This window comes from Nicotiana tabacum, chromosome 10, assembly GCF_000715075.1.
Source record: "Nicotiana tabacum cultivar K326 chromosome 10, ASM71507v2, whole genome shotgun sequence".
NCBI classification, from domain to species: domain Eukaryota; kingdom Viridiplantae; phylum Streptophyta; class Magnoliopsida; order Solanales; family Solanaceae; genus Nicotiana; species Nicotiana tabacum.
The window spans coordinates 4237308-4309396 of NC_134089.1; the positions used below are offsets into that span (position 1 = coordinate 4237308).

At 40.0% G+C, this 72089-nt stretch overlaps 1 protein-coding gene across 3 annotated transcripts; it reads right to left on the reverse strand.

Annotated features, from left to right (window-relative positions):
* Nucleotides 1-1582: 1582 nt before the first annotated feature.
* LOC142164578 (uncharacterized) lies at nucleotides 1583-12313 on the reverse strand. Of its 3 annotated transcripts, XM_075222496.1 has the most exons (7): nucleotides 11693-12313; nucleotides 10958-11057; nucleotides 10695-10755; nucleotides 10154-10204; nucleotides 9362-9459; nucleotides 7395-8773; nucleotides 1583-1924 (listed from the first exon to the last, which is right to left on the reverse strand). In XM_075222496.1, exon 6 carries the CDS (start codon nucleotides 8769-8771, stop codon nucleotides 7641-7643), a length of 1131 nt encoding a protein of 376 aa, XP_075078597.1. In that variant the 5' UTR covers nucleotides 8772-8773; nucleotides 9362-9459; nucleotides 10154-10204; nucleotides 10695-10755; nucleotides 10958-11057; nucleotides 11693-12313; the 3' UTR covers nucleotides 1583-1924; nucleotides 7395-7640. The 3 variants fall into 3 exon arrangements, with proteins under 3 accessions (XP_075078597.1, XP_075078596.1, XP_075078595.1); XM_075222495.1 differs by lacking the exon at nucleotides 10958-11057; XM_075222494.1 differs by lacking the exons at nucleotides 10154-10204; nucleotides 10695-10755; nucleotides 10958-11057 and having other exon boundaries at nucleotides 11693-11827.
* Nucleotides 12314-72089: the final 59776 nt, after the last annotated feature.

A 72089-nucleotide genomic window follows, 5' to 3' on the forward strand; every position in this document is an offset into this window, starting at 1 on the left:
AGGTAGTGACGAGGCTAGGACCAGACTCGAGATGAACCCGTGCAATGATATAATATACGGCGGGAAATAAATAGGAATAAGCAGTTTAGATGGGAGGGGGTACATGCTGTCACACCTCCTTTTTTTTCTGCACCCCCTAGAAGGGTGTATAAGGGAGTTTTTTTCAACTTAAAGTGACAATCGAAACGGGATTATTTTTATTTAAAGCTTCAGAGTCGCCACTTGGGATAATTAATGGTGTCCCAAGTCACCAGTTCAAATCCCGAATCGAGGAAAAGATTGACTCTATATTACAATCTGCGAACAAGATATCCGAGTAAGGAATTCTGTTAACCCGAGAGAAGGTGTTAGGCATTTGAGTTCCGTGGTTCTAGCATGGTCGCTTAACTGTTATATTCGGCTTAAATATTTGATTTTAAAAATACTTTTTAGACCTATATGCATTTTAGATTTAAACCGCTTTTAATTACTTTAAGGAAGATTTCAACATCATCTAAAACACATCTTTGGACCACGCCACATGAAATGAACCCGCAGTCTGAGACACATTTTATTTAACGTTGCTAAGATTTGGATTTGGGTCACATGAAATGCACACCCGAGTTCAGGAAAGTAATTTAAATTACGCGCCCAAAGCAACTATGCCTTTTCAAGTTTGCGAGGGCCATGGAAAATTCAACTAATGGCACACCTTGATTTCTAAGAGTAAAAATAATTAATGGAAGGCCAAGGGTTTTGATATTTTATTCGGCATGACACGCCTCAATTTATTTCAAAGGGTCTTTATTACACTAAAAAAACAAACTATGGATGTTCATATTTACAACAAAGCCACGATATTCACTAACCAATCAAAAATCGACCGAGAAAAAGCTAATATTTGAGTAACTAATACAGGACCACTCATGTATGAATATAAATTCAATAAAACTTATATCTCTCAAAAGTTGAACACTAAAGTTCGTTTTGACATCATACTTCTTTTATTGAATCACAAATTACCTTCTTTGGGCAGTCAAAACTAGAATAATTAAATGTGGGTAAATTCTACCAAATGTCTTTGTATATTACCCAATCATACAAACCACTTCTGAAACATCTACCCATCAAAAGAAAAACAATTGAAAAGAAAATAGAAAACTCCAAGAAGATCTAGAAATGGTAGTTAACAACATCATATGCTTTAAACAAACAGGCTATTGGAATTGAATTACTATAATCAAGAAAATGACGCCATCTAAACTCTCTTGGTGGATTGCCTAACTCATGTCTAATATGCTCGATTTCATGTAGCGACACAAGTTTGTGAAATTGGAATCAAACAAAGATATTTCATAACACCTTAGGATGTTATTGATTCACAAAAACATAGCAGTTGAACTTAAGTAAAAGCCATCCGACAAATTCAGAAGCAATTCCAATCAATTCCTCATTATACTTTGTCACGACCCAAACTGAAGGGCCATGACTAGCACCCGACCACACTTGCCGAGCACCAACGTACATTTCATCTAACCTTCATTATTATCTTTTAGGGCTGATGAGATCAATATAAATGGTAGACCTAGATCATGGACAACCAGCAATAAAATATGACGGCATGAACATACATAGCAGGGGATGACCAGACAATCAAGAAACTACATATAAGGTATGAGCTACCACGCTACTATGAAAGACTATACAACAAAAACTAGCCGACAAGGCATACCAAACTATACATGAGCCGACACCTGTCTATGAACCTCTAAAAGAACATAAGTGTTGCAACATAGCCGGAACAGGGCCCCGACATACCCATAATGTCTATAACAAAAATTGCATACCAAGACCAAGGCAAGTCCGGAGAAGGGATCTCGCCAATCACCGCTGAACTGGACAGTCTACTGTGGTGGGGGAGCTGCACCTGCCTGTCTATCAGGACCTGCAGCACGACATGCAGCGTCCACAAATAAAAGGACGTCAGTACGAATAAAGTACTGAGTATGTAAGGCAAAGAACCATAAATACGATCAGTAATGTAAGCAAGGATAGAGAATATACAACCTGTAACATCTTAGTACCTCTGAGGGCTACTTACATGAAATGCATGATACATATGTATAAATACATAAACCTTTAAAGCATTCGCCTCTGTGGACATCATCATCATCATATCGTACCCGGCCATAATAGGCTCGGTAAAACATTCGCCTCTGTGGGCATCATCATCATCATATCGTACCCGGCCATCATAAGGCTCGGTAGAATCGTACCCGGCCACGTGGAGCTCGGTAAAACCCAACTGATCAGTGGTTGCACAATAGGTGCCGTACCCGGCCAACTATAGCGTGGCTCGGTAGAGTAAAATAGATACATATATATAATGCATGCTCGACTCATGGAATCACATTCTAAACCTTTCGGAGTGACGTAAGGTCGGTATCCTCTGTACATGTTATTAGGACTAACTCTTCACTATGAACCTTATAAGAATCAGGAAGTACCAACAACATTGATAACATAAGAATAAGAGAAGCAACATTAACATCAATCGTTCCATAAGAGGGAAAACAATGTAAGTACTGCTAGCTTCTAAGAGTAGAGTATCTTTGGAAGCTCGTTCATTACATTATGTACAATCGGAGTCGTGCAAAAGAAGGAAAGGGATAGCCTCACATACCTTGTATATACTGCCCCAATCTCAAGCTATGCAATTGTCAAAACTCCTTAGTCTACAATAAGAGAAACGATACCATCGTTATCATTTAAGCGTCATAACTATTATGTATCGACCACAACCTATTTTACGATGAAACGGACAGCACATCCCCTATATATATGACCTCACACCATTCAAAACAGTCACCAAACAGCCCAAACAACATCAATAATAAACATATTGAGCCTCCCAAAATAGTCCACACACAGCCTAATCACTCCATACATACGACGACCACCGTAGTCGTGTCAAACAACCTGGAAATGTTACGAACAACTATCAGCCCATAACCCTACATATATATGGTGTTTCTCCACACTCTTCCTCCTCCAAAACTCCACAAGATAGTAGTAAAATACGCAGCCCAACAACAACGCAAAACAGTCCACAAAACAATAACATTACTACCAAGCCTTTCGATATATATCTCACAAATTCTAGCTTCATTGGCTTAGCCGCAACTTGGATAATCTTAAATACATATAGAGTAAGAGGTTCCTTACCTTTATACAGAAAGAACAACTCCAATTTGACCTTAAATTTCCATGAAATATCCCTTCAATGCTGCCACAACAACAAAAAAGTGAAACTAGCGATCAATTAGTGTTTTTCGGCACTAGAATCACTTTAGAAGGCTTGAAATCATCTAGGATTGATATTAAGAACATGAGGGAGTATTTACAGAACATAAACCCTTTAAAACAACCTCCCACACGAGCTGGAACGACACAAAAATGAGCAACAACAAGAAGAACAAGAGACTTACTAGCGCCACGGAATTCCCGACACTTGATTTGTGTTGTTTGCCCTTTTTGGGTCTTGAATCTTGAGAGAACCTTGAGAGGATGTTCCTAGGGTTCTAAGGTCTGAAAATAGTGAGAAAAAATGACTTAAAACGGGTTGGAGGCATCCTATATAGGTCCAAATATCTTAAACCGCCTTAGTGGGCCCCATAGAGAGGTGCTTGGCGCAGTCTCGCGAAAACGTGAATATCTCTCTACTCCGAGATTGTATCGATGAACGGTTTAATGCGTTGAAAATTAGACTCAGAGATATTTAATTTTGTTGGTAGATCACCACGTAATTCCTTGTAAATTATGAGAAAAGATTAGAAACATTTGACCTAATGTTTAAGTAAAATTATGAACCTAAGTTGCGACAACTTTTGTCGACTTTTGTTTCATAACTCGTTTGACTTCAAGACTTATGATACGGATATTATATGATTAAAATACCTTAATAAATGACCTCTTGAGTGTATTAAGCACCGCTAGATTACCTGAAAATACGAGTTACAACATTCTTGATTCGTTTAACTTCTAATACTGGTTAATCACCCTTATACACTCTTGTATCACTTAAGACCAATAAGATTGACTTCTTATCATCTCAAAGATAATTCCTTCTTGGATTTATGTTAACTAATATATGGCATGAACTAACACATGTGGATATGGGTTGTAACACCCTCCCCCCCTTAGGAACATTCGTCCTCGAATGTAAGGGTTTATGGGGAGTTTAAATCATCGTGGATTCCAATGGAAATTTCCGATCAATTTTCCCCTATAAAATGGTCACTAGCAAAACTTGCAAGTAATTAAGCCCAACATATGGCTTCACAAGGCTACAAAAAGCATTATGCGTATTTACATTATCTACATATCACCATTTTGTATTAAGGAGGAATATTCTCAAATTATTGCTTACCTCATAGAGCCGTTTCACCTTCCAATGTATCCTGTCTTCCACCAGCATCCTTGTTATCTTCATTCTGGAATAAGTAAGGGTATTTAGACTTCATCTCCTCTTCTGCTTCCCATGTCATTTCTTCCATATTTTTGTTCCTCTACAATACTTTGACGGAAGCTACATCTTTTGTTCTCAGCTTGCGGACTTGCCGATCTAATATCGCCACTGGCACTTCTTCATATGATAGGTCCTCTGTAACTTGTACATATTTGATAGGGATGACTCGAGAAGGGTCTCCCATACATTTTCTCAACATAGATACATGGAATACCGGGTGGAAAAATTCCAATTCAGATGGCAATTCTAACTCATAAGCAACCTGTCCAATTCGTCGAAGAATTTTATACGGCCCGATATACCTTGGACTCAGCTTACCTTTCTTCCCAAAACGCATAATACCCTTCATTGGTGAGATCCTCAGGAAAACCCAATCACCAACCTCAAACTCTAGATCACGACGTCAGACATCAGAATAAGATTTTTGCCTGCTTTGTGCCGTCCTCAATCGCTCCTGTATCACTTTCACCTTCTCAATAGCTTGGTGAATCAAATCTGGCCCATATAATTCTGTTTCACCGACTTCGAACCATCCAACTGGTGATCTATATCTCCTCCCGTATAGTGCCTCGTATGGGGCCATTTTAATACTGGAATGGTAGCTATTGTTATAGGCGAATTCTATGAGTGGAAGATGATCATCCCAATTCCCCTTAAAATCTAGAACACATGCTCGTAGCATATCTTCCAGTGTCTGAATGGTACGTTCAGCCTGTCCGTCAGTCTGCGGATGAAATGCAGTGCTGAGATTTACCTGTGTGCCTAAACCCTTCTGGAAAGACCTCCAAAAGTTAGCCGTAAATTGAGCTCCTCGGTCTGATATAATAGATATGGGCACACCATGAAGCCTAACAATCTCCTTGATATACAACTTTGCATAATCTTCAGCCGTGTAAGTTGTCTTCACTGGCAGAAAATGGGCAGATTTTGTAAGTCGATCAATTATCACCCAGATGGAGTCAAACTTATGATAAGAGCGAGGTAATCCAATAATGAAGTCCATATTAATCACCTCCCACTTTCAGGTCGGAATCTCTATATTTTGAAGCAATCCACCGGGTTTCTGATGTTCTATCTTTACTTGTTGACAATTGGGACACTGGGCTACAAATTCTGCAATAGACTTCTTCATATTATCCCACCAATACTGCTCCTTGACATCATGATACATCTTTGTCGAGCCGGGATGGATGGAATATCGGGATTGATGAATCTCATTCATAATCTTTTCTCGCAACCCTGCCACATTAGGCACACACAATCGGCTCTGGTATCTCAGTGCCCCGTCTTTTCCGATCCCAAAAGCCATACTTTTACACTGTTGAATGCTTTCTCTTAATCGTACTAAGATAGGATCTTCATATTGTCGTGCTTTTACCTCGGCTACCAAAGATGATTCTGATGTATTCTGTACAGTAACACCTCCGTCATCAGAGTCTAACAATCTGATTCTCATATTGGCTAGCTGATGAAGCTCTTTAATCAACCCCTATCTACCTGCCTCAATATGTACTAAGCTTTCCATTGATTTACGGCTGAGAGCGTCTGCCACAACATTGGCTTTACCGGGATGATACAATATCTCGACGTCGTAGTCTTTCAATAATTCAAGCCACCTACGCTGCCTCAAATTCAACTCTTTCTGCTTGAAGATGTATTGTAAACTCTTGTGATCTGTGTAGATGTCAACATGGACGCCGTATAAGTAGTGCCGCCATATCTTCAAAGCATATATTACTGTAGCCAATTCCAAATCATGGGTTGGATAATTCTTTTCAATGCTTCTTCAATTGTCTTGATGCATAAGCAATCACATTCCCACGTTGCATCAATACGCACCCCAAACCTATACCTGAGGCATCACAATATACCACATAACCTTCTGTTCCTTCAGGAAGAGTGAGCACTGGTGCAGATGTCAATCGATTCTTCAGCTCCTGAAAACTACGTTCACAAGTGTCAGACCACTGGAATTTGGTAGCTTTTTGTGTTAACTTAGTCAATGGTGATGATATAGAGGAAAATCCTTCTACAAACCGCCTATAATATCCTGCTAGCCCTAGGAAGCTGCGGACTTCTGATGGTGTTGTAGGTCTCGACCAATTCTTTACTGCATCGATCTTCTGAGTGTCGACACTAATACCCTCATCAGATATCACATGGCCAAGGAATGCTACTGAGTTCAGCCAGAATTCACATTTGGAGAGCTTAGCATATAACTTATCCAGCAAGTCCTTCAACTGCACCTTCAACTCTCGCAACTCTGCCGGGGCCATTATGTATGGAGGAATAGAGATCGGTTGAGTGTCAGGCAACACATCAATGCTAAACTCAATCTCCCTTTCAAGAGGAAGGCCTGGGAGTTCATCTGGGAAAACATCTGGGAATTCGTTGACCACAGGGATTGATTGTAAAGTAGGCGGTTTCGCCTCCGCATCCCTAACGCGAACGAGATGATAAATGTAACCTTTTGAGATCATTTTCCTTGCCTTAAGATAGGAAATAAACCTACCTTTCGGTGTAGCAATGTTCCCTTTCCATTCAATGACGGGTTCACCCGGAAATTGGAACCTAACCATCTTCGTACGACAGTCAACATTTGCATAGCATGAGGCCAACCAGTCCATTCCCATTATCACATCAAAATCAACCATTTCTAACTCAAATAAATTTGCCGAGGTTTGACGACTACAAATCATCACAGTGCAACCTCTATATACCCTTCTAGCAATCACAGAATCTCCTATCGGAGTAGATACCGCGAGGGGTTTACTTATCAATTCAGGTTCAATGCCAAACTTATTAGCCACAAAGGGTGTAACATATGATAATGTAGATCCCGGATCAATCAGCGCATATACATCATAAGAAAACACAGATATAATACCTGTAACAACATCTGGAGACGACTCGAGATCCTGTCGACCTACTAGAGCATAGGTTCGATTTTGAGCACCACTCGAACTCGGCACTGCACCTCTACCCTACCACGACCTGTCGACTACTGAAAACCCCGTGCTGGAGGTCGAACTGATGAGGAAGAACCAGACACAAATCCAGTCGGCTGAGCCATACCATCACCTCCTCTATTAGGACAATCCCGCATCATATGGCCAGGCTGCCCGCACGAATATCATGGATCAGAACCTCGACGACACAGTCCAAAGTGGGCCTTGCTGCACTGATCACAATGTGGTGTTGGGGGTCTCATCTGACTAGTATCCCTGTGATGTTGCGAGCCAGATGCCTGCGAACTCTGACCTGGACCAGAATAGGATCGATCATATCGAGGCCTCTGAAACTGTGGAGGAGCACTAGCTACAGGTGGCGCCGAAATCCTCGAAAATTGTGGCCTGATGCGGCCTCTGAAGTCATCAGAATACCCTGCAAATCTCGCCCTCTTATGTTGTCCTCTATCCTGCTCCCTAACTGCCCTCTGCTGGTGCTTACGATACTCTAGGGTCTGGGCATAAGCTTGAATACGGGAAATATCCATGCCCTCCACCAAAGAGGCTGTCGTACACTCATTTATCAGATGTGGTCCCAACCCATTCACGAACATATGCACCCTATCACTCATCTCGGCCACCATATGGGGAGCATACCTTGCCAAAGAATCAAACTGCATAATGTACTCTCGCACACTCATATTACCTTGTCTAAGGTTCAAGAACTTATCAGCTCTAGCTCGTCGTATCTCAACTGGCAAGTAGTGACGAAGAAAGGCCTCAGAAAATTCCTTCCACACAGCTGGAAAAGGGTTCGGACCCCTGGATCTCTCCCAACTATCATACCAGAGAACCGCTAAATCCCGTAGCCGATAAGAAGCCAACTCTGCTGCCTCTGTATCACTAACATGCATAACCCGAAGTGTACGATGAACCTGGTCAATAAAAGTCTGTGGGTCCTCCTTGGGGTCTGATCCGGTAAACACTGGAGGGTCTAAATTAATAAAATCACGAACTCTTGTACTAACTGGTTTCTCAGCAGCACCTGTATTCTGCCTCTGAGCCTGAGAAGCTACCAAGCTAGTCAATAACTGCAAAGCACTCCGCATATCCTGGTCTGGAGTGCTAGACGGAGGAACTGGAGGCGCTGGGTGCCTTCTAATATCCTCTGGAGGAGATGGAGTAGATGAGGTATGAGAGGGCATCTCACTCTGAGCCTCACTTTGTCCTGCTCTGACTTGGGGCACCTGACTGGTACCCTCTCCCGCTGCTGTATCAAGCCGTCTACTAATCGTTTGCTTCCTAGTCGAAGGCATCACTGAAAAAAACAAGGTGAATATTAGAGACAAACACTTACGACTCAACTCTACGCACGATCTAGATTCAGGAAGAAGGTAACAACCCTAGATGTCATGTAGCCTCCTGATTATAAATGTGGCGCGCTACACATCCATAATCAAGACTCTACTAGACACGGCTCATAGACAACCCCTAGGACAGACTTGCTCTGATACCAAGTTTGTCATGACCCAAACTGAAGGGCCATGACTAGCACCCGACCACACTTGCCGAGCACCAACGTACATTTCATCTAACCTTCATTATTATCTTTTAGGGCTGACGAGATCAATATAAATTGTAGACCTAGATCATGGACAACCAGCAATAAAATATGACGGCATGAACATACATAGCAGGGGATGACCAGACAATCAAGAAACTACATATAAGGTATGAGCTACCACGCTACTATGAAAGACTATACAACAAAAACTAGCCGACAAGGCATACCAAACTATACATGAGCCGACACCTGTCTATGAGCCTCTAAAAGAACATAAGTGTTGCAACATAGCCGGAACAGGGCCCCGACATACCCATAATGTCTATAACAAAAATTGCATACCAAGACCAAGGCAAGTCCGGAGAAGGGATCTCGCCAATCACCGCTGAACTAGACAGTCTACTGTGGTGGGGGAGCTGCACCTGCCTGTCTATCAGGACCTGCAGCACGACATGCAGCGTCCACAAATAAAAGGACGTCAGTACGAATAAAGTACTGAGTATGTAAGGCAAGGAACCATAAATACGATCAGTAATGTAAGCAAGGATAGAGAATATACAACCTGTAACATTTTAGTACCTCTGAGGGCTACTTACATGAAATGTATGATACATAAACCTTTAAAGCATTCGCCTCTGTGGGCATCATCATCATCATATCATACCCGGCCATAATAGGCTCGGTAAAAAAAACGTACCCGGCCATCATAAGGCTCGGTAGAATCGTACCCAGCCACGTGGAGCTCGGTAAAACCCAACTGATCAGTGGTTGCACAATATGTGCCGTACCCGTCCAACTATAGCATGGCTCGGTAGAGTAAAATAGATACATATATATAATGCATGCTCGACTCATGGAATCACATTCTAAACCTTTCGGAGTGACGTAAGGTCGGTATCCTCTGTACACGTTATTAGGACTAACTCTTCACTATGAACCTTATAAGAATCAGGAAGTACCAACAACATTGATAACATAAGAATAAGAGAAGCAACATTAACATCAATCGTTCCATAAGAGGGAAAACAATGTAAGTACTGGTAGCTTCTAAGAGTAGAGTATCGTGGAAGCTCGTTCATTACATTATGTACAATCGGAGTCGTGCAAAAGAAGGAAAGGGATAGCCTCACATACCTTGTATATACTGCCCAATCTCAAGCTATGCAATTGTCAAAACTCCTTAGTCTACAATAAGAGAAACGATACTATCGTTATCATTTAAGCGTCATAACTATTATGTATCGACCACAACCTATTTTACGATGAAACAGACAACACCTCCCCTATATATATGACCTCACACCATTCAAAACAGTCACCAAACAGCCCAAACAACATCAATAATAAACATATTGAGCCTCCTCAAATAGTCCACACACAGCCTAATCACTCCATACATACGACGACCACCGTAGTCGTGTCAAACAACCTGGAAATGTTACGAATAACTATCAGCCCATAACCCTACATATATATGGTGTTTCTCCACACTCTTCCTCCTCCAAAACTCCACAAGATAGTAGTAAAATACGCATCCCAACAACAACGCAAAACAGTCCACAAAACAATAACATTACTACCAAGCCTTTCGATATATATCTCACAAGTTCTAGCTTCAATGGCTTAGCCGCAACTTGGATAATCTTAAATACATATAGAGTAAGAGGTTACTTACCTTTATACAGAAAGAACAACTCCAATTTGACCTTAAATTTCCATGAAATATCCCTCCAATGCTGCCACAACAACAAAAAAGCAAAACTAGCGATCAATTAGTGTTTTTCAGCACTAGAATCACTTTAGAAGGCTTGAAATCACCTAGGATTGATATTAAGAACATGAGGGAGTATTTACAGAACATAAACCCTTTAAAACAACCTCCCACACGAGCTGGAACGACACAAAAATGAGCAACAACAAGAAGAACAAGAGACTTACTAGCGCCACGGAATTCCCGACACTTGATTTGTGTTGTTTGCCCTTTTTGGGTCTTGAATCTTGAGAGAACCTTGAGAGGATGTTCCTAGGGTTCTAAGGTCTGAAAATAGTGAGAAGAAATGACTTAAAACGGGTTGGAGGCATCCTATATAGGTCCAAATATCTTAAACCGCCTTAGTGGGCCCCATAGAGAGGTGCTTGGCGCAGTCTCGCGAAAACGTGAATATCTCTCTACTCCGAGATTGTATCGATGAACGGTTTAATGCGTTGGAAACTAGACTCATAGATCTTTAATTTGGTTGGTAGATCACCACGTAATTCCTTGTAAATTATGAGAAAAGATTAGAAACATTTGACCTAATGTTTAAGTAAAATTATGAACCTAAGTTGCGACAACTTTTGTCGACTTTTGTTTCATAACTCGTTTAACTTCAAGACTTATGATACGGATATTATATGATTAAAATACCTTAATAAATGACCTCTTGAGTGTATTAAGCACCGCTAGATTACCTGAAAATACGAGTTACAACATCCTTGATTCGTTTAACTTCTAATACTGGTTAATCACCCTTATACACTCTTGTATCACTTAAGACCAATAGGATTGACTTCTTATCATCTCAAAGATAATTCCTTCTTGGATTTATGTTAACTAATATATGGCATGAACTAACACATGTGGATATGGGTTGTAACATACTTAAACAAGAGTACAGAAGATTCAGTGTGTACCTTAAAAGCAGGATAAACGGAGAAAAAAATAGTCGAATGAAGGCTAACGGAAGTACGGAGTTCGGCAGATCCCAAAACAACAGAGAACCAGCAGTGAACAATAATCAACGGGCCAAACTTGCCAACGGCAGAAACAGTAAAAAATCATATTTCAATTTTAAAATTCCAGTTGCTCAGTTCTTTTGTCTTAATCTTTTCGCGTGCGCTCCTAATTTTTCCTTTTAGCTTCAGAATGGTGTTCTTATGTGTGGTGATTTGGGAGTGAGCTATGGTGAGAGCTCACTGATTTTGTTGAAGACGAAACAAAACTGGATATGAGCTGCTCTTTTAGACTTGGTCGTTTTTTGATGTGCTCTGATGGAGAGTCTCGGATTTTTTAGAAGATGAAGAGGACTCCATTTTTGGAAGATGAAGATGAGTAGAAGGGGTCGCTTCATCAACCAATAAAGAAGCAGGTGTGGACAGTTGTATATGGGTGTTCAAAGGTTATGGAGTTGAAAGAGGGGGGGTCATTTGTTTCGTTCATATTTAAAGGTCTGTTTCTTTGATGTCTTCATGAAAAATTGGAGAAGAAGACTCCAAAAGATGTGCCGCTCTCTCTTTTTTCTAAAAGGTCCCCCCTTTCAGATTTTTTTAAAGTGTTCTCTTTATATAGAGTCTAGGTTTAGGTTATTATTTTGTGTATTTACCAATTAGTCCCTAGGTTTTTTTTGTGTTAAGTCCTTAGGGTCTTTTTTATTTATTTTTTGTCCCAAAGAAGAGTCTGGAAGGGTCCCTAGACTACACAATAACTTTTAAAATAAGATAGAAATACTACACAAAGCCAAAGCTAATTCTAATTAATTAAACTAAACATGACACTATTTTGGTATTTTCGAAATTATATAAAGATAAAAATAAGGTACTATTTTTATATATTTTTTAAAATTTATGAAAAATACATAAACTAAAATATTTTTTGTAATTTCCATTTTTCTTGTAAAAAAATAAAGTAAAAGACTCAAAATGAGTTGAAATAGCTATATTAGGCCTAAATTAAATATTTACGTGCTAAAATATGAAAAATCTTGGGGAGGGTCAAAAATCACATGTCTACACATGCTTCGGGGAACATATCAAGTCCAGCAGAAACTTAATAGAAATATGAAAGAACAACTCAATATCTACAACAATAAAATAATAATACTGTTGCGGCACGCAACCGGATCCCTTATCACTTAATACTGTTGCGGCGTGCAACCCGATCCATCTATATAATTGTTGCGGCGTGCAACCCAATCCAATATAATATTTGTTGCGGCGTGCAACCCGATCCATCATAACATTGTTGCGGCGTGCAACCCGATCCATATATAATAATAATGTTGCGGCATGCAACCCAATTCATATATAATATAAATGTTGCGGCGCGCAACCCGTTCCAAATAAGCAGTCAACAATAATCATAACATCAGCCCCGACAAGGGATCACCAACAAATCACACTATCCCGGCAAGGGAATCGACAGTATGCATAAATACGTCTCGGCAAGGGAGAATCAGCTATAACCAATCTTAATCCAACATCTAACCATTTCGGCTATCACCAATACTCCACTTAGTAATTTCCACGAAAACAAACTTAATCCTTGCTCAATAGTGAGAATCATCAATTAAAGCATCCGTAGTATCATTTAAGAACTCAACAAATTTCAATTTAAAACTCAACGGTCATGCTCGACACCAATGTATAGATACTCGTCACCATGCCTATACGTCGTACTCAACAAGAAGCAAATAGCAAATAGGACACAACTCCTAATCCCTAAAGCTAAGGTTAGACCAAACACTTACCTCGATGCCTCGAACACAACTCAAGTTTCAATTATAGCTTTACCCTTTGATTCCTCCACCAATTCACTCGTATCTAGCCACAAGTTACTTAATTACATCAATAAACGCTAAATGAATCAATTTGAATGCATGAAAATGAGTTTTCCAAAGTTTTACCCAAAAAGTTAAACTCGCCCCGGCCCACGTGGTCAAAACCCAAGGTTCGAACCAAAACCTGATTACCCATTCCCCCACGAGCTTAAATATGTAATTTGTTTTGAAATCGGATCTCAAATCGAGGTCCAAATCCCCAATTTTTGAAAAACCTGAGTTCTACTCAAAACACCCAATTTCCCCCATGAAAATCATTGATTTGAAGTTGAAATCATGTTAAAAGATGTTAATGATTGAAGAAAACTAGTTAAAAATGACTTACAATTGATTTGGAGAAGAAAGGTTGTCTGAAAAATCGCCTCTTATGTTTTTGGGGTTTTGAAAAATGAAAAATAGCTGAAAATCCTGTTTATTTATACTATTCTCAGGTTCCCTGTGCGGACCGCACAAAATGGACTACGGCCGCACAGTCCTTCCTTGGATACTGCAGATCAGCGCCCCTGTGCGGACCACGCAAAGTCGACTGCGGCCGCACAACCCTCCACCGCGCACCACGCAAAGCCGACTGCGGACCACACTGGTCCCCTTCCGCGGTCGCACACGTTTTCGTGCGGACCGCATTGGTGGGTTCAGAGATCTGTAACTTCTCTGAACCTGCAACATCTGGTTTTTAAGCCTGTGATATCCCGAAACCTACTCGAAACTCACCCGAGCCCTCGGCGCTCCTAACCAAACATACGTACTAACTCAATGACATCATACGAATTTATCCGTGCAATCAAATCGCCAAAATAATTTCAATAACAACGAATTAAACCTTAAAGTCAAAGAATTTTTCTCAACTTCATCAACTATCAACTTAGCAATTTAGGTCTAAATCACGTCAAATGGCATCCGATTTTCACCAAATTTTACAGAAATGTCTTAAATCATATATAAGACCAGTGTCGGGCACCGGAACCAAAATGAGAGGGAAGAAAAGAGCGATAATCAGAAAGAAAAAAGGGGAAAGAAAATGAGCGAGCTAAGAAGTGCGAGGAAAGAAAAGAAAAGAGAAGATTCAAATGGACAAATTGGGATGATGCCAAGTGACCTTACGACCCTCGAAGTCATTCTAGAACCATTAATTGTTGCTAGGTGCATTGCACGCAATGTGATATTTTTGCTATTAAATGCCCCAACACTAACGGGATGACCCCATTTTGTTCCTTTTGATATCTTCATCGCAGAAAGGTGGTTGGTTTGTGGTTCTCGAAGTAGTAACTCCTCTCCACAACATAAGGTCAAAAAGCAATGATGAACAACAACAAAATTGGGTTGGTTGATACCGGTGCCCGAAAGCAGTTGGTTGAATAGGACACTGGTCTGGCTGATGAGGTAAGGATGTTAAGACAACACATAACGGACATCATGCCTGGATGACTGGGAAGGCACCACCCCTGCCACCACCTAGCTTCTTAGATGCTACCCTTACCCAAATTCCGGTCATAGTGACGGATGATCCCCCATACTCTCCAGATCCACCCGTTTATCACAGCTTTCCCAACCATCATAGTAGCTCAATCACTCATCCTCCAATTACCTCTCCCCAAAATTGCCCTCCTATAACTATTTCCAACAATGAATATCCACTCAAAGCTCATGATTCCCACTACTACCCCGCAGAGGTTGCCCACAAGGTTCCTAACTCATAAAAGAAGAGCCCTCGGGATGAGCTTCATGCTGAAAATGAAAAAGTCACAAGAAAAGAAAGGCGAGACGAGATATCCAGGAAGCTGAAAAGCATAGAAAAACCCTTAAAGAACATGCAAGGGATGGGAGACCAGGTTAACATGTCTTACAAAGAGTTGTGTATATTCCCTGATGTTCGCCTACCTGCGGGGTTTAAAGTGCCAAAGTTTAACTTGTATGATGGGTGTGGAGATCCGGTAGCCCATTTGAGGGATTATTGCAGTGAAATGAGAAGTGTTGGCCAGAAAGATGATTTGTTGATGGCGTATTTCAGTGAGAGCTTGACTGGGGAAGCTTTGGAATGGAATAATCATCAAGATGTCGGTAAGTGGCATACATTGGGCGACATGGCTCAAGATTTTGTTCAACATTTTCAATACAAATTAGACATTACCCTAGACCGCTCCTCACTATCTCAGTTGGAAAAGAAACCCAAGGAAAGTTTTAGGGACTTTTGGCTCAGATGGAACGAACAAGTTGCTCGGGACAGTCCTCTCATTGATAGAAAAGATGTTGCTGAGCCCCGCCAACGAAAGGATGGTCTAGTGGGCATTCCCGCTCAATGCTTTCAGCCTCAATATCGACCCCATGGATATCCTTGTGCTCAAAATATTTATCCCCAATGGCACTTCTCTCCAAAAAATTCCCAAAGTCATACCTCACCTTCCCCGTACCCTATCCACAATGCACCACCATATGCTCCACACCCACGAGGCCCGCGATGGCCCGCACCATTTCACCAAATGTCTTACCCACCCCCTCAAGCATATCAGCCACTTGCCCGCAAAAGGTTCCAACCGAGGCCAGAATACAAACTGAAAAGACTATTGAAAAAAAAAAGAAAAGGCTTTCACCCCTATTGGAGAATCATATGCCAATTTGTTCCAAAGGTTGAGGCGATTGGATATGTTGAAGCCACAACAACAACAACAACATCCCAGTATAATCCCACAATTGAGGTCTGGGGAGGGTAGTATGTACAGAGACCTTACCCCTACCCCGAGGGGCAGAGAGGCTGTTTCCAGGAGATCCTCAGCTCAAGAAAGCACCAAGTGACGATATATTAGTACTATTGATAGACTCATAATATAATAACATAAAATACATAACATACATAAAAGAAATTAAAATAGCAAAATAACAGCCATATAAGAGAATATAGGAAATACGAGAGAGATGGAAGGTAAACTAATATCCAGCGTATAAAGCCTTGCATCAGTAGCTAACCAGTAGTATCCTAAGCCTAACTCCTAACGGGCTAGTCTCACTCTAGTGCGCTGTAGAAATATTCACAACTTCCCCCTAACCTTCAACCTTAATGCTCGACCTCCACAATTCTCTGTCTAGGGCCATGTCATCAGTAATCCTAAGTCGCGCCATGTCTTGCTTGATCACCTCTCCCCAATACTTCTTAGGTCTCCCTCTACCTCTCCTCGTACCCACCACCGCCAATCGCTCACACCTCCTCACAGGTGCATCAGTGCACCTCCTCTGAATGTGCCCGAACCATCTGAGTTGTGCTTCCCGCATCTTGTCCTCTATTGGGGCCACGCCCACCCTCTCTCGAATATCTTCATTCCTAATCTTATCCATCCTTGTATGCCCACACATCCACCTCAACATCCTCATCTCTGCTACTTGCATCTTCTGGATGTGTAGGTTCTTAACCGGCCAACACTCGGTACCATACAACATGGCAGGTCTAACTACTGCTCTATAAAACTTACCTTTTAGTAACGGTGGCACTTTCTTGTCACACAGGACTCCCGTCGCTAACTTCCACTTCATCCACCCCACCCCTATACGGTGTGTGACATCCTCGTCGATCTCCCCGGTCCCCTGAATAACTGACCCAAGGTACTTGAAACTACCCCTCTTAGGTATGACTTGAGATTCAAGCCTCACTTCTACTCCCTCGTCCGTCGCCTCGTCCCCAAATTTGCACTCGAGGTATTTCGTCTTCGTCCTGCTCAATCTGAACCCTTTAGACTCAAGGGCCTGTCTCCAAACCTCTAGCCTCTCATTGACGCCGCGTCGTGTCTCGTCAATTAGGACTATGTCATCAACAAATAGCATGCACCATGGCACCTCCCCTTGAATATTATGCGTTATGGCATCCATCACCAGGGCAAATAGGAAAGGGCTGAACGCCGACCCTTGGTGCAACCTTGTAACAACCGGAAAATGCTCGGAGTCGCCTTCTATTATCCTAACCCGAGTCTTAGCTCCATCATACATGTCTTTAATCACCCTAATGTATGCAACCGGGACCCCTTTAGCCTCTAAGCAAATCCATAAGACCTTCCTAGGTACCCTGTCGTACGCTTTCTCTAGATCGATAAACACCATGTGAAGATCCTTCTTCTTATCCCTGTATTGTTCCACCATCCTCCTAATAAGGTGGATAGATTCTATGGTAAATCTCCCCAGCATGAACCCGAACTGGTTGTCTGAAATAGACACCGTCCTTTGCACTCTCATTTCAACCACTCTCTCCTAGACTTTCATGGTATGACTCAGTAATTTGATACCCCTATAGTTGTTACAGCTCTGGATATCACCTTTATTCTTATACAACGGAACCATTGTACTCCACCTCCACTCTTCAAGCATCCTATTAGTCTTGAATATAACATTAAACAACCTAGTAAGCCATTCCAAGCCTGCTCTACCCACACCTCTCCAAAGTTCAACCGGAATTTCGTCTGGCCCGATAGCTCTGCCCCTCCTCATTTTATGCATTACCTCCATGACCTCATCGACCTCAATGTCCCTACAATAACTTAATTCATGGGGGTTGTCCGCATTCCTCAATTCACCTAGTGTAATATCCTGATCTCCTTATTCATTTAGAAGTCAATGAAAGTAGGACTGTCATCTCCTCTTAATCTGGTCCTCCCCCATCAAAACTTTGTCGTCATCATCTTTTATGCACCTCATTTGGTCCAGATCTCGAGCCGCCCTCTCTCTCACCTTAGCGAGTCGGAATAACTTCTTCTCCCCGCCTTTGTTCCCTAGTTCCTCATACAGACGAGCAAAAGCTGCTGCCTTAGCCTCCGTTACTGCCATCTTCGCCTCCTTCCTAGCAACCATATATCTCTCTCTATTTGCTGTCTTCTCCTCCTCGCAAGTGCTCTCTACTAGTCGCAGGTAAGCCGCCTTCTTCACTTCCACTTTACTTTGACATTCCACCACTAGTCTCCTTTGTGGCCACCGGTGCATCCAGAAGATATACCTAACACCTCTGTCGCTGCCTTCCTTATGTTGTCTGCCGTCGTCAACAATATAGTGTTTGCGTCCCCACTACTTCTCCAAGCTCCCATTGCCGATAACCTTCCTTCCAACTCCTGAGCTTTATCCTCAGTCAAGGTGCCCCACCTAATCCTCGGGCGGCCTCGTACTGACCTCTTCTTCCTCTTTATCGTAATACAAATTTCCATCACCAAAAGCCTATGTTGCATTGCAAAGGTCTCACCTGGGATAACTTTGCAATCCTCGCACCACCTTCTGTCGCATCTCCGGAGGAGGAGATAGTCAATCTGAGCCTTCGCCGCCGAACTTTGGTAAGTAACCAAATGCTCCTCCCGCTTCGGAAACCTTGAGTTTGCAATCACTAGATCAATGCCTTGGCAAAGTCCAACAGCGAAGTGCCCCCTCCGATCCGTTCCCCAAAACCAAAGCCTACATACACCTCAGTATAACCACCTGCGGACGACCCAATATGACCATTGAAATCTCCTCATATGAATAACCTCTCGAAAGGTGGAATGCTACGAAAGATGTTATCCAACCCCTCCCAAAAGCGCCTTTTAATCTCCTCATCCAAGCCAACTTGCGGTGCGTACGCGCTAACGACATTTAAAGTACACTCACCCACCACCAATTTAATAGTCATTAGTCTATCATTCACCCTCATGACCTCAACCACCGACTCTCTAAGATGGCTATCAACCAGGATACCCACTCCATTCTTACCCCTGTGGACTCCAGAGTACCACAAATTATACCCATCCGCGTTTCTCGCCCTCGATCCAACCCACCTAGTCTCCTGGACACACGCTATATTAATCTTCCTCTTCTGGAGGATCTTTGCCAACTCTATGGACTTACTCGTCAGCGAACCTATGTTCCATGACCCGATTCTCAACCTATAGGCTCCCTTGCCCCTTCTACCTCCCCTGCCTCCCATCTCACACCATGACCCTGGACCCACACTCTTCCCCACACGAGGACATGCCCTTAATCTACCATCCCAGACTGCAGCCACTTACCCCTACTGCCAATCTAAAGAGGGCTCGCTAGTGCCCAACGGCCAACGAATCAAACTAGAAGGAAACAAGTCACTACAAGTACACTTGTAGAATGATTGAACTATTGTGAACTAAAGGGACAACAATTTAGCTAAACACCAAAAGGGAAATCGTAGAACGGGAGGTACCAACTCCCGAGAACCAAACCTGTGTTGACTGGCTGTACTTGGTGTAGTTATACGCTCACGCACCGCTTCCCACCGCCCTTTGATGACGCTTGTCACACCTTCTTTTTATACCTACACCTGCAAGGGCGTAACGGAGTTTTTCCAATTAAAGGACAATCGGAATGGGATTTAATTATTAATATTCAGAGTCGCCACTTGAGAGATTAATGATATCCCAAGTCACCGATTGAATCCCGAACCGAGGAAAAATATGACTCTGTTAACAGTCCGCGAACCAGAAATCCGAGTAAGGAATTCTGTTAACCCGGGAGAAGGTGTTAGGCATTCCCGGGTTCCGTGGTTCTAGCACAGTCGCTTAACTGTTGTATTTGATTTTATCTGATTTTAATACATGTTAACTTATGTGCTTTTTATTCATAAACCGCTTTTATGGTTATTTATTTTAAAAGAATTGCGACATTGTGAAAACGTGTTTCGATCCACGTCGCAATCAATGCGCCCGTGGTTGTCAACACATTTTGACTTCGTCGAGATTTGGATTTGGGTCGCATCAATGCGCACCCGAGTTTTAAGAAGGTACTTTAATTAAAATTGCGCCTAAAGATTCTAACGCATTGTTATTTTTGAGGAAGGTGGTGAAATTCACTAAACAACCTTTCCAAATCTAAACAGTGAGATAATTATGTTATTAATTACTTAAGGATCCTAATTGATTAAGGCCGGTACTTTGTTGGATTTGAATTTGAACATCCAGGAAGAAATGCTGAGAAAATGGGCTCTGAGCCCATAAGGTCCAAATCAATGCCATTTTAACTTATTGACAGGCAATTGTACAGCCCAGGAATCGAGCCCTTGGGCACCTTTTGATTTAACTAATTTCTTAAGCTTTAATGCACCTAGGCCCCAATTCAATTTATCACTTAACCAAAAATATGGGCTACCTATTAATACGCCAGGCGCAAAAACTGGCCCAGTACGAAGCTAATGAATGTACAATTCATATTAAACCAAAATTAAAAGCAGTCAAGTGCATTGAACTCAAAATCAATTACAACTTTGCAAATTTAACTTCAGCAGACTGTGGAATTTAAGCAAAACTGAAAACTACAATTACATAAACATGAAATGCACAGTCTAAACAGTCCACAGTTTTGACTACATACATGAATCTAAATACCCAAGTACCCACTTAATAATCAAAATGAACAAACTCATGCTTAACAGTTCATCAGTCCAATTTATATAATCCAGGAGTAGTCTAGTACACAAATGTCATGAAATATTGAGTAAGCTAACTGTTTTATACATTAAATCAAACAAAACATGGGGAGTTCAGAGATCAACTTTAAACAGCATATTTACTTCACTTCCATAGACTTGAGAGCTACAGAACAAGTACCTGAAAATTGAAATGTAAATAGGGAAAAAGAAAGGAGTGAGCTACTTTGAACAGCAACAGCAGCAAACTCAACAATATATACCACAGAACAAGCCAAGAACTACTTTTGAAAACCAAAAATACAGGCAGCCTCCACAGATCAATTCAACACATACTTCAAATACACTCCTAAACCTCACAGCTGAACCCAAACACCTCTGTGATACTGCTAAACCCAAAACCCAACTGAAATCCAAAACTAATAATGAAAATATAAGATTGTTTTTGATTTCTTCATTTTTTGATGTTTTGTTTTCTGAATAAATTTGGAATTAGAATGCCAGCTGAAATTGAAAGCAGGGAGGAGAGTTTTTGGTGGGGGTTTTTTGAGCTTAGAGCTGAAAGGCAACAGCCGAAGAAGAATCAGAACCCCCTTTCCCAAGGTATTTCATGCCCTTTTATAGGCAACCCCAAAGAGAATAGATCAGATTCTGATTTTCTAATCAGTCCCCTCCCTATTTTCAGTTTGGTCCCTCTATTCTTAACTTGCTAAACAAGTAAATGCATCACAATTATTAAAATCTACACTTGTACCCCATTCTAGAAGGCCCTAGGGTATTCTTCTACCCATACAATACCTATACTGCCCTTTCATATGCTTTGAAATTACTATTCCTATCAGAACTACCATTTTCCATACCCATACTACCCCTGAAGGCTTCTCTAATTTACTGATCCTAACTTCATCCTTAACAGCTATAACCAATACCCTAATTCAATCAAGAACTAACTGAAATTGATTAATTAGCACTCAGACATCAACTAATCAAACTGACCAAACCCAATTGTTCAATTATACTAACTCAATCAAACTAAATGAAATCAAACTAAGCTTAAGCTAACATGCACAACATTAAATGAACTGAAACTAATTCTTAACCCATAAACTCACAATCATTCAAACAAATATCAACTCAGAACTAATCAACAATTGACAGAACTAAACTAATACAAATAAATCATAAAATTAATAGAAAAATTAACGAAACAAAAACTGTAACTAAAGCTTCAAACATGCGAGTAAAAAATAAACAGTAAAAACTCACAGAGGCACGAGGAACTCCGGCCAGTCAGAAACGTCTGAATCCTTTCAGATTTTTGACGCGTAACATCCCTAACCATGTGTTCTTACAAGAGAACACATGGTTAAGGATACTACGGTTCGAAATCACAAAGATTTGGTTTAGGGTTTCGGCCAGAAATTCTTAGATCTAAGATTCGAGCCGTTTCACAGTGATTTGAAGGAAAATAAACATGGATTAGTGTTGAGGGAGGGCCGGGGATTGTGTGGTGTGATTTTGGGCTGGTTTGGATGAACCTTCGATTTGACCGGAGACTTCAATCGAAGATCCGACGAGCTCTGGCCTTATTCGAGGGGAACCAGTGGGTGCAATGGAAAGAGAAGAGTGAGGAGGATCTGTGGTGTTAATATGGGGGTGAACGACGTAGGTTGCGTTCACCGCCGACGAGGGGTTTGATGGCGGCGCGAATTAGGGTTTGTTGAGGATGGGTAGGGTGAGGACGATGAGGCAAATGGGGGTAGGGGGAGTTTCGGACATTTATATACCCAACATCCTAGTTAGATCCGGACCGTTGGATTGATGAGATCCAACGGTCGTGGTTAAATGCTGGGAAAACGACATCGTTTGGACTTGTGAGCACGTGATTTTTGCTTTAATGAAAACTACTCCAAAATAAATCAAAAAATAAAATAAATTTATTTTACTGTGTAATTTTTTGAGTTTGAGTGATGCTAAATACTTGTGTTATATCCGTAAGTGTTTACTTTGTCATAATAAATGAAAAAATAAAATAAAATACATGTTGCATGCATATAGGATTTGATTATGCATTTAAAAGATAATTTAAATAAAATCACAAAAAATGTGCAATAATTCTATTTTAAATATTCCACTGTGTGATTGATGTCTTGTCTATGTGTTAAATAATTGTTATAGAGTAATTAATATATTTTTGTAAAGTTAAAATTGTTTTATAATTAAAATTGGAAATTTAAATTAGAAAAAATGAAATAGTTGAAAAAGAAATAAAAAAAATAATTGGACCTGGATTTAAATCCAGGCCCAAACCAAATTACCCCCTTTAGCCCAGGTCCGGTCCAGTCCGAAAAGAATTAAAACGACAGCGTTTAGTCGTGGTTCATCATGGACCGTTCGATCAAATCCAATCAACGGATGAGATCTCATCACCCTAACTCACTCAAACCCGATCCATTTCAACCCCGGGTTGACCCTTTCCCCAACTTAAATCAAACGATGTCGTTTTGATAAGTGGATTGATCCTGGCCCTTCATCTTACATGATCGGACGGATAGCATCAATCCACCCCACCCCTATATAAGTCCCAAGCCCCTACCCCGGCCCCTAACTGAACACCCCCCTCCTCTCACTGTTCATCATCTTCCTCAGACCCTCCCCCTAACCCTAGCCGCCCTAAGATCCCACCGCCTGAAACCCGGCGGCATCAACGCCGCCGGTCACCAAAATAACACCCTAGAACCCCCTGAACATCCTCTACACGAATCTGACCTTAGTTTCCTTCGAATCAGGCCCCAACTCTTCGAATCTTAAATCGAAGGTTGGCCTGAAGAACCAACTGTCTCCGATAACCTCCAAAATAACACCAGAGCCTCCCCTGTCCATCCTCATCACGGATCTGTTAGTTGCATGGTTCGAATCATACTGGAACTACTCGAATCTTCATTTGAAGATTCGAGTACAACCTGACCTTATCCCAACCTGCTTCAAACCCACACCAGTTACCCCCCTGACCTCCCTCGTGCCTAGAACATCTTTGGTTTCCCTCGAATCTAACCAGAAATGAGTAAATCCCAAATCGAACTTTCAAGAACCCTAAAATACCAGACTTTTGGATTCTGTCCAAATTGAATAAAGATTGAGGTTTAATCGACCTTAGTCGAAGTATTTTCAGTGGAAAATACTTCGACTAAGGTCTGTTTGATTTCAAACAAAGTCCAAATCCAAGTCGAGTTGAGTTCAGTTGAATTTAAAGGTTCAGAGGTAATTTCTGTTTCTTATGAGCATTCTATGAGTATTCTATGTTTGTTTTCATTAGTCTGTTTAATTTTTCATATATTTTTTTTAGTCAATTCTGTTATACTGTCTCATACTCGTCTATTGGATCAGAATCATACTATTGTTTCTGTTGTTTACGAGTGGTCATAATATGTGTAATCGACTCGATTAAGTTCGTCGATTAGTTGTTTTGTAAATTCTTATTGCCATTAATGCTGTTTGTAATACCCTGTTTATCCGTTTGGAATTGTTTATTGTCATTGAACTCAGTCAATTAGTTCTTCCCAATTAATTGATTCTCTTTTAATAATTCAGAAAGTTTGTCAATGGTATGTATATATTGTTTTATGAACAGGGCATTGTCAGTATATTGACAATGCTCCTGTATTTGTTTGCTTTTAGTTCAGTTTTGAATTTCAGTTGAAATAATCCTGCATGTTCTGTGTAATGTTAAGGGTGTTTTATTCAGTGTTCAGTTGAGAATCCCCTGTTTAAATTCAGTTCTTGTCAATCAGTTATTAGAAATGTGATATACTGTCTCAAAATCATAGGATTGGTTATAGCTGTAAATCAGAAGGATAATTAAGTTTATACAGATTATAGAATCTGTTTTACAGTGGGTTCTGATTTTTCAGTAATAACAGTAGGTTTTCAGGGGTACTACTGGTAATGAAACAGTGAGGTAATATGATATAATAGAGCACTCAATAGGATTTAAAGTATTCAAAAGTAGTCTTAATGGAACTTTTCTGATTTTAAAAAAAAGAAAGGGTCCAGGCAGCACTAAAAGAAAGGGGGCAGACCTGTATAAATACAGAATCTGATGGGATCAGATTTAGACAGTTTTTTTTGGAGAAAACTTGAAGAGAGTTTAAGAGTTTTTTTTGGAGAGATTTCAGAACAGAATTTAGACAGAGTTTAAGAGTTTTCAGAGAGAGAGAAATCAGTTTTCAGACAGAAATTTTAAAATTCAGTTTTCAGAGAGATTAGAACAAGGAAAACTGAGATTTTGGGTAGATTTTAAGAGGAGGAACAATCTGATTTAGAAAGGCAGTTTTTGTTTTTCTTCAGGTTATCTGTTTAAGAGAGGCTGATTTCCAAAACATTAGGAAATACACACAGAAATACATACACATTTGTGAAAAAACAGAAAGAAAGAAAAATGTGAAATAGGAATCTGAAACAGGAAGAGGAAAGAAACTGAAATCTGAAATGTTATCTTTCTAGAATCTGTCCGTTGTTTGCTTGTGAATATTGTTCAGTCCAAATCTGAAATTTTTCTCAAGTCTCTGTCACTGTTCATCTGGGTTAACGGGTCTTGTTCAGACTTGCTGTGTTATTGGTATATTCTGCTGATTTTGTTACTGCTGCTACTGCTGAAATTTACTCCTTCTACCTTCATTTTCAGGTACATGTCTTTTAAATTTTAAGTTGGAAAGAGATTCAACATGACTCATCAATGAAGCTTGAATTAAAATTCTGTTTTTCCATTTGTCCAAGCTCATCAGTTTAAATTTCATTTTTCGTTTCATGTTAGTTAATTAGTAGTGAATTCAATTTGATAGCTATGAGCTAATTGTCTTACTTTGAAAGTTCGTATAAAGCTTTGTAATAATGCTAGTCCTTCATCTCATTAGTTTAATCATATTTGAACTGTCAAGGCAAGAAACATGACATAAAGATTGGCTATTTACTAGGCCTTATGGCGTTGTTAGAATGGAGTGAAAATATCAAAACTATATTGCTAGTTTATTCTTATACTTGATTTAGTTATGGATGGAATGATATAAGTTGTACGTTCTTATGTGGTATGATAACAGGTATTTATAGAACCATTAGTGGATAGTGAGTTGAGTTGTTATGGCTCATTACGATGTTAAAGTGCTACGAATGTTTCAAGACATACAAATAGGTGGCATGTAAAGCAATGTTGTTAATTAATTTGTACAATAATTCCCTTTATTATCAATTTGATGCCTATTTACCATCCTAAATAAATAATTAGGCCTATTAGATTAAAAGCAAGTATATGAGAATAAGATGAGATATACAAATTGCAACACTTTTTATCAACGACAATTAGAAATAGGACTTGCACTAAATAGAAATAATAAAAGTTCTTAAAAAAATATTCTTCCCTTTATAAATCATTTTTAGTTTCATATACAATTCATTATTGGGCATGTAGATATATATGTTGTATTTGTGAAGAATAGTATTAATCATGTTTTTATTCTTTATTTAGAATTTGAATAGTCTTGGATGAACATGTTATATGCGGAAGTTATAATCAACGGGCAACATTCAACAAATTGTGAATTCTTTTTCAAGAATTAAAGGGTATCTTAAATGAAGATTTCTCATAATATAATAAACAATTTGTGGAAAAAATCCCTAATATCATTACAAATATTTTGCGCAATTAGGGATACGTTCGCGTACCCTGATTATATTTTTAAAAGCAAAAAATTCGGATTATGCGTACGCGCAATTTCGAGCGAATATTTAATAAAAGGATTTTTCCAAAGACGTTAAATCAATTTCATAAAAACCCGAGATGTATGGTTCACTATTTAAGAAAAACAAATATTCTTGATTCGACACAATTTCGAAAAAATGATTGTTTAATAAATATATTACCAAAAGTTATCGTGTACACGTACGCGTGACACAATTCCGCATTTTTAAATTTATAACACGAATATACGTACGCGTAATTCGATTCAAAGAAGGGTCCTCAATCACAATAAGTATAAGCGGTAGTAAAATCATGTAACATCAATATATTTAATAAAATCAAGATAATTAAGCCAATAATAAAAACAGTTAAAATCAAGATAATTAAGCCAATAATAAAAACAGTTAAGCGACCGTGCTAGAACCACGGAATTCGGAAATGCCTAACACCTTCTTCCGGATTAACAGAATTCCTTACTCAGGATTTCTGGTTCGCCGAATAATAAACAGAGTCATATTCTCCTCGATTTAGGGATTGAAATTGGTGACTTGGGACGCCTTAAAATTCCCATGTGGCGACTCTTAAATAATTAAATAAATCCCATTTCGACTGTCCTTTAATTGGAGAAAACTCCCCACGCGCCCTCGCGGGCGCGGTAAAAAGGAGGTGCGACAGCTCTGGCGACTCTACTGGGGAACTAAACCAGTGTTATTGTAACCCAGAATCTCTGGTTCAGGGTTTAAAGAATTCGAGCTTAAAATATCTGTGTTAATTGGCTTTATTTACTATATGATTTTTAACTATTTATATGCTAATATGCTAATTGTTTTTTACCGCTTTAATATTATTTGAATTGTGAATATATACAACTGCTACGAAACCCCTTTCTTTCTGAGTCTTCTGAATTTATGGTGTACACGTGCGCGTGACCCACCTTTCTGTTAGAGTCGTACCAAATAAGACGGAGTTGGGACAAGTAACTAGGCCGGGCAGACTTTCGTGCTCCTGGTACGTTGCCCCTACTTCGGCTCAAACTGTCCGTTTGGGTAAGCCAGGTTTAGAACAATCAACCTAAGGATTTACACTTAGAATAACTCAGCCATGTACCAGATCCCTAGTAGGAACGAATATTTGCATCATATGCATTTGGCCTTGGAGACTCAACACAGGGGTTGGGTCTGTCTAGGACAGGTGAACCAAAAATAAAAAGACCATCATGATGCATCCTACTTGGTACTTGTGCATTCATTTGCCTCGAACATGCTTGTTGACCAGCTTAAATAAAATCATGGCAAGAAGAAAGGAATAAAATGAGTTGTTTTTTTTAAAAAAAAAAATTTCGAAAAAAAAATAGTTTTAAATTTTAAAATAAAGGTATTTAATAAAAAAAAATTCAAAAATGATTTTTTTTTTAGTATAAATTTTCAAAAATGAAATTTTGACTTTATCAAAATTAAATTTCAGATACAAAATGAGCACCACACAAAGCCCCTCATCCACAAGTATGGAAGAATTTCTATGTCAGCTTCAAATGTGGTGGTATGATTTAGATGAAGACAGTCAAAAATGGGTCGTCAAGCATTTGGGAAATCTCACGGACATTATGAAAGTTAAACCCCGTGATGATCTGATTGCGGCGTTAGTAACTTTTTGGGACCCTGCTCACAATGTTTTTCGTTTCTCTGACTTCGAGCTTACTCCTACATTAGAGGAGATAGCTGGATATGCTGGTTTTGACGGAAGTCTAAGAAATCAAAGCTTGATATTCACAAAGGCTCCTTCGGTACATCGATTCTTCGGTCTTCTGAACATCAGCAGTCAAATCAGGAAAAGCAATGTCATCAATGGATGTTGTTCCTTCAACTTTTTGTATTCAAGGTTCGGAAAGTCAGATAGGTTCGAAATTCATGAGAAAGGCCTTACTAATAAGCAAAACAAAGACACTTGGCAGATGCACCATCGATTTGCTTTCATGGTGGCTTTTCTAGGAGTCATGGTCTTCCCAAATAAAGAGCGGACAATTGATATTCGCACCGCAAAAGTTGTGCAAATCCTCACCACTAAAGAAAATCACACCCTTGTCCCCATCATTCTATCAGATATTTATCGGGCTTTGACTTTATGCAAATCAGGAGCAAGAGTCTTCGAAGGATGCAAAATTTTGTTGCAAATATGGGTGATTGAACATCTCCAACAACAGCCCAAGATCATACAGTATGGGTTAAACAATGATAATTGCATCGAAAGCTATGAGGAAAGAACAAAAAATTATCAGGTTCCAGAAGGGATAGAAGCATGGGTATCTCATCTTAAGGCTTTAACGGCAAATCAAATTGAATGGACCCTGGGATGGCTCCCGATGAGGGAAGTAATACATATGTCAACCTCAAATAGTTATCTACTACTATTGGGATTGAGAAGCATTCAGCCGTATGCACCACTAAGAGTCCTAAGGCAACTAGGGAGATATCAAATAGTTCCTGATGATGAAGATTTGAGTATGCAAGTAATCGAATTACACCCAGAAGCCACTATTCCCGAAGCTCTACTTCAGCAGATGTGGAATGGGTGCCGATACTTGAAAAGCGATACTCAAGTCCTAGACGCTACAAAGGGTGAGATAAATCCTGGATATGCAAGGTGGTTCGAAAAACGGTCTCGCGTGGATGATGTACCAGAACCTGAGCTAAAAAGGCCAACAAAAAGACCCCATGTTCAAAACTTCAATGATAAAATCCAAGAGCGGTTGATCTGGGGAGACAAAGAAAAAGGGTACAAAGCAACTATCCATGCCCTAAAAGAAAATCTAAGAAGCCTCAGTTTGGAGAAAGATTTGCAAGCACAAGAAGCCGAAGGCGAGAAAAAGAGTCTAGCTTGTGAGAATGAAAATCTTCATGCTCGATTCCAAAAAATGAAAAGAGTTTCTGAAACGCCAAAGAGGAGCTGGAAGGATCAAAAAACCATCGCCAATCTCTTTGAAAGAATGCAAGATTATGATTCCATTCTTGCGGAAAACGAAAGGGCGTTGAGCAAAGCAAAAGAAAGGATCCAACAATTAAACGAAGAAGCCAGATCTAACAAGGAACGCCAAGATAGGCAATCCGAAAAAGACAAGGCACAATTCAAGAAGGAAAAAGACTATTGGATGCGATCAGAAGACCAGCTTCGTGCACAACTAGAAGAGGCAAGAAGATGCAACAGAGAACATCAACAAGCAGACCTCGACAGGGAAAGATCGCAAGCAAGATTAGAGCAGGCCAGACTCCGAGCTCTGTTAGAATCAGCTCTAGATCGTGAAAACCGTGTCAGAGATATAGTCACCACTCGTCAGCAGCAATTTCAAGACCAAGACCAACGTCTCCAAGGTTTCAGGGCACAAATCCACGACCTGGCAGTCTTCACATCTCAAAGTTATGTAAACTGCCAAGGAATGGATTATGAAAGGTTTACAGAGCATGCGCCCACTTTTGCTCGTCATCTAGCAATGGAGTTGGAAAGGATGTATCGAACGCTGGGAGGCCATCCGGGTCAAGCCCCACATTGAGCAGATAACCCAATATTTGACAACAAAAGTGGAAAGTGGGGCACGTTGTGAGATGTTAAGAATTGTATCTTTTATTTTGATTTAAGTGTGTGTGTTTTCAAGCCATTTTCTTAAAGTTTTCAAATGTAATTCCATCTTTGTGTAATGAATAAAAGTGATTGCCTTTGGTCCAAACTACGCATGGTCTGATTCATGTGGGGGCATGATACGTAGGCAATCTCTAAGATTCGACCACCATGATAAAAGATATATATAATAAATAAAAGTGAATAACAATAAAAAAATTTCAAGAAAGCTGGGACGACACAAGCAGCCGAGCAAATGCATAATAGAAAGGGATTATTTGTCTAGGAACATTGCATCTCAACGTGTGATTATATATGTGTTAAACTCTCAGAACTAACAAGTTTGTTCATTTTCAGAATTCAAGCAGTTAGTTTCTCTAAAGAGTATACTGGCATATTATCACTATCACACAAGATCAAAAGGACCAATACCCGAAAGTATGTTTATCCCAGATGTTGACACAGGTATGGAGCTAGAGGAGATGGATGTCGGGAAAATGAAAGAAGAAATGTTTAAACTCAAGCAACAAATGGCTGAGATGTACCAAGCCTGGTCTACAGGACAGTTACCCCCATCTTACCCAAATAACCCTGCTCCATCAATGACCCAAACTCAGGATAATATCACCACTGAATTGTCCCCAAACTTCCCCATTTACCAGCACTACCGAGGCACCACCTCTCAGACACCACAGTCTCCACCTCCAAAACCAGTTCCGTACTTTCCTCCAACTATGACTCCTGTTTTCGTAGCACCTCCCCCTGCTACATTTCACAAATCTCCTAGTGAGCCTACATTCCAGGCCCAGGACAACCAATATTACCCCCCGGAGCCTACCTTCAAAGCCTCCGAAATCAATTCAACTGCTCCTCGGTTTGATCTCCCAACCGAAATTGACAAGCCAGTCAAAATGTTGAACAAGAAGAGATGTTCAGGAAGGTCAAAAGTCTAGAACAATCGTTCCGAGACATGCGGGGATTAGGTGGGCAAGTCAGTGTAGCATACAAAGATTTATGCTTATTCCCCAATGTACAATTGTCAGTTGGCTTCAAGATGCCCAAATTTGACCTATACAGCGGGCACGGCGACCCAGTAGCCCACTTAAGGGGTTTCTGTAGCAAGATGCGAGGAGCTGGGGGAAAGGATGAATTATTGATGGCTTACTTCAGTCAAAGTCTAAGCGGATCAGCTTTGGAGTGGTATACACGCCAGGACCATGGAAGATGGTACACTTGGGATGATCTGGCACAGACATTTGCATACCATTTCCAATACAATCTGGAAATCATCCCAGATCGATTATCTTTGACAAAATTTGAGAAGAAACATAATGAAAGTTTCAGAGAGTATGGTTTTCAGTGGAGAGAACAGGCAGCAAGAGTGGATCCTCCTATGAAGGAGAGTGAAATGGTAGACTACTTCCTCCAAGCCTTGGAACCGACTTACTATGCCCACTTGGTTTCAGCGGTTGGGAAATCATTCAACGAAGTAGTGAAGATGGGAGGTATGGTGGAAGAAGGCCTCAAGACAAATAAAATCATGAGTTATTCAGCAATTAAGGCAACTACTCAAGCTATTCAAGGCGGGGTAGGAGGAATCGGAAGAAAGAAGAGGGAGGAAGCAGCCGTAGTTGATTCAGGAATTTGGTCGGGACCCAGAGGTTCACCGCTTTACTATAATCAACCATGACCTTGCCAATCAGCTTACCATCATGATTCATCCCAACACTACTATCACCCTTCAGAGCCTCATTTTTCCATTAACCATGCTCAAGCATACAATCAGCCACCTGTTCACACCAATTGGCGTGCTCCTGTCACACCAAATACTTACCCACGAGCCTATTCCGGACCAGGTTTCAGGCCTAGGCCAGCATTCAGGGGAGAAAGGGAACAGAAAAAGAAAACTTACACTCCATTGGGAGAGTCCTACACTAGTTTGTTCCACAGGCTGAGACAGCTAGACATGCTGAGACCAATACAATCCAAGCTACCCAATCCTCCTCCAAAGAATTTGGATTACACCATTAGCTGTGAATATTGCTCCGGTGCACCAGGCCATGATACGGAGAAGTGCTGGCATTTGAAAAATGCAATACAAGAACTGATTGATACTAATAAAATTGAGGTTCAAACCCCCGAAGCCCCAAATATCAATAGAAATCCAATGCCAGCCCATCAAGAGGCTAATATGATAGAAATCATACAAACTGATGGGGAGACAAAGAAGCCGTCACAAACTGTCATGATGATCAAGTCTCATGAAACCAAGCCAGATAAGCAGTTAATGGAGGAGAAGCCGGTGTCTAAGCAGAATAAAAATGGTGATAAACCATCTACGATAGTCGATGAGGGATCATCGAGCAATGTTGCCGCAAAACAAGAAAGGCCGAAAGTGATAGTACCAGGGGTTGCTAACAAACCCATTGTATTCGTGGAAGGAGCCCGTACAGATTGGGTTATTATTATTGCACCTGTAATCCAGCTACCGGTCATCAACAACAAAGCCATCCCATGGAACTACGAACGGGTGACTGTAATGTACAGGGGAAAAGAAATCAAGGAAGAAGTGTGTGAGGTGCAAGGATTGACTCGTTCGGGAAGATGTTTTACTCCCGAAGAGTTAAGAAAAACTAAAAACAATCCAACGCCAACAAAGAGAGCTGTGACGGAAGAAGAGGCGGAGGAGTTTTTAAGAAAAATGAAACTCCATGATTATTCTATTGTGGATCAATTAAAGAAGACCCCCGCTCAAATTTCATTGTTGTCATTACTGATCCATTCAGAGGAGCACCGTCTGGCTTTGATGAAAATCCTGAATGAGGCTCATGTTCCTGAAAAGATCTCTGTAAATCATTTGGGAAAAATAGCCAACAGAATCTTTGAGACAAACAGAATTACATTTGCTGATGATGAATTACCTGTGGAAGGTACCGAGCACAACAGAGCTCTTTACCTCACCGTGAAATGTGAAAACTCCGTAGTAACCCGGGTATTGGTTGACAATGGGTCCAGTGCAAACATATGCCCTCTCTCCACTTTAAACAAATTAAAAATTAAAGAGGAGAGGATCCAGAAGAATAGTATCTGCGTACGAGGATTTGACGGTGGAAGCAGAGATTCATTTGGCGACATAGTGTTGGAACTAACTATAGGGCCAGTTGAATTCACAATGGAATTTCAAGTGTTGGACATGACTGTTTCTTACAACTTGTTGTTGGGTCGACCATGGATCCATGCTGCTAAAGCAGTCCCGTCAACACTACATCAGGCTGTCAAGTTTGAATGGGATCATCAAGAAATAGTCGTGCATGGAGAAGAAAGTTTAAATGCTCACAACAGTACCATTGTACCGGTTGAGGGAACATAAATTGACCAAGGACCATGGGTATACCAAGTGTCCGACACGGTGTCGGTAGAGAAAATTCCAGAAGGGAAATACCTTCCGAATCCAAAGATATCCTCTGCATCAGTCATGGTAGCTTATGAAATGTTAAAGAATGGATTTATACCCGGCAAAGGTCTGGGTTTATCTTTGCAAGGAATTATACAACCAGTATCTCTCCCCGAGAACTGGGGAACATTCGGTTTGGGGTTCATACCCACTGCCAATGACGTGATAAGGGCTAGGAAGCTGAAACACCAAGCATGGGTTTTTCCAAAACCAGTCCCACATCTGTCAAAGTCTTTTGTCAAGACCTGCGCTAAAAATTGCCCGATAACAACAATTCCTAAATCCCGGGTCAATCCTGAGAAGGAATTAATTGAAAGGTTCGAGAAATTGTTTAGTGATGTGAATATGTTGGAAAGCGGAAAAGGGTGTAGCAACGCAGAAGTTCAATTCGTTGGGCCAGAAACAAAGCTCAATAATTGGAAAGCCACTCCTCTCCCAATTCGAAAGGAATCTTGGTAGTTTATTTTGATTTTCTTTCAGTTTGTTTGGGTTATTTCAAGGTTGTAATCCCAAAGTTTATCTTACAGTTGGTTTGAAGTGTGCAAAACCTTGTTATCTTTCATCAACCAATAAAAAGCAGTTTCCTTTTTATTATCATTCCTAATAGCTTTCTTTTCTTTTTTCTCTTTTCTGTACAGTTCCTTTTACGCTGGCTCTAGTGATATGGCATGCATGAGGAATCTTCAGCCCAGTCTTAAAAATCAATCTGGTTCCGAAATATTAATTCAAGAAATATATTGTGATTATGAATCAGAATATGATGAAGATGAGGTTTTTGAAGAGATTAGTAAAGAGTTAATTCACTTTGAGGAAAAAATCAAACCTAACTTGAGTGATACCGAGGACGTCAATATAGGGGACACGAGTAATGTCCGGGAAACTAAAATAAGTGTCCATCTCGAACCAAAGATCCGAGAAGAGTTAATTAAAGCACTCATAGAATTCAAAGATGTTTTTGCATGGTCGTATGACGACATGCCGGGCTTGAGCACTGATTTAGTGGTCCACAAATTGCCCACCGATCCAACGGTGCCTCCTGTCAAGCAGAGGCTGAGAAAATTCAAGCCTGATATGAGTGTGAGAATTAAGGAAGAAATCACCAAACAATTGGAAGCAAAGGTCATTCGAGTCACTCGATATCCTGTTTGGTTAGCTAATGTCGTTCCTGTGCCAAAGAAAGATGGCAAAATTAGAGTATGCGTCGACTATCGCAATCTCAACAAAGCAAGTCCAAAGGATAATTTCCCATTACCCAATATCCATATTTTGATCGACAATTGTGCCAAGCATGATATAGGGTCTTTCGTGGATTGTTATGCCGGGTATCATCAAATTCTAATGGATGAAGAAGATGCAGAAAAGACGGCATTCATCACACCATGGGGAACTTATTGCTACCGGGTAATGCCATTCGGTCTGAAGAACGCCAGAGCAACCTATATGAGAGCAATAACCTAAGTGTTTCATGATATGATACACAAGGAAATTGAGGTATACGTGGATGATGTGACCATAAAATCAAAGCATCAGGCCAACCACGTTGGGGATTTGAGGAAGTTCTTCTTAAGACTTCGCAGGTACAACCTCAAGCTTAACCCTGCCAAGTGCGCATTTGGAGTTCCGTCCGGAAAGTTGCTGGGATTCATAGTCAGTCGACGAGGCATCGAACTAGACCCATCAAAAATTAAAACCATCCAAGAATTGCCACCTCCTAGGAACAAAACTGAAGTAATGAGTTTGTTGGGAAGGTTAAATTACATCAGTAGGTTTATTGCTCAGCTCACATCAACCTGTGAGCCAATTTTCAAATTGTTAAAAAAGGATGTTGCGGTCAAATGGACCGATGAGTGTCAAGAAGCGTTCGATAAAATAAAAGGGTACTTGTCGAACCCACCCGTGTTGGTCCCGCCAGAGCCAGGAAGACCTTTGATTCTTTACTTAACGGTTTTAGAAAATTTATTTGGTTGCGTATTGGGGAAACATGACCTCACTGGCAAAAAAGAACAGGCCATCTACTACCTTAGCAAGAAGTTCACAGCTTATGAGGTTAAGTATACTCATCTGGAAAAGACATGTTGCGCCCTAACATGGGTAGCTCAAAAATTGAAACACTATTTGTCATCCTACACTACTTACCTCATTTCTCGGTTGGATCCATTGAAATACATTTTTCAAAAGCCCATGCCAACGGGAAGACTTGCAAAGTGGCAGATATTGCTCACAGAATTTGACATCATCTATGTGACTCGAACTGCAATGAAGGCTCAAGTGTTGGCCGATCATTTGGCCGAAAACCCGGTCGATGAGGAATATGAGCCGTTGAAAACTTATTTTCCTGATGAAGAAACAATGCATATCGACGAGGTGGAGTAAATTGAAAAGCCTGGCTGGAAACTTTTCTTTGATGGAGCAGCTAACACGAAAGGAGTCGAAATAGGAGCTGTAATCATTTCTGAAACAGGGCATCACTATCCTGTTACGGCTCAATTGCGATTTTATTGCACCAATAATATGGCCGAATATGAAGCTTGCATTTTGGGGTTAAGGCTAGTTGCAGACATGGGTATTCGAGAAATCTTAGTCATGGGAGATTCGGATCTTTTGGTACATCAAATTCAAGGAGAATGGGAAACCCGAGACTTAAAACTCATCCCATACCGACAATGTCTACATGATCTTTGTCAGCGGTTTCAATCAGTGGAATTCCAACATATTCCAAGAATCCATAATGAGGTTGCCGATGCATTGGCTACCCTGGCATCAATGTTGCACCATCCGGACAAAGCTTATGTAGATCCAATACATATTCAAGTCCACGATTAGCACGCTTATTGCAATATGGTTGAAGAAGAATTTGATGGTGAACCATGGTTCCACGATATCAAGGAGTATATCAGGATGGGGATATATCCCGCACAAGCCACATGAGACCAAAAGAGGACAATTAGGCGATTGGCAAATGGATTCTTCTTAAGCGAAGGAGTTTTGTATAAAAGAACACCAGATCTTGGATTATTAAGATGCATAGATGCCAGACAAGCTACAACTGTCATGTCTGAAGTACATTCAGGAGTTTGCGGACCCCACATGAGTGGATATATGTTGGCAAAGAAAATCCTCTGAGCTGGTTACTATTGGCTTACCATGGAGCGAGATTGTATCAGTTTTGTGCGCAAGTGTCATCAATGCCAAATACACGGAGAATTGATTCATTCTCCACCATCCGAGTTGCACACAATGTCGGCACCATGGCCCTTCGTTGCCTGGGGCATGGATGTGATCGGACCAATTGAGCCGGCAGCATCCAATGGGCACAGGTTCATTCTGGTAGCTATTGATTATTTTACCAAATGGGTTGAGGCCAAGACATTCAAATCAGTGACCAAGAAAGTTGTGGTCGATTTTGTCCACTCAAATATCATATGTCGATTCGGAATCCCGAAGATGATCATCACAGATAACGGTGCTAATCTTAACAGCAACCTAATGAAGGAAGTATGTCAACAGTTTAAGATTACACATCGCAACTCTACCCCATATCGGCCCAAAGCGAATGGAGCAGTGGAAGCAGCCAACAAAAACATAAAGAAGATACTTCGGAAAATGGTAGAAGGATCAAGACAATGGAATGAAAAACTACCATTTGCGTTATTAGGATATCGCACTACTGTTCGCACTTCAGTAGGAGCAACTCCTTATTTGTTGGTATATGGCACCGAAGCAGTAATTCCTGCAGAAGTTGAGATTCCTTCCCTTCGGATCATCGCCGAAGCAAAGATTGATGATGATGAATGGGTCAAAACCCGTCTAGAACAGTTAAACTTGATTGATGAAAAACGATTGGCCGCAGTATGTCATGGCCAATTGTATCAAAGAAGAATGGCAAGAGCATACAACAAAAAAGTGCGTCCACGGAAGTTTGAAGTAGGTCAGCATGTGCTGAAACGTATTTTTCCACATCAGGTTGAAGCAAAGGGCAAATTTGCCCCGAATTGGCAAGGACCATTCATTGTGACCAGAGTATTATCGAATGGTGCACTATGCTTAACAGACATTGAAGGCAAATGCATAGATATGGCGATCAATTCTGACGCGGTAAAGAGATATTATGCATAACTTTTTGAGTGTTTGTATTTAGCATTATTTCGAAGATTGGAATGACAAAGGCAATTTATTCTGCTATCCAAACACTATACCATTTGCTTCCCCTTTGAGCCATACTTGTTTCTTTCCTACCCTCTCTTGGAATCAATAAAAAAAATCAAGTATGAAATAATTAAAAAAAACATCACTATTATTTGGTGAACTACGTTTGGCCTGATTCCTCAAAGAAGGATACGTAGGCGCTTCACGGCTCGGTCATAGGGTGCACAATATACATAAAATGTGCACAAAAAGAAACATCAAGCGACCCCAATCAAGGAACTGGGGCAAGAATTGTATTGGAAATAAGAAAAGATTCCAAGAGTTGTAATTTTAAACACATACCAAAACTGTTTAGCTTTTAATACCTTTTCCATTTCTAACCCCATACCAGAAAGACCTTTCGACCAATCTTAGAAAAATGCTAAGTCAAGCAAATGAAGATGGTTCATAACATTCTGGTACAAACAAGAAAAGAAAGTAAAAACGAGAGAGTCTTATAGGTGAAAACCCACACGGGCACCATAAGGCGACGGAAGTTGAGAGAAAAGTAAAATGAGAGAGTCTTATTGGTGAAAACCTTCGTGGGCACCATAAGGCGAAAAGGAAGTGAAAAAATGAACAAATAAGGAAAGTTTATCAGTGAAAACTCTTTAAGACATTGCAAGTCCAACAGGTCTGTGAAATGAAAAATGAGGTTGGATTATGGGAATTTTGGCAAAAACAAAAATGAGACAATTGAAAGGAGATTGATTAAAAGACTGGGTTGATTAATCCGAAATGCATACCCTGATCATTGGTGCCAGTAACTCCAATCAGATAAGTTTTTATTCTTTCTCCAACAGTCATCCAAACTTGGATTTTTCTTTTCATTCTATAATTGTCGAAATCAGCGTGTTTCGCCACTAATAAATCTTACTTTTCTAAAAAGCTTTGAGATAAGTTTTATTCCAAACAAATAAGAAGGAATGTCAAGGTATACTACCAAGATTCAAGGTTACATGATGCAAAATACGGCCACGAAAGGTGGGAGATAAAGGATATGGGTGTAAGAAAGGTGAAATCAAAAGTGGATCAGCAAAGTCAGAAGGGACATATGATTACAGTTAAAAGGGTTTGAAGGAAAACATACAGAGGGGAATCCTATAGTCAAGAATCAATTACGAGGACAAAACAGTCTTTTCAACCATTCCAAGGCAATAAAGAGAGACGAAGAGAAGCCTCACCATTGGCAAAAAAAATACCCCAGTTAACCACCCTGCTTTAAACTAACGAAGTTTTCTTTGATTTAAAACAGGGGCAAGTACAATATTTGTGTCAGGAAATACCTGGTAAAGAAAAGAAGAAGTCAGGCGTCCACCTGGAGAATGAGGATGAGAATTAAAGAAGTCAAGCGTCCACCTGGAGAATGAGGATGAGGAATTGAAGAAGTCAGGCGTCCACCTGGAGAACGAGGATGAAGAAAGAAAAATAGCAGTCAGGCGTCCACCTGGAGAATGAGGATGAAGAAAAAGAAGAAGTCAGGCGTCCAAGAAGTCAGGCGTCCACCTAGAGAATGAGGATGAGAAAAGAAGAAGTCAGGCATCCACCTGGAGAATGAGGATGAAGAATTGAAGAAGTCAGGCGTCCACCTGGAGAATGAGGATGAAGAATTGAAGAAGTCAAGCGTCCACCTGGAGAATGAGGATGAGAATTAAAGAAGTCAGGCGTCCACCTGGAGAATGAGGATGAAGAATTGAAGAATTCAGGCGTCCACCTGGAGAATGAGGATGAGAATTAAAGAAGTCAGGCGTCCACCTGGAGAATGAGGATAAAGAATTGAAGAAGTCAGGCGTCCACCTGGAGAATGAGGATGAGAAAAGAAGAAGTCAGGCGTCCACCTGGAGAATGAGGATGAGAATTAAAGAAGTCAGGCGTCCACCTGGAGAATGAGGATGAGGAATTGAAGAAGTCAGGCGTCCACCTGGAGAACGAGGATGAAGAAAGAAAAATAGCAGTCAGGCGTCCACCTGGAGAATGAGGATGAAGAAAAAGAAGAAGTCAGGCGTCCACCTGGAGAATGAGGATGAAGAAAAAGAAGAAGTCAGGCGTCCACCTGGAGAATGAGGATGAAGAATTGAAGAAGTCAGGCGTCCACCTGGAGAATGAGGATGAGAAAAGAAGAAGTCAGGCGTCCACCTGGAGAATGAGGATGAAGAATTGAAGAAGTCAGGCGTCCACCTGGAGAATGAGGATGAAGAATTGAAGAAGTCAGGCGTCCACCTGGAGAATGAGGATAAAGAAATTAAAGAAGTCAGGCGTCCACCTGGAGAATGAGGATGAGAAAAGAAGAAGTCAGGCGTCCACCTGGAGAATGAGGATGAGAATTAAAGAAGTCAGGCGTCCACCTGGAGAATGAGGATGAAGGATTGAAGAAGTCAGACGTCCACCTGGAGAATGAGGATGAGAATTAAAGAAGTCAGGCGTCCACTTGGAGAATGAGGATGAGAATTAAAAAAAGTAGTCAGGCGTCCACCTGGAGAATGAGGATGAAGAATTGAAGAAGTCAGGCGTCCACCTGGAGAATGAGGATGAGAAAAGAAGAAGTCAGGCGTCCACCTGGAAAATGAGGATAAAGAATTGAAGAAGTCAAGCGTCCACCTGGAGAATGAGGATGAAGAAAGAAAAGAAGAAGTCAAGGCACCCACCTGAAGAACGAGGGAATGAAATTGAAATGTTGAAATCAAAAGCCCGCTCATATGAAAAAGGAGCACACTTAGATTCAATAAAGAAGAGGAGTCCAATAGAATCCTCAGCAAGAAACAACAAGAGTCCCAAAAGAAAATACGGGACACAATGAAAAGGAATACGGAATAAGCCAAATGCCCAAGAGTCACCAAAATATCAAGACAACAAGAAACGCAAGGGCATGATCTAGATAAGATTTTTATAATTCATGTACCATAATCTAGTTTAATTTTTGTATTTCCTTTAAAGTAAGGTGTAATAAGGAGGTCAGCAAGCAGTAAAAACAACACGAAGCAGCAGTAACATCACAGTCCCACGGTAGTCCCAGCTACCCAAAACTTCCCGAACTACATTGACCTGATTCCTTTATAGCCAAGGATATGTAGGAAACCTTTGAAGCAGAGGTTCGGTCAAATCTTTCAAAAATGCTTCCCACGGAGTATTCGAACGGGCAAAAATCGCTCGTATCCGCTCACTTTATCTTTGCACGAAAACTCTTCGAGTTTCCGCACAAAGAGGGGCAGCTGTGAGCACGTGATTTTTGCTTTAATGAAAACTACTCCAAAATAAATCAAAAAATAAAATAAAATTCTTTTACTGTGTAATTTTTTGAGTTTGAGTGATGCTAAATACTTGTGTTATATCCGTAAGTGTTTACTTTGTCATAATAAATGAAAAAATAAAATAAAATACATGTTGCATGCATATAGGATTTGATTATGCATTTAAAAGATAATTTAAATAAAATCACAAAAAATGTGCAATAACTCTATTTTAAATATTCCACTGTGTGATTGATGTCTTGTCTATGTGTTAAATAATTGTTATAGAGTAATTAATATATTTTTGTAAAGTTAAAATTGTTTTATAATTAAAATTGGAAATTTAAATTAGAAAAAATGAAATAGTTGAAAAAGAAATAAAAAAAATAATTGGACCTGGATTTAAATCCAGGCCCAAACCAAATTACCCCCTTTAGCCCAGGTCCGGTCCAGTCCGAAAAGAATCAAAACGACAGCGTTTAGTTGTGGTTCATCATGGACCGTTCGATCAAATCCAATCAACGGATGAGATCTCATCACCCTAACTCACTCAAACCCGATCCATTTCAACCCCGGGTTGACCCTTTCCCCAACTTAAATCAAACGATGTCGTTTTGATAAGTGGATTGATCCTGGCCCTTCATCTTACTTGATCGGACGGATAGCATCAATCCACCCCACCCCTATATAAGTCCCAAGCCCCTACCCCGGCCCCTAACTGAACACCCCCCCCTCCTCTCACTGTTCATCATCTTCCTCAGACCCTTCCCCTAACCCTAGCCGCCCTAGGATCCCACCGCCTGAAACCCGGCGGCATCAACGCCGCCGGTCACCAAAATAACACCCTAGAACCCCCTGAACATCCTCTACACGAATCTGACCTTAGTTTCCTTCGAATCAGGCCCCAACTCTTTGAATCTTAAATCGAAGGTTGGCCTGAAGAACCAACTATCTCCGATGACCTCCAAAATAACACCAGAGCCTCCCTTGTCCATCCTCATCACGGATCTGTTAGTTGCATGGTTTGAATCATACTGGAACTACTCGAATCTTCATTTGAAGATTCGAGTACAACCTGACCTTATCCCAACCTACTTCAAACCCACACCAGTTACCCCCTGACCTCCCTCGTGCCTAGAACATCTTTGGTTTCCCTCGAATCTAACCAGAAATGAGTAAATCCCAAATAGAACTTTCAAGAACCCTAAAATACCAGACTTTTGGATTCTGTCCAGATTGAATAAAGATTGAGGTTTAATCGACTTTAGTCGAAGTATTTTCAGTGGAAAATACTTCGACTAAGGTCTGTTTGATTTCAAACAAAGTCCAAATCCAAGTCGAGTTGAGTTCAGTTGAATTTAAAGGTTCAGAGGTAATTTCTGTTTCTTATGAGCATTCTATGAGTATTCTATGTTTGTTTTCATTAGTCTGTTTAATTTTTCATATATTTTTTTAGTCAATTCTGTTATACTGTCTCATACTCGTCTATTGGATCAGAATCATACTATTGTTTCTGTTGTTTACGAGTGGTCATAATATGTGTAATCGACTCGATTAAGTTCGTCGATTAGTTGTTTTGTAAATTCTTATTGCCATTAATGCTGTTTGTAATACCCTGTTTATCCGTTTGGAATTGTTTATTGTCATTGAACTCAGTCAATTAGTTCTTCCCAATTAATTGATTCTCTTTTAATAATTCAGAAAGTTTGTCAATGGTATGTATATATTATTTTCTGAACAGGGCATTGTCAGTATATTGACAATGCTCCTGTATTTGTTTGCTTTTAGTTCAGTTTTGAATTTCAGTTGAAATAATCCTGCATGTTCTGTGTAATGTTAAGGGTGTTTTATTCAGTGTTCAGTTGAGAATCCCCTGTTTAAATTCAGTTCTTGTCAATCAGTTATTAGAAATATGATATACTATCTCAAAATCATAGGATTGGTTATAGCTGTAAATCAGAAGGATAATTAAGTTTATACAGATTATAGAATCTGTTTTACAGTGGGTTCTGATTTTTCAGTAATAACAGTAGGTTTTCAGGGGTACTACTGGTAATGAAACAGTGAGGTAATATGATATAATAGAGGGCTGAAAGTGGTATGTTAATGGCTATTAGTTAATGATATTAATGGGGAACAAGGGATAATGGGCTGTTGAAAACAGGATAAATAGCACTCAATAGGATTTAAAGTATTCAAAAGTAGTCTTAATGGAACTTTTCTGATTTTAAAAAAAAAAAAAAAAGGGTCCAGGCAGCACTAAAAGAAAGGGGGACAGACCTGTATAAGATGGAGGAAATTGGGACTGATTTAGACAGTTTTTTTGGAGAAAACTTGAAGAGAGTTTAAGAAATTTTTTTTGGAGAGATTTCAGAACAGAATTTAGACAGACTTTAAGAGTTTTCAGAGAGAGAGAAATCAGTTTTCAGACAGAAATTTTAAAATTCAGTTTTCAGAGAGATTAGAACAAGGAAAACTGAGATTTTGGGTAGAATTTAAGAGGAGGAACAATCTGATTTAGAAAGGCAGTTTTTGTTTTTCTTCAGGTTATCTGTTTAAGAGAGGCTGATTTCCAAAACATTAGGAAATACACACAGAAATACATACACATTTGTGAAAAAACAGAAAGAAAGAAAAATGTGAAATAGGAATCTGAAACAGGAAGAGGAAAGAAACTGAAATCTGAAATGTTATCTTTCTAGAATCTGTCCGTTGTTTGCTTGTGAATATTGTTCAGTCCAAATCTGAAATTTTTCTCAAGTCTCTGTCACTGTTCATCTGGGTTACAGGGCTTGTTCAGACTTGCTATGTTATTGGTATATTCTGCTGATTTTGTTACTGCTGCTACTGCTGAAATTTACTCCTTCTACCTTCATTTTCAGGTACATGTCTTTTAAATTTTAAGTTGGAAAGAGATTCAATATGACTCATCAATGAAGCTTGAATTAAAATTCTGTTTTTCCATTTGTCCAAGTTCATCAGTTTAAATTTCATTTTTCGTTTCATGTTAGTTAATTAGTAGTGAATTCAATTTGATAGCTATGAGCTAATTGTCTTACTTTGAAAGTTCGTATAAAGCTTTGTAATAATGCTAGTCCTTCATCTCATTAGTTTAATCATATTTGAACTGTCAAGGCAAGAAACATGACATAAAGATTGGCTATTTACTAGGCCTTATGGCGTTGTTAGAATGGAGTGAAAATATCAAAACTATATTGCTAGTTTATTCTTATACTTGATTTAGTTATGGATGTAATTATATAAGTTGTACGTTCTTATGTGGTATGATAACAGGTATTTATAGAACCATTAGTGGATAGTGAGTTGAGTTGTTATGGCTCATTACGATGTTAAAGTGCTACGAATGTTTCAAGACATACAAATAGGTGGCATGTAAAGCAATGTTGTTAATTAATTTGTACAATAATTCCCTTTATTATCAATTTGATGCCTATTTACCATCCTAAATAAATAATTAGGCCTATTAGATTAAAAGCAAGTATATGAGAATAAGATGAGATATACAAATTGCAACACTTTTTATCAACGACAATTAGAAATAGGACTTGCACTAAATAGAAATAATAAAAGTTCTTAAAAAAAATATTCTTCCCTTTATAAATCATTTTTAGTTTCATATACAATTCATTATTGGGCATGTAGATATATATGTTGTATTTGTGAAGAATAGTATTAATCATGTTTTTATTCTTTATTTAGAATTTGAATAGTCTTGGATGAACATGTTATATGCGGAAGTTATAATCAACGGGCAACATTCAACAAATTGTGAATTCTTTTTCAAGAATTAAAGGGTATCTTAAATGAAGATTTCTCATAATATAATAAACAATTTGTGGAAAAAATCCCTAATATCATTACAAATATTTTGCGCAATTAGGGATACGTTCGCGTACCCTGATTATATTTTTAAAAGCAAAAAATTCGGATTATGCGTACGCGCAATTTCGAGCGAATATTTAATAAAAGGATTTTTCCAAAGACGTTAAATCAATTTCATAAAAACCCGAGATGTATGGTTCACTATTTAAGAAAAACAAATATTCTTGATTCAACACAATTTCGAAAAAATGATTGTTTAATAAATATATTACCAAAAGTTATCGTGTACACGTACGCGTGACACAATTCCGCATTTTTAAATTTATAACACGAATATACGTACGCGTAATTCGATTCAAAGAAGGGTCCTCAATCACAATAAGTATAAGCGGTAGTAAAATCATGTAACATCAATATATTTAATAAAATCAAGATAATTAAGCCAATAATAAAAACAGTTAAGCGACCGTGCTAGAACCACGGAATTTGGAAATGCCTAACACCTTCTTCCGAATTAACAGAATTTCTTACTCAGGATTTCTGGTTCACAGAATAATAAACAGAGTCATATTCTCCTCGATTCAGGGATTGAAATTGGTGACTTGGGACGCCTTAAAATTCCCAGGTGGCGACTCTTAAATAATTAAATAAATCCCGTTTCGACTGTCCTTTAATTGGAGAAAACTCCCCACGCGCCCTCGCGGGCGCGGTAAAAAGGAGGTGCGACAGGACTTACTGGGGACCAGACCGGGTTGGGGACTTGGGCTGGGCTGATTTGCAATGGTTTAAGGCGTTTGGGCCTGAAAAATTCTTTTGATTTGGCCCAAATTTGGGTCTTCTATTAAGACCCAATTTCTATTCTTATTTCCTTTTTGTTTTCTTTTCTCACTTTTACAATTTTTTTATAATTTTTTCTAATTTTTATGGAAATGTAAAACTAACATGAAATCCTAGTTATTTCAAAACAAAGACTAATTAATTCCTAAAATTATTCAAAAGCTATTTCATGACAAATTCACAATAAAATTCATTAAAATGCAAAAGTGAACTAATTTTTGTGATTTTCATGTTTTGTTTTTAAAACAATTAACCCTTAATTGATACTAAAACCTAAACACAAAAATGCATATTTTTGTACTTTACAGAATTAACATGCGCAAATAGAATGCAACAATTATCAGAAAATGACACCAAAATGCACAAAAATTATAAAAAATAAAGGAAAATTATTTTGTTTGGGATTTTGGGAATAATCATATTTAGGGCATAAATCACGTGCTCACAGGTGCCCCTCTTTGCTTGAAAACATGAAATATTTTTGGGGCAAAGATAAGTGAGCAAATACGAGCGATTTTTGCCCGTTTGAAAATTCCGTGTGAAGCATTTTTGAAAGGTTTGACCGCATCCTGCTTCGGAGGTTGCCTACATATCCTAGGCTAAACAGGAATCAGGTCAGTGTAGTTCGGGAATGTCTGGTAGCTGGGACTACCAGGAACTGTGATTGTACTATGCTTGCTGTTGTTACTGCTGTTGTTACTGCTTGCTGACCTCCCTCATTACACCATGTCAAAGATAAAAGAAGCTAAACTAACTATGCTCTATTAATTATATTAATCCTATCTAAATTCTTCAAACTTGCTCTTGTACTTTCTTGTTGTCTTGTTCTTTCTCGATAAAATCCCATGTTGCTATTACCCTAGGCGGACTCCCAACTTCTAAAACTTGAACTGTATGTATTCCTCTGTTATCCAGGCGGGCTCCTGACTTCACAACACAAATACAACAACGAAAACTTTCTGCCCCAGTTTGAAAACTGAGCACATGTTACTGGCTGAGATTTTAAAAACTAAAACTTGAATTATAATACCTCTATTCTCCAGGCGGATTCCTGACCTCCGAAACTTGAATTGCATGGCTCTATTCTTCAGGCGGGCTCCTGTCTTCAAAATAAACAAAGAGATTGATTGAAAACTAAAATTGAATTATATCACCTCTGTTCTCCAGGCGGGCTCCTGGTTTCGACTACTTAAAATATTCAACACCTCCATTTTTCAGGCGGGCTCCTGACTGTTGAACTTAGAATTGAAACTACTCCTCTATTATCCAGGCGGGCTCCTGATTGTTAAAATTAAATTGTATGTCTCTATTCTCCAGGCGGACTCCTGATTACTAAAATTAAATTGTATGTCTCTATTCTTCAGGCGGACTCCTGATTTCTAAAATTAAATTGTATGTCTCTATTCTCCAGGCGGACTCCTGATTACTAAAATTAAATTGTATGTCTCTATTCTCCAGGCGGACTCCTGATTACTAAAATTAAATTGTATGTCTCTATTCTCCAGGCGGACTCCTGATTTCTAAAATTAAATTGTATGTCTCTATTCTCCAAGCGGACTCCTGATTTCTAAAATTAAATTGTATGTCTCTATTCTCCAGGCGGACTCCTGATTTCAAGATAAACAAAGAGATTGAGGGGAAGGTAAAACTTGAATTGTATCACCTTCGTTCTTCAGGCAGGCTCCTGATTGCTCAAAATCTGAATGGTATGTCTCTATTTTCCAGGCGGACTCCTGATTTCTGAATTTGAAATTGAATGTATTCCTCTGTTATCCAGGCGGGCTCCTGATTGCTCCAAACAATTATGAACCTAAGGTGTTACTTCTCACTATACCAAGGTATCTTACCCGGGTATATAAACTACGTCCTATTATCCAGGAAGGTCCTGACAACCTGCACTTATTCTGATCATGCCAACTTTGCAATCAAATTCCATTCCCCTTATGCACTTCAAGATTATCTTGTATTTAATCAATCCGCACTTTGCGATCAAACCTGATTACTGCTTGTTTTTCCTTTTTGGAGAATACCTTCTCAACGGCTAACTTTCTGCCCTTGTTACAACCAAAGAAAATTTCGTCAGTTTAAAATGGTGGTTAGTTGATGACCTTCTTGCTGAATAATCCTTTCGTTGCGTTGCTTTGTGTTGACTGCCTTACACGCACTGTCCCTGAACCGCTTGACTTTCTGACCAACTTTTAAATTTCCCAACATCCGGCGACCTAAATGTTTTACACCCACACTGTTATTTCGTTTTTTTGTCCTTTTGTTTGAGCTTGGGCCTTTCCCACGACATTCCCCAATCACTTCACCGATGAAACCTCCGTTAATTCCTTGTATTCCCCTTGATATCAAGTTGTTTTTGACATGCTCCGACCACGTTGTGTTTTACAATCCTAGAAGCCGGTAGTGAGCTTTGAAGTCCTTTCTGCTTGCATTGACCAAGACTAGTATTGAAACATCTCAGCTAGAGAAAACTCTCAAAAGAAAATGAAATGCGATGATTTTTGAGTCAAGGATAAGAAGAATCCAAAACCAGATGGCTATTTCAAAAAGAGAAGGAAAAGAAACTTATCTGAGCGAGACAGCTGGTACCAATGGTTATGACATGCATTTTGAATTGATCGGCCCAATCTGTCCAAATAACCGGCTTTCAATCGCCATACTTTGTTGCCTAGAACTTCCATCCCTTGTTTGAATTACCCAGACCTTAACTTTGCTTTCCTGCGGTACCTCGGAATATTTTTCCACCCACAGACCTTTTTCCATTCAAACATTTTCCAACTCACTGTCGCCTCAAGGTGCCCGCGAGGGTTTTTACCAATAAGACTCTCTTATTTATTTTCTCTCAACTCCTGTCGCCTTACGGTGCCCGCGAAGGTTTTTACCAATAAGACTCTCTCATTTTTTACTTTCGTTCTTTCTTGCTTGAACCAGAGTGTCGCCACTGATACGAATTACCGTTACCTGCTCGACCTGGCATTTCTTAGAAATTGATCAAAAGGTCTTTCTTTGGATCGTAATGTAGGCTTTTGGATTGGGTTAGAAAGAAAGGTATAAAAGGCTCAAAACAATTCGAATGGGTTTAAATTACAACTTTTGGAATCCAATTTGTCACAAAAATCACAACTTCTGCCCCAGTTTCTTGCTTGGGGAATTTTTGGATTTCTATTTTGGTATGACTGAACCTCAGAGAGGCTACCTACGTACCCTTTTGGGATCAAGTCAAACGTAGTTCACTGTATTTATCTTTTGTTGTTGTGTTTTTCTTTCTTTCCTTTTCTTTCTCTTTCTTTTTCCTTTTCCTTTTCTTTCTTTTCCTTTTCCTTTGTTTTTCTCTTCTTTCTTTTCTTTTTCTTATCTTTCTTTTCCTTTTCTTCTTTTCTTTCTTTTTTTTTCCTTCTTTCTTTTTCTTTTGTTTTTCTCTTCTTTCTTTTATGTTCGGCACATGTGTTCCCTGATAGTGCCGTTGATTCCGAAAGAGGGGTATGAAAAATAAATAAGGCTCAAAGGAGATAACAAGGGATAAGAGTGTTTGGATAGCAGGACAAAACGCCTTCATCATTTCAATCTTTAAGATATGCCAAATACAAACAGATACATTCAGAAAATAAAGAAATCATACATAATATCTCTTGACCGCATCAGAATTGATGGTCATTTCTATATATCTTCCTTCCACATCTGTCAAATACAATGCTCTGTTAGACAACACTTTGGTTATTACAAATGGTCCCTGCCAGTTTGGGGCAAACTTTCCTTTTGCTTCAGCCCAATGGGGCAAAATCCGCCTCAGTACTAATTGCCCGACTTTGAATTTCCTTGGACGTACTTTCTTGTTGTATGCTCTTGCTATTCTTCGTTGGTACAGTTGGCCATGACATACCGATGGCAATCTCTTCTCGTCAATCAAACTCAACTGCTCAAGACGGTTTTTCACCCATTCATCGTCATCGATCTCAGCCTCTACAATGATTCACAGAGATGGAATTTCCACTTCTGCGGGTATTACTGCCTCGGTACCATATACCAATGAGTAAGGAGTCGCCCCCACCGAGGTACGAACGGTGGTGCGATATCCTAACAATGCAAAAGGCAATTTCTCGTGCCACTGTCTAGATCCTTCAACCATCTTCCGGAGTATTTTCTTTATATTCTTATTGGCTGCTTCAACCGCACCATTTGCCTTGGGACGGTATGGAGTAGAATGCCTATGAGTAATCTTAAACTGCTCACATGTCTCCTTCATCAAATGACTATTAAGATTAGCCCCATTATCTGTGATGATTACCTTTGGAATCCCAAACCGACAGATGATATTTGAATGCACGAAGTCGACTACAGCTTTCTTAGTCACAGACTTGAACGTCTTAGCTTCCACCCATTTGGTAAAATAATCTATAGCTACCAAAATAAACATGTGCCCATTTGACGCTGCTGGATCAATTGGCCCAATAACATCCATGCCCCATGCAACAAAAGGCCATGGTGCGGACATCGTATGTAATTCTGATGGTGGAGAATGAATCAAATCTCCATGTACTTGGCATTGATGACACTTACGCACAAAACTGATACAATCCCGCTCCATCGTGAGCCAATAATAACCCGCTCGGAGAATCTTTTTTGCTAGAACATACCCACTCATATGCGGTCCACAAACTCCGGAATGTACCTCAGTCATGATAGTTGTGGCATGTCTTGCATCTATACATCTCAACAAACCAAGATCTGGAGTTCTTTTGTACAGCACTCCTCCACTAAGGAAAACCCCGCTTGCCAATCGCCTAATAGTTCTTTTCTGATCACCGGTGGCCTGTATCGGATATACTCCCGTTCTAATGTATTCTTTGATATCATGGAACCATGACTCTCCATCAATTTCCTCTTCTATCACATTACAGTAAGCATGTTGATCACGGACCTGAATCTGCAATGGATCAACATACGCCTTATCTGGATGGTGCAACATTGACGCCAAAGTAGCCAAAGCGTCAGCAACCTCATTATGAATCCTTGGAATGTGCCTGAATTCTATGGCCTGAAAACGCTGACAAAGCTCATGCAGACACTGCCGATACGGTATAAGCTTCAAATCTCGTGTTTCCCATTCTCCTTGAATCTGGTGTACCAGTAAGTTCGAGTCACCCATGACCAAGACTTCCCGTACACCCATATCCACAGTTAATCTCAATCCCAATATACACGCCTCATATTGTGCCATATTGTTTGTACAGTAGAAACGAAGCTGAGCTGTAAGAGGGTAATGCTGACCTGTTTCCGAAATAAGTACTGCTCCTATTCCCACACCTTTCATATTTGCAGCCCCATCAAAGAAAAGTTTCCATCCCGACTTCTCAGCTTGTTCCAATTCATCAATGTGCATCACTTCTTCATCAGGGAAATAGGTTTTCAAAGGCTCATAATCTTCATCGACAGGGTTCTCAGCCAAATGATCGGCTAATGCCTGTGCTTTCATGGCAGTCCGTGTCACATAGATAATGTCGAACTCTGTAAGCAGGATCTGCCACTTTGCAAGCCTCCCTGTGGGCATGGGTTTCTGAAAAATATACTTCAATGGGTCCAAGCGAGATATAAGGTAAGTAGTGTAAGATGACAAATAATATTTCAACTTCTGTGCCGCCCAAGTTAGGGCGCAACATGTCCTTTCCAGATGAGTATACTTAACCTCGTAAGATGTGAACTTCTTGCTGAGATAGTAGATAGCCTGCTCCTTTCTGCCCGTAATATCGTGCTGCCCCAATACACAGCCGAATGAACTGTCCACAACTGTCAGATATAGAATCAAAGATCTCCCTGGTTCTGGCGGAACCAACATGGGTGGGTTTGACAAATACCCCTTTATCTTATCAAAAGCCTCCCGACATTCATCAGTCCATTTGACTGCGACATCTTTCTTTAACAACTTGAAAATTGGTTCACACGTTGTCGTGAGCTGAGCAATGAACCTGCTGATATAGTTCAATCTTCCCAACAAACTCATCACCTCGGTTTTGTTTCTTGGAGGTGGCAACTCCTGAATGGCTTTGATCTTCGACGGGTCTAATTCAATACCCCGCTGGCTGACTATAAACCCCAACAACTTCACAGATGGCACCCCGAAAGCACATTTTGCAGGATTGAGCTTAAGATTGTACCTGCAAAGCCTTTGAAAGAACTTTCTCAAATCTCTGACATGGTCGGATTGCTGTCTAGACTTCACGATCACATCATCCACGTACACCTCGATTTCCCTATGTATCATATCATGGAATATGGTTGTCATGGCCCACATATAAGTTGCCCCGGCATTTTTCAAACCAAACGGCATGACCCGATAACAATACGTTCCCCACGGTGTGATGAATGCCGTCTTTTCTGCATCTTCCTTGTCCATTAGAATCTGATGATAACCCGCATAACAATCCACAAAAGAGCCAATATCATGTTTGGCACAATTGTCGATCAGTATATGGATGTTGGGCAATGGGAAATTATCTTTTGGACTTGCCTTGTTAAGGTCTCGATAATCGACGCACACCCTGGTCTTGCCATCTTTCTTCGGCACAGGCACGACATTAGCTAACCAAGTGGGGTACCGTGTAACCTGAATGACCTTTGCCTCAAACTGCTTGGTAATCTCTTCTTTGATCTTCACACTTATGTCCGTTTTGAACTTTCTCAACTTCTGCTTGACAGGGGGAAGTGTCGGATCAGTGGGTAATTTGTGAACCACCAAATCGGTGCTCAAACCTGGCATATCGTCATATGACCATGCAAAAACATCTTTGTACTCATGCAATACTTTAACTATCTCCTCCTTGAGTTGTGGCTCCAGATGAACACTTACTTTAGTTTCCCGCACACTGTCTTGGTCCCCTAGATTAACTGCTTCTGTGTCATTTAGGTTAGGTTTGGGTTTTTCTTCAAAATGACTTAATTCTTTACTAATTTCCTCATAAGCTTCATCGTTGTTACAATCCACACCATCATCACACTCGATTTCTTGTATTATTACTTCCGAGCTAGATTGGCTTTTAAAACTGGGCCGAAAATTCCTCATGCATGTCATATCATTGATATCAACATAAAAATAACTGTACAAAAAGAAAAGAAAATGGAAAGAGAATTAGGGACGAAGAAAATTTCATTTCATTAAATGTAAAGATAACAAGGTTTTAACTCATCCAAACGGACGGAACATAGCAACTGGATTACAAAACCCTGGAATAATCCAGGTGACAAAAGGAAAACAAAACCCACTACCACGACTCCCTACGAATTGGAAGAGGAGTAGTTTCCCAATTGTTGATGTTAGCATGTGGTCCGATGTACTGTATATCTGCTCCGCTTGACCCTTCCCCGGCCTCAACCATGTTTACTTCAGCAAATACTCTCTCGAACACCTTATCCAAATTCCCATCTGCCCCAATCAGTGAACCTGACACCTTTGCCAATGACTGCTTCTTGCTACCCGATCTGACGAAGGATCTGGACAAGCGTGGAATTGGTTTGGGAAGAACCCAAGCTTTCTTTTTCAATTTACGAGCCCTTCTAACATCTGCTGCTACTGGTTTGAACCCTAATCCGAAGGTGTCCAGATTTTTGGGAAGGGACACATGTTGAATAATGCCCTGAAGTTCATCCCCTAGACCTTTCCCTGGCACGAACCCGTTATTCAGCATTTCTGATACTACCATGACGGTTGCAGCTTCCACCCTAGGACATGGCATGCTTTTACCTTCGGGCACTCTACTCACCGGGAACGTGTCGAAGACCTGATAAACCCATGGTCCCTTATCATCTTCAGTTTCTATAAAGGGCACAATGGCATCATTCATGGCGCATGTGGGATCTTCCCCATGTAACACAATTTCTTGTCTGTCCCACTCGAACTTGACCATTTGGTGCAGCGTGGATGGCACGGCTTTGGCCGCATGAATCCATGGTCGACCCAACAAAAGATTATAGGATACTACAGCATCCAACACCTGAAATTCCATAGTGAACTCGACTGGGCCAATAGTCAATTCGAGTACAATATCCCCTACTGTGTTTGTTCCCTCTCCGTCGAACCCTCGAACACAAATGCTATTTTTGCGAATTCTATCCTCATCGATCTTCAACTTGTTCAATGTGGACAACGTGCAAATATTAGCGCTTGACCCGTTATCAATCAGTGCCCGAGTAACCATTGAACCTTCACATTTGACCGTCAAATAGAGAGCTTTGTTGTGTTCTGTGCCTTCCACAGGTAATTCATCATCAGAAAATGCTACCCTGTTCACTTCAAAGATTTTGTTGGCAATTGTCTCTAAATGGTTCACTGAAATTTTGTCAGGCACATGAGACTCATTCAATATCTTCATCAAAGCTCGGCAATGCTCATCAGAGTGAATCAATAATGACAACAACGAGATTTGGGCCGGTGTCTTTCTCAGTTGTTCAACAATGGAATAATCTTGTACCCTCATCTTTTTCAGAAACTCTTCTGCCTCTTCTTTCGTCACAGCTTTTTTGACTGGCACTGGATTGTCTTTAGCGCCCTTAGCCTTTCTCAACTCTTCGGGAGCGAAACAACGTCCCGACCGGGTTAGTCCTTGTGCTTCACAACTTTCTTCCTCAATTTCCTTTCCTTTGTATGTCACCACTACCTTGTCATATCTCCACGGTACGGCTTTGCTATCAACCATGGGTAACTGGACTACCGGTTTTATGATAACCGGTTCTACGTAGGCTCCTTTCACAACTACCACGGGGGCAGATAATGACCCTGGTACCACTAACTTGACTGGCTCCGGATTTTTTGCAGTCACAGATGGTCCCTTTCCCATTACCAATACTGGCTTGTCTTTTATTGCTTTTAACTGAACCACTAGCCTTGCAACCACTGTCTTTTCTTTGGCTTCCGTAGAATGAATCACCATAACCACCTGCGAGGGTTTTTTAGGCTATGTCCCCTTATGTATCAGTTCGATCATATTGGCCTCATAATGCGCTGGTAACGGATTTTGGTTGATGTTTGGGGCCTCTGGAGCCTGTACTTAAATACGGCGATTATCAATGAGCTCTTGTATCGCGTTTTTCAACTTCCAATATTTTTCAGTATCATGCCCCGGCATCCCTGAGCAATACTCGCAGCTAACAGAATGGTCCAGGTTTCTGGGAAGGGGGTTTGGTGTTTTGGATTCAATTGGGGTCAACATTCCCAACTGTTTCAATCTATGAAAGAGAGCAGTGTAAGATTCTCCCAGTGGAGTAAATATTTTTCTGTTTGGGGCCTTCTCACTTCTAAAAGCTTGGTTTGGGCGGAAGCTGGTTCCTGGTCTGTTTGCCCTGGGAGGTGGATAGGTGTTTTGTGGGGGTGTATGTGTGTTTTAGGAATTCGGGGCACGCCATTACGAGTGCACCGGGGGCTGAGTGTAAGTCTGTGCGTGGTGGATAGAAAAGTGTGGTTCCGGTGGTGGATAGTAGTGTTGCGGTGGGCCATATGGGGTATATTGGTAGTTTGGGTGGTGGGGTCTGGGTTGGTTGTAGTAGAGTTGAGGGTTATTGGGCCTGGACCAAGCACTAGCTTCAACTGTAGCAACTTCTTCTTTCTTCTTCTTTCCAAGCACCCCACAAGTACCGCTTTGGATGGCCTGGGTGGTTGCTTTCAATGCTGAGTAGCTCAAGATTTTGTTAGATTTCAATCCTTCTTCAATCATGGCTCCCATCTTTACCACTTCGTTAAATGACTTTCCGACAGACGTCACTAGGTGACCAAAATAGGTAGGTTCCAATGTTTGCAAGAAGTAATCTACCATCTCACTCTCCCTCATGGGAGGATCAACCTTTGCAGCTTGTTCCCTCCAGCGGAAACCAAACTCTCTAAAACTTTCCCCCATGCTTCTTTTCCAGCTTCAACAATGACAAACGGTCGGGGACTATCTCAAGGTTATATTGAAAATGGCCAATGAATGCTTGTGCCAAATCATCCCATGTATACCATCGGCCAGGGTCCTGTCTCGTGTACCATTCTAGCGCTGACCCGCTCAAGCTTTGACCGAAATATGCTATCAACAGTTCATCCTTTCCCCTAGTACCTCTCATTTTGCTACAAAAGCCACGCAGATGGGCTACTGGGTCACCGTGCCCCTCATACAAGTCAAACTTCGGCATTTTAAACCCCGCAGGCAACTGAACATCAGGGAAAGGGCACAAATCTTTGTATGCGACGCTGACTTGGTTACCTAAACCATGCATGTTCCTGAAGGATTGCTCCAGGCTTTTGACTTTACGAATCACTTCCTCCTGTTCTGTATGCTTAACTGGTTTCTCAACCTCTCCAGGGATTTCAAAATAGGAAGAATAGGTATATGGCTCAGGTGCTTTGAAAGTGGGTTCGGGAGGGTAGTATTGGGTTTCATGAGCTTGGAATAGCGGCTCACTGGACGATCTATGTAGTGGGGCTGGGGGAGGTGCCATAAAGACGGGAACCATGGGTGGTGGAGGGTTCTGTTTGGGGGGTGGAGCTGGGGGAGCGTATGAAGTGGTACCATAACCCTGGGCATGATAGGGGAAAGCTGAGGATGCGTGGGGGGTGGTGGGCTCCTGAGCTTGAGCCAGGGGTGGGATGTAAGATGGATTAGCAGGATATAGTGGTGCCGGATGTCCCTGAGACCATGCCCGATGCATTTCAGCCATTTGTGCTTTTAATTTCCTCATCTCTTCTTTCATAACACCCACATCTGTTACCTCAACCTCGTTCGAAGGGTCTACGATGCTGATTTCCGAATCCTACCCTGTCATTTTTACTTGATCTTTCGACCGGGTGTTGTACGGGTGAGTTGCCAGAATTGCCAATAAACTAACCACCTGCCTGGACTCACACATTTAGACAACTACTTTGTTAGCGATTAAGTCTTAACAGATTTAATAACCGCACGTTGGCATGAATACACTTATACAGTTAATCATTTCTATTATGCGTTTGCTCGATTGCATGCGTCATCCCGGCACTTCGTTCCTTGTTTCTTTTTACCCTTCTTTCAAATATCTTCACCTCATCCCTCTCTTGTGCTTTTCTTTCTCTTTTTGTTTTTCCGTTTTTTTCTTTCTTTCACTCTTTCTCGGTTTTCTTTCTATTCTCTTCTTTTTCTTCTTTCTATTTTCCTTACGATTATGGTCGAATCCTATGGAGATTGCCTACGTATCGTGACCCCGCACGAATCAGACCAAGCGTAGTTCGTGAAAATAAATGCAAAAATGAAGGGTGGCAATAAAATTTTCAACTTTCATTACTAAGACAAACTCTTACAAACTCAACACTTCTCTTTTTTGGAAAGAAACTAACGGACGCAAATTAAAAGAAAATACAGACTCTAAGACTGCGAACATACTTGACCCAGAAAGATAACGGACATACAAAAGACTGACGCAAAATGGTAGAAAATTACAGACACGGACTATGCATATTCTAGTGCTTCAAACTTAGGTGTCTGCGGGGCGTCGTTCGGCCTCGCTGCGGGCCTAAGATCCAAATCCCTTTCAAGCTTCTCTAACTCATTCAAGGTTCGCTTTACATGGATCATCACTGCTGAGACAAAAGTAGTGTGGGTCATGTCCTCACAAACCCGGCATCTCCTGAAAATGGCATGAGCAATGGCTCTAATCCTGTCTTTTGTTTGCTTCTTTTCTATGAGCAAGCGTCTTATCTGATCGCTGCACGTTTTTACAGCTCGGGAGTCCTGCAGGTGTTGGTCTTGCAGCCGCTGCACTTCTACCTCCATTCGGGCCAACAAGTCGTAACAATGTCCACTTTCAATTTCAAAATCTCTAGCCTGCCTAACCGCTTTACCCTCAAGGGCAACCACTTTTCTCTTTAAATTGGTAACAATTTTCTCATGGTCCCTTTTCAACTGATTCAAGTGTTGGCGACGCTCCTCTGTTCTTGTAGCCCACTGTGCTTTAAGTTCTGCCATGACATTCTTAGATTTTTCTAATTCATCTCGCCATTCCCTGACTTCATTTTCCAATCTTTTTATCAATTGCTCATCGGATCGGCTCCTCGGTTTCTTATCGATGGTTATCTTCAACTGCCGGATTTGGGCCCTAAGTGCTTCATTTTCTCGAGCCAGTCTATTCTTTTTACCTTGATCAACGGCAACCTATACACTGTTCTCGAATTTCAGACTCTCAACTTGCTGTTTTAGTTTACCAATCTCAACTCGATAGCCTTTTTCCTTTGCTAACCAGTCCCACTACTCTTGGGACGACTTGGCGAAATCTTCGAGATGAGGTCTTTTAGCCGGTCTTCCACATGCCATGTCACCTCTGAACCAATCGTGATACCCTGGGGCAACTTCCCCTTTGACCCTATCTGACACATAAGTGTTTGCCATCAGATGTTGACACTCACTCCAGATTTGGCAAACCTCTTCCTCGGGGAACCGACCGTCAGGACTAATTTCGACCACCTGGGTACTCAAATCTTCATCTCTCGGCACTACTTGATACATCCCGAGTTGCCTCAGAACCCGATATGGTGCATAAGGCTGGATGCTTTTGAGTCCCATCAGCAAAAAATGCGGTCGGGCTGTTGGCATATATATGATTTCTTCGACAGGCAACCATCCAAGCACCCACTGTATCTGGCTGGCATTGAGGTTCCGAAATAATAATGCCCAGGCCGTGAATCCTTCAGGTAGACTAGCCCCTTTGATTCTTGTGTAAAATTCACCTATACAAGTTTTCTCAACCGAACCATAACTCAATAACTGAGAGCGAGGGCACAAATTCTCAGTCATCCACATTTGTAACAGCAGGTTACATCCCTCAAAAAATTTGCCCCCAGCTTTGCACGCAGTGAGAGCTCGGAAGATATCAGCCACGATCATAGGTGCTAAAGTGCTTTTCCTCATGGTTTGCAAGGTACTGACGACTCCCGCTACTTTCAAATCAATATTACCATCTTTCCTTGGGAATATTATGAGGCCCAAAAAGGCTATCATAAATGCCACTCGTCTGTGTTCCTCCCATTTTTGTCGGTTACTTCTACTGCATAGCTTAAATTCTGGATTATTGAACCCGCCCAAGTGGCCATATCTATCATATATGAAGCGGAAACTGCAGAAGTCCTTTGCAAAATCTGGGTGATGAACTATTCGGGGTATTTTCAAGGAATCCAAGAACCGGTGTATGGTAATGGCCCTAGGAGCAATCAAGTATTTGAACCTCAACGGAGCTTGATCACTTCCAATATACCTCGTTATTTCTTCCAATGTTGGGGTGAGCTCAAATTCTGAGAAATAAAATACATTATGTGCTGAATCCCAATGGGCGACCAATGCCCTGATAATATCCCCCTGAGGCTGAATGTTTAATAAATCCGGGAGGTCTTTCAAATATTTTCTCACTTCGTCTTGCCCCTCTTTGCTTAAATCATTCCATCATAATTGCAGCTCAAAAGGGATTTTGGTCATTATTGAAAAGGGCTCATTCACCATCGTGTTCATCCTGCACATTTATTAGAGCGTTTAAGCAAAAGAAAACTCTTGTTCGACTCAACAAAAAAGCTGTCTATATTTGCGACTCAAAATTACCTATATATTTTCAAGCGAAGAACTTGACTTTCAAACATGGCCTTTCAGTGCTTTGGGGAAAAGATTTTTATGGCTATTTATGACAAGACGGCTCTACTTAGCTTTTTTTTTTATTTTAAGATAAAAATAAATAAAATGAAAACACATGACCGAAGGTGGCTATCTATGCAAGGTCAGCCTTCTGGCGTCCCGTTTGGGAACATTTTGCTAATTTTGACAAAAACGGCATCACCTGGTTTATTTATAACAAAATTGAAATTTTGATATATTTTTTTGGTTATTTTTGCAAAAGGGAAAGTTGGACCCGATGAGGGTTGCCTACGTATCTCACGCCCTATGAGAATCAAACCATGCGTAGTTCGGGCCAATTAACCGAACTATTTTTTTTTTAAAACAATACTCTTTTCTTTTTCATTTTCTATGGCACGACAAACTATTTTTCCTTTTCTATTTTGAAAACAAGACAAAATAACGACTCTTTTTTTCTTTTTCATTTTCAACAAACAATAAACAACCTATCTTTCCAAACTAAAATAAAAGACACTTTTTTTTTCTTTTTCTTTTTCAACAAACAATAAAACGACCTATTTTTTCAAACTAAAATAAAAGACTCTGTTCCTATTTCTTTTTCAACAAACAATAAAACAACCTATTTTTCCAAACTAAAACAAAGACTTTTTTTTCTTTTTGAGTAACACAAACTATTTAAAACTAAAATAATTTTTTATTTTCTCAAAATTTCGGCAGAGTTTCGGCAGTATTTGGGCAATGATTTTTTTTCTAAAAAAAATAGGCAATTAGCTCTCTACACTATTATTTCTCTCTTTTTCTCAATTTTTCGATATTCAAAAGCCGGTCAGCATGCAAATCTGAAGCAAATAAATGCAGAAAACAAGTAGGATACATTAGGATGGTCTTTTTCATTTCAGGTTGCTAGTCCTAGACGGACCCAACCCCTGTGTTGAGTCCCCTAAGTCAAATGCAACATGATGCAAATAATCGTTCCTACTAGGGATCCGGCATGAAGTCATGTTATTCTATGTTCAAAACCTGGGTCGGTGTTCTAGACTGTGTACCCGAGCGGACAACTCGAGTCGAGGAGGGGGCAACTTACCAGGAACCAAAAGGCCATCCGGCTTCGTAACTTGTCCGGCCTCTTTCTTATTTCAAGGTATGACACTAACAGAATAGGGAGTCTCAACCAGTAAGCACATCCCCGGAGGTGAAGAGAGAAGGGTGTCGGCACAGTTTATATACAGTTCAGATAATATCAAAGCGGTAACATTTTGCACATTCAGCACAAAACATGTAGGAAAATCAGATATAATTAAATACAACAATTTTTCTAAGCTCGAATTCTGAACCCTGAACCATAGATTCTGGGTTCGGTCCCCAGCAGAGTCGCCAGAGCTGTCACACCTTTTTTTTATACCTACACCCGCAAGGGCGTAACGGAGTTTTTCCAATTAAAGGACAATCGGAATGGGATTTAATTATTAATATTCAGAGTCGCCAGTTGAGAGATTAATGGTGTCCCAAGTCACCGATTGAATCCCGAACCGAGGAAAAATATGACTCTGTTAACAGTCCGCGAACCAGAAATCCGAGTAAGGAATTCTGTTAACCCGGGAGAAGGTGTTAGGCATTCCCGGGTTCCGTGGTTCTAGCACGGTCGCTTAACTGTTGTATTTGATTTTATCTGATTTTAATACATGTTAACTTATGTGCTTTTTATTCATAAACCGCTTTTATGGTTATTTATTTTAAAAGAATTGCGACATTGTGAAAACGCGTTTCGATCCACGTGGCAATCAATGCGCCCGTGGTTGTCAACACATTTCGACTACGTCGAGATTTGGATTTGGGTTGCATCAATGCGCACCCGATTTTTAAGAAGGTACTTTAATTAAAATCGCGCCTAAAGATTCTAACGCATTGTTATTTTTTGAGGAAGGTGGTGAAATTCACTAAACAACCTTTCCAAATCTAAACAGTGAGATAATTATGTTATTAATTAGGGCTGTGCATTTGGATCGGATATCCTAAATCCGATCCGATCCACTCTATTTCGGATTTTCAGATCTCAAATTTCGGATTTCCGGATTAGATACGGATTGTGTTTTATGAAATTTCGGATTTTCGGATTGGTATGATTTTAATCTGATCCGATCCAATATCCAAAATTATATGTACATATATAAATACACACTAAAATTTTAGGGTTATGCTTATTCATTTTTCACACACCCCCTCACTCACATGATTATTTTTCGTGTATTTACAATTTTTTTACAATGTCTCGCGAAGTCTGTGTTAGTATAACTATAGCATCGTTGCATCTAAAACATATTAGGTCACAAACTATGGAAGTATTTGAATAACCAGTATGCCGCAATTGAATCGAATTAGGCTTTGTGGCCAAATAATAAAAATGAATAGCACTCAATTTAGGAAAGCTGCTCAACCCATCCAACTTACTCTGGTAATAGAAGGCTTATTCAATGTACTGATCAACATATAACACAATGGGTACAGAAAGTAACTACTAGCTGCTATTTGGGACAGAAAAACAAATTACACGAGCTGGAAGATTGACCAAATGGTGCGTAAAACCCCCTTCTTTGAAAGTAGAAACTGTGAGTAAAATTGATTTTTTTGTTTGTTTTGGTAGATGGAAGATGAGATAGAGACACCGAATGAACTTTAAATTGTTGAAAAATTTTGTGACAATCCGATCCGACAATTCGAAAAATTATCCGATCCAAAGTTTAAAATCTGATCCAATCCAATGTTAATTCGGATCGGATTAGGATTGCCCTTTTCTGAATCCGAAATCCGAATCCGAAATAGGCTAAATCTGATCCAATACGATCCGTGCACAGCCCTACTATTAATTACTTAAGGATCCTAATTGATTAAGGCCAGTACTTTGTTGGATTTGAATTTGAACATCCAGGAAGAAATGCTGAGAAAATGGGCTCTGAGCCCATAAGGTCCAAATCAATGCCATTGCACATGCTGCAGGCGCGGACTCTTAGAGCTCTAAGCATCGGGCCTAAAGCAGGCCAAAATTTTAACTTATTGACAGGCAATTGTACAGCCCAGGAATCGAGCCCTTGGGCACCTTTTGATTTAACTAATTTCTTAAGCTTTAATGCACCTAGGCCCCAATTCAATTTATCACTTAACCAAAAATCTGGGCTACCTATTAATACGCCAGGCCCAAAAACTATCCCAGTACGAAGCTAATGAATGTACAATTCATATTAAACCAAAATTAAAAGCAGTCACGTGCATTGAACTCAAAATTAATTACAACTTTGCAAATTTAACTTCAGCAGACTGTGGAATTTAAGCAAAACTGAAAACTACAATTACATAAACATGAAATGCACAGTCTAAACAGTCCACAGTTTTGACTACATACATGAATCTAAATACCCAAGTACCCACTTAATAATCAAAATGAACAAACTCATGCTTAACAGTTCAGCAGTCCAATTTATACAATCCAGGAGTAGTCTAGTACACAAATGTCATGAAATATTGAGTAAGCTAACTGTTTTATACATTAAATCAAAAAAAACATGAGGAGTTCAGAGATCAACTTTAAACAGCATATTTACTTCACTTCCATAGACTTGAGAGCTACAGAACAAGTACCTGGAAATTGAAATGTAAATAGGGAAAAAGAAAGGAGTCAGCTACTTTGAACAGCAACAGCAGCAAACTCAACAATATATACCACAGAACAAGCCAGGAACTACTTTTGAAAACCAAAAATACAGGCAGCCTCCACAGATCAATTCAACACATACTTCAAATACACTCCTAAACCTCACAGTTGAACCCAAACACCTCTGCGATACTGCTAAACCCAAAACCCAACTGAATCCAAAACTAATAATGAAACTATAAGATTGTTTTTGATTTCTTCATTTTTTGATGTTTTGTTTTCTGAATAAATTTGGAATTAGAATGCCAGCTGAAATTGAAAGTAGGGAGGAGAGTTTTTGGTGGGGGTTTTTTGAGCTTAGAGCTGAAAGGCAGCAGCCGAAGAAGAATCAGAACCCCCTTTCCCAAGGTATTTCATGCCCTTTTATAGGCAACCCCAAAGAGAATAGATCAGATTCTGATTTTCTAATCAGTCCCCTCCCTATTTTCAGTTTGGTCCCTCTATTCTTAACTTGCTAAACAAGTAAATGCATCACAATTATTAAAATCTACACTTGTACCCCATTTTAGAAGGCCCTAGGGTATTCTTCTACCCATACAATACCTATACTGCCCTTTCATATGCTTTGAAATTACTATTCCTATCAGAACTACCCTTTTCCATACCCAGACTACCCCTGAAGGCTTCTCTAATTTATTGATCCTAACTTCATCCTTAAAAGCTATAACCAATAACCTAATTCAATCTAGAACTAACTGAAATTGATTAATTAGCACTCAGACATCAACTAATCAAACTGACAAACCCAATTGTTCAATTATACTAACTCAATCAAACTAAATGAAATCAAACTAAGCTTAAGCTAACATGCACAACATTAAATGAACTGAAACTAATTCTTAACCCATAAACTCACAATCATTCAAACAAATATCAACTCAGAACTAATCAACAATTGACAAAACTAAACTAATACAAATAAATCATAAAATTAACAGAAAAATTAATGAAACAAAAACTGTAACTAAAACTTCAAACATGCGAGTAAAAAAGAAACAGTAAAAACTCACAGAGGCACGAGGAACTACGGCCAGTCAGAAACGTCTAAATCCTTTCAGATTTTTGACGCGTAACATCCCTAACCATGTGTTCTTAAAAGAACACATGGTTAAGGATACTACGGTTCGAAATCACAAAGATTTGGTTTAGGGTTTCGGCCAGAAATTCTTAGATCTAAGATTCGAGCCGTTTCACAGTGATTTGAAGGAAAATAAACATGGATTAGTGTTGAGGGAGGGCCGGGGATTGTGTGGTGTGATTTTGGGCTGGTTTGGATGAACCTTCAATTTGACTGGAGACTTCAATCGAAGATCCGACGAGCTCCGGCCTTATTCGAGGGGAACCAGTGGGTGCAATGGAAAGAGAAGAGTAAGGAGGATCTGTGGTGTTAATCTGGGGGTGAACGGCGTAGGTTGCGTTCACCGCCGGCGAGGGGTTTGATGGCGGCGCGGATTAGGGTTTGTTAAGGATGGGTAGGGTGAGGACGATGAGGCAAATAGGGGTAGGGGGAGTTTCGGACATTTATATACCCAACATCCTAGTTAGATCCGGACCGTTGGATTGATGAGATCCAATGGTCGTGGTTAAATGCTGGGAAAACGACGTCGTTTGGACTTACTGGGGACCAGACCGGGTTGGGGACTTGGGCTGGGCTGATTTGAAATGGTTTAAGGCGTTTGGGCCTGAAAAATTCTTTTGATTTGGCCCAAATTTGGGTCTTCTATTAAGACCCAATTTCTATTCTTATTTCCTTTTTGTTTTCTTTTCTCACTTTTATAATTTTTTCTAATTTTTATGGAAATGTAAAACTAACATGAAATCCTAGTTATTTCAAAACAAAGACTAATTAATTCCTAAAATTGTTCAAAAGCTATTTCATGACAAATTCACAATAAAAATTATTAAAATACAAAAGTGAACTAATTTTTGTGATTTTCATGTTTTGTTTTTAAAACAATTAACCCTTAATTGATACTAAAACCTAAACACAAAAATGCATATTTTTGTACTTTATAGAATTAACATGCGCAAATAGAATGCAACAATTATCAGAAAATGACACCAAAATGCACAAAAATTGTAAAAAATAAAGGAAAATTATTTTGTTTGGGATTTTGGGAATAATCATATTTAGGGTAAAAATCACGTGCTCACAACGCTCGCTCAGATTGTTCTCCTTTGCTAGTGCTTGTGCACCCAACTTGTCTTCGACAAGTTCGCGAACTTCCCTGAAAACACAGAATATACCACGACCCAAAAAGTAGGAGGGTTGTCACCGCTACCACTGGTGTAGCCCTGACAGTAGTAGTGGAAATATAGGGAAAAAGCAGAGAACTATACAAAATTCACCAAGTTCTACCGTGGTACAACAAACTGAATAATTGCAAGGTAGAAATCTTACAATTTTTTAAGAGGAAACCCGTTGTCGAAAAGGATCAAACCTGAAAGGTCGTCGGAGCTCCGATACGGGATCTTTGCAGTTTTTTTTTGGGGGGGGGGGGGGGATAGAAGAAGAAAAAATAACAATAAAAAGAAAAAGAAAAGAAAAGGAAGGAGAGATGAGCAGAGACGGGGAGAGCAGTGTTCGACGCTCAGATATCCACTGGCGACGATCTGGTAGTGGGGGTGAAGAACAAGACGGGGATTGGGGGTTATGAGAGAGATAACAGATGGGGGTGGGGGTATGAGAGAGAATGGGGAAGAGAGATGGGATGAGAGGGGGGACTTACCTGGGGAGTGGTCGTCGGCGGGTGTTGAAGTAGCCGTTAAGGCTGGGGGCTTTCGGAGATAAAGAAAGGAGAGAGAGAGAGAGAGAGAGAGAGAGAGAACCAAGCTCCTAATATACCTTAGAAATTCGTGCCTATAGCATACCTTGAAGCTGATTCAGATAAAAATGTCAAATCCTCTGCCAAAGAAGTTTGATTTTTCTCAACTGTGTGCATATTGCTCTGATGCCCTGGGTCACAGTACAGAAAAATGTTGGCACCTGAAAAATGCAATTCAGAAGCTTATTGATGCAGGTGACAATGTCGTGCAAAATCCAGATGCAGCATACACTAGCCAAAGTCCATCGCATGTTCGTAATGAGACGCATAAGGTGGGCATGATTTGTGTTGAAAATGAATGTGAAAACTCTTCTGAGTTCCTTGGAAGGCCACTTGCTGCAAAGTCTTCAGCACTATCAGTCTCGGTTCCAAAATTTGATCTTAAGAATGAGTTGGCAAAAGGGACGCAAAAGCAATTTGCTAAGGTCAATGTGATGGGGACTTGTGAAGGTTCTAGTAATATTGATGTGGAACTCAGTGTCTAAGATGTCGTGCGTAGTAATTGGAAAGACGCTCCATCTCTTAGTTAGCTGGGGAAGAGTCTTGGTGGTTTATGTTGTTGTCATTTCTGTTGTCCGGATTATTTTTAGGGTTTTAATCCGGATATTGTCTTATGACTCAAACCCTTCTATCCTTTTATTTTGCCTAGTCATTTAGTTGTAGTACCTTTTTAGTGTTATTTAGGTTTTTCCAGGGTTGTAAACCCAATGGGTTTTATTTGTCTCATTTTTCAAATCCTTTCACTGACTGTCTAATGCAATTTTCTGTTTTCTATTATTTCTAGTCTTTTTTTTTGTTTAGTTCTCTTCTCCTTTTTATAGCTCTTTCCATTCTGGCCCTAGTGACATGACATATACGCATAATTCTAGGCCTAGTCTTAAAAGTTAGTTTAATCCTAAAGCAATAAAACAATTTTGAAGATGATGGGAACACTTGAGGGAAATAAGTAAAGGCATTTTGAGATCATCTGAAGCTTGAACTATGTGAAACTGGGGCAGATAATTTGGAAAGATAATAGGATGACAAGAATTCGTTAGAGAAGAGTGCATCCCAGACAATTTGAAGCGAGCAGTAAATCCAAGGGAGTTTGCTCTGAACTGACGAAGGGTATCCATTGTGAAGAAGAAATTACCCAATGAGAGTTCTGTACTTGACAAGGCATTAAAAAAAAGTGGAAAGCATATCAGTGATATCAATGTCAAAGCTGTAAAAGAAATATTGTGTGTGCTCTTCCTTTTTTCATCTTAAGTTGCATATGTTGTACTTGACATTTTCAGAGATTGGGAGGCTCTCTTTCAGCTACCCAAACACTTATACCATTCGATACCCTTTTGAGTCTGTACTGATTTCTTTGACTTCCCTCTTTTGGAATCAAGTTAGAGTCATACGAAAAAAGAAGAAAAAAAGAAAAGTTTATGTCCCAATAGGTTTATTTTAAAAGGTTCATACCAAAAGGGAAATTAAAAAAAAAAAGAGAAAAGGAAAATAAGATAAAAAGGGAAAAGAAAAAAAAAAGGAAAAGAAAGAAAAAGAAAGAAAAAAAAAAGAAGAAGAGAAAAAGAGAAGAAAAAGGAAAATAGCACCAACAAAAGTAGTCTTGTGAACTACGTTTGACCTGATTCTTGTCACCACAAGATACGCAGGCAGCCTCACGGTTCGGTCATACCAAATAAAATATTTCATAATCCCACGAAATCGAGAGTGGGAAATTAAAAAAAAAGGAAAAATAGATTCAAATTCCCCTATTTTAGAAACTGGGGCAAAGTTTTTAGAATGGATTTCAAAAGTTGTAAATAAATTAACCCTCGTTGTCTTAGTTATTTTTTAGCCTTTATGATATCATTTCTTTCTAATCCTATCCAAAAGCCACATTACAGTCCGAAAGACCTCCCGGGTGATCTTTGAGAGTGCTGAGTTTAGACATGCCAGGAGCATATGATGTTTTTACTCTGGTCAATGCCTTGTCATCTACAAAATCAGAGGAAATAAGAAGAAAAGAACAAAATGAGAGAGTCTTATTGGTAAAAACCTTCACAAGCACCATAAGGCGATGGTGAGTTGAGAGAAAGAACAAAATGAGAGAGGCGTGATGGTGAAAACCCTTCGGGCACTACAAGTCGAATAAGGATCGTAAATCAGATAGGATAATCGGAGCATGGAAGCCCAGTTTCACGACTTAGAGGTACAACAAGAGTCAAACATTAGACTTGCTTGACAGATTAGGCCACTTAATCCAAAGGTGCATGTCATGGTCATTAGAGTTGGGTTCCACATCTGATAAGTTTCTTCTTTGTAGTTTTCTTATTAGGAATCATCTCTTTCCATTGTCCTTTACTCTATTCCTTTTGTCATGTTTACTTCCTCTTCTTGAGTTTGTTTTAGCAAAACAAGTGAGAAATAACTTCAAAATATGCCACCAGCTTTCCAATTGTACAAAACGGGATATGGCTAGCAAATCAAAGTGTCATAAGTCAGGAAAGAACAGCAAGCGCACTGGGTTGGTAACAATCAAAGTGCTTTGAGATTCATGCGAAATACAAAGGATCGGTATATGTCAATTCATGAACAATGCAACAGATAGAGGGTATTGGGTTGGAACGTATCAAAGGTATTTTCTGTGATAAGATTGGCAAAGAAAGTGGTTAACCAATGACAAGCAAGGTCTTCCAAGTGTGCAATAGACCTCAAGGCCAAGGCCAGTGTTTTAAATCAGGAAAGAACAGCATGCGCACTGAGAGGATGGCAATTGACGTGCTTTGGGCTTCATGAGAAACACAAAGGTTCAATATATGTTAATGCAAGAGCACAATGCAATAGATGAATGGTATTGGGTTTGAACGGATCAGAGATATTCTCCGTGATAAAGGTAAGAGAGAAAAGCGGTCAGTCAATAAACAGGCAAGTTTTTTCGAGTTGAAACCGGAGTTACCACAGGAAGTGAAGGAGCAATCACCTTCAAAGTTCAAGGCCAAACCAACCACCATGTTTAAATTCACAAGTTTTCTTTGATTGAAACATGGGCAGAAAATTTCGTTTGTTTCGAAGAAACCCTCCGTAAGGAAAAGCAAGCACCAGACAGGTTTGACCGTAAATTCTCAGGACCCTCCTGGAAAATGGGACCTAGTTTTAAATTCAAAACAATCATGAGTAGCAAGATCTAACATAAATGTACCCCAAAGAAATATAAGTTGGTTTCAAAGTTGTCATTCTTGAAATAGGATTCAATTAGGAGTTGTCAGGACCCTCCTAAATAATGGGACCTAGCTTTAAGATTTCCATTAGATAACAAGATTTAGCGTAAGTTCTGCTGTAGTGTGGTATAATTCAGCCGTAAAAGTTATCACTCTTAAGATAAGACTTGATTTTTAATTTTCAGGACCCTCCTGGATAATGGGATGTAGTTTTAAGATCCTCTTAGATAACAAGATTTAGCGGAAGTCAAACCTTTAGAAGATATAATTTATATTTAAAACCGTCATTTAACTAGGAGTTTTTAGGACCCTCCTGGATAATGGGATCTAGCTTTCAAATTCTTATTGATATTTGGTAACATGATTCAGTTAACACTCACAGATGTGCCCAACTACCAAACTGGGGCAGGAAATTTTCTTTGTTTTGTCTATTTTGTTGAAATCAAGAGCCACCTGGAGAGCAAGGGAGAACAACACCGGTTTTGAGGAAAGGAAAGCAATTGAAGTGTCGGTAATCAGGAGACCACCTGGAGAACAAAGCAAATCAAGCGTTGGTAATTAGGAGCCCACCTGGAGAACAAAGCAAATCAAGCATCGGTAATCAGGAGCCCACCTGGAGAACAAAGCAAATCAAGCGTCGGTAATCAAGAGCCCACCTGGAGAACAAAGCAATTCAAGTGTTGGTAATCAGGAGCCCACCTGGAGAACAAAGCAGATCAAGCGTCGGTAATCAGGAGCCCACCTGGAGAACAAAGCAATTCAAGCGTCGGTAATCAGGAGACCACCTGGAGAACAAAGCAGATCAAGCATCGGTAATGAGGATCCCACAGAACAAAGCAGATCAAGCGTCGATAATCAGGAGCCCACCTGGAGAACAAAGTAGATCAAGCGTCGGTAATCAGGAGCCCACCTGGAGAACAAAGCAATTCAAGCGTCGGTAATCAGGAGCCCACCTAGAGAACAAAGCAGATCAAGCGTCGGTAATCAGGAGCCCATTGAAGAACAAAGCAGATCAAGCGTTGGTAATCAGGAGCTCACCTGGAAAACAAAGCAGATCAAGCATCGGTAATCAGGAGCCCACCTGGAGAACAAAACAATTCAAGCATTGGTAATCAGGAGCCCACCTGGAGAACAAAGCAATTCAAGTGTCGGTAATCAAGAGCTCACCTGAAGAACAAAGGGAAAGCAGCAATGTTCGAAGGAAGACGGTTCAAGTTCAGCAATCAGACGCGCACCTGAAGAAAAGGGAAAACATCTCAGATTACAATTCAAGTCAGCAACAAAGGAATTTCACCTGAAGAGTACGAGTCGACAGAGCAACAGGAACTGCAAGATCAAGTTTGAAGATATAGATAGGATTCTTGTAATGCATAGATCATAGTTTAGTCTAGCTTCTTTTATTTTGTCATGATGTAATAAGGAGTTCAGTAAGCAGTAGCAGCAACAACAACAATGAAATCACAACTTCATGGTAGTCCAACTACCAAAACTTTCCGAACTACACCGACCTGATTCTTTTATAGTCAAGGATATGTAGGCAATCTCGAAAGCAGGGTACGGTCAGATCTTTCAAAAATGCTTCCCACGGAGTATTCAAATGGACAAAAAATCGCTCGTATCCGCTCACTTTATCTTTGCACGAAAACTCTTCGTGTTTCTGAGCAAAGAGGGGCAGCTGTGAGCACGTAATATTTGCCCCATATGAATTACTCACATAGATTCAAGAAAATAAATTTCTCCCACTATTTGCAATTTTGTAGATTTTTGTAGCATTTTTTGTCGACTGTTTGCATATGTCAGTGCACGTTTATATTATTTAAATCATGAAAATACCAAAAATATCACGCATGGCATTTAGGCTTTATTTTTATATTTTTAGGATTAATCGGTAGTTACCTGTTTTATAAAAATTGAAAATCACAAAAATGCTTCATTTTTACACTTTTTCCTTTTATTGATTTTTTTCTCTTTTAATTTAGGATTAAGTAGCTTTTATAATTATTTAATTAGTTTAATTTCACATTTTTAGATAATCTAGGATTTTAATTTCTATGATTTTTAATTAAAAAAAAAAAGAAAAAAAAGAAAAGGAAATAAGAAGTTTATTTAATTCGGTTTAAATTTGGAACTTGGGCCATTTTAAAAGCCAAAATCAGCCCAAATAAATGGCACCCAAATCTGTCCAACCCAAGCCCAATCTCCCTACCCAAATACTCATTACCCTTTACCGTTAAAATAGCACGGTATAGCCAATTTTCGGACTGATCATTCAAAAATAGCCACCGTTTACGAAGTCAATGAAAAATAGCCACTATTTTGCTACAACAAAGACCGGTCCCGCATAATATACGGGAGTTCGGTGCATCTGTGTACGAACTCCAGCATATTATGCTGGACCGGTATACTTTGCTGACTCCTGTATAATATACGGGAGACTGGAGCACCGGTGCTCCAAACTCCAGTATATTATACTGGACATTTATACTTGCTGGAACTCCAGTATATTATGCTGGAGTTCTAGTGTACTTATGCTGGAACTCCAACATATTATGCTGGAGTTCCAGCATAGTTATCCTGGAACTCCCGTATAATATGCTGGAGTTCAAGCATACTTATGCTGGAACTCCAGTATAATATACGGGCGTATTTTTGGGTTTTGAACAGTATTTTCGCTCAGATTTATCTTTACATGAAAAGTGGCTAAATTTCGATTACTTTTGAAGCTGGGCTATTTTTGAATGACCAGTTGTAAATCTGACTATTTTTAAATTTCTCCCCACAATTTGAGACAAGCCCATGTGAGATGTCGTCCTAGTGCCATTGCTTGACAAAGGGAAGTGGTAATCCCGGGAAAAAGAAAT

Bases quoted from the DNA above. Each gene is read 5' to 3' on its own strand.
- LOC142164578 (XM_075222495.1), bottom strand. From the start codon at position 8,771: ATGCCTTCGACTAGGAAGCAAACGATTAGTAGACGGCTTGATACAGCA.